Source organism: Polyodon spathula, chromosome 7, assembly GCF_017654505.1.
Source record: "Polyodon spathula isolate WHYD16114869_AA chromosome 7, ASM1765450v1, whole genome shotgun sequence".
Lineage (NCBI taxonomy): Eukaryota > Metazoa > Chordata > Actinopteri > Acipenseriformes > Polyodontidae > Polyodon > Polyodon spathula.
In genome coordinates this window covers 25,158,663-25,230,751 of record NC_054540.1, presented here as the reverse complement: position 1 = coordinate 25,230,751, position 72,089 = coordinate 25,158,663, and the positions used below count along the sequence as shown (strand labels likewise).

General features: G+C 36.6%; 3 protein-coding genes across 7 annotated transcripts in view; 2 read left to right on the top strand and 1 right to left on the bottom strand.

Annotated features, from left to right (window-relative positions):
• LOC121318413 (serine/threonine-protein kinase 38-like) overlaps positions 1-6,438 on the top strand; it is a 31,443-nt gene extending 25,005 nt beyond the window's left edge. For 3 of the 5 annotated variants that reach the window (XM_041255046.1, XM_041255045.1, XM_041255047.1), the window contains exons 8-15: positions 44-198; positions 690-792; positions 2,575-2,654; positions 3,439-3,556; positions 3,906-4,029; positions 4,462-4,557; positions 4,766-4,857; positions 4,990-6,438. In XM_041255046.1, the coding sequence (XP_041110980.1) occupies positions 44-198; positions 690-792; positions 2,575-2,654; positions 3,439-3,556; positions 3,906-4,029; positions 4,462-4,557; positions 4,766-4,857; positions 4,990-5,123 (902 nt within the window). In that variant the 3' untranslated portion in view covers positions 5,124-6,438. The remainder of the gene's footprint in view (positions 1-43; positions 199-689; positions 793-2,574; positions 2,655-3,438; positions 3,557-3,905; positions 4,030-4,461; positions 4,558-4,765; positions 4,858-4,989) is intronic. The other 2 variants (XM_041255048.1, XM_041255049.1) reach the window with 2 other exon arrangements.
• Positions 6,439-32,157: 25,719 nt separating this feature from the next.
• On the bottom strand, positions 32,158-58,508 carry LOC121318411 (plakophilin-2-like). The gene is made up of 13 exons (XM_041255043.1): positions 57,836-58,508; positions 49,876-49,967; positions 46,623-47,377; positions 46,131-46,269; positions 45,122-45,329; positions 40,449-40,626; positions 39,056-39,173; positions 38,363-38,524; positions 38,044-38,220; positions 37,106-37,259; positions 34,969-35,158; positions 33,862-33,949; positions 32,158-33,450 (listed from the first exon to the last, which is right to left on the bottom strand). Exons 1-13 carry the CDS (start codon positions 58,041-58,043, stop codon positions 33,379-33,381), a joined length of 2,541 nt encoding a protein of 846 aa, XP_041110977.1. The 5' UTR covers positions 58,044-58,508; the 3' UTR covers positions 32,158-33,378.
• Positions 58,509-62,944: 4,436 nt separating this feature from the next.
• The window catches only part of LOC121318412 (guanylyl cyclase inhibitory protein-like), a 9,298-nt gene continuing 153 nt past the window's right edge, over positions 62,945-72,089 (top strand). Inside the window, exons 1-5 of the mRNA XM_041255044.1 lie at positions 62,945-63,144; positions 69,024-69,156; positions 69,782-69,931; positions 70,746-70,851; positions 71,700-72,089. The exon at positions 71,700-72,089 is cut by the window's right edge and continues 153 nt beyond it. Of these exons, the coding sequence (XP_041110978.1) occupies positions 63,011-63,144; positions 69,024-69,156; positions 69,782-69,931; positions 70,746-70,851; positions 71,700-71,821 (645 nt within the window). The 5' untranslated portion in view covers positions 62,945-63,010 and the 3' untranslated portion in view covers positions 71,822-72,089. The remainder of the gene's footprint in view (positions 63,145-69,023; positions 69,157-69,781; positions 69,932-70,745; positions 70,852-71,699) is intronic.

The following is a 72,089-nucleotide window of genomic DNA, read 5'->3' as shown; positions in this document are numbered from 1 at the left end:
CCGCTAAACATTATTTTGTGTAAAATTGTGATAACCCTTCAAGGTGATATGATGACACTGCTCATGAAGAAAGACACTTTGACAGAAGAGGAAACACAGTTTTATATAGCAGAGACTGTGCTGGCCATAGACTCCATTCACCAGCTGGGGTTCATTCACCGAGACATTAAACCAGACAACCTCCTGCTGGATTCCAGGGTGAGCAGCTGCATGACACAGCACACTGCTGGGAATTTCAATAACCACAGAAAATGACTGATGTGTGTGTGTGCACTGTATTGAGCTGAATTTCAAATGTCATGTTTACATCAGGGTAACTATAGTTTTGATAATTCACATTTTACATAATGGCACCGGTGATTATTTGTCTTGTTATCCCCTACTGGGGATGCATATCCCTGGCAAGTGGACGTCTGTACTTGCACCACACTTTAGAGCTTTGTAAATATTTAGAGAATTGCTTGTCCAATTATGATTAAACTTGCTGTGGACCTGTAGTTCCTGGTAGTGTAATAATGTAGGGGTGCTGTTGAACCCTCTAAACCCTTGGGAGACTCTCAGTGAATTGTTCCCAACACCTGATTGTATGTTTGGGTTATCGATTATTTTATTTTTTTTTTTAAACCTGCATTTTCATACCCTGTATCGTGCAATGTATTAATTTAAACAAATGTTCAATTATTCTGCAGGGGCATGTTAAGCTGTCAGACTTTGGTTTATGCACAGGGTTGAAAAAAGCACACAGAACAGAGTTCTACAGGAATTTAACCCACAATCCACCCAGTGATTTCAGTAAGTTCTTGTAATTGCTATTACTTTTTTTTTTTTTAAATCGAAATAACAGTAACACTTTCTTTTTTTTAGTTTTGTTGCACTGGAATTTTGAAACCCCAAATGTTTATCAGTGATGTAATTTACTCATGTACTACTGCTGTACACCACTAATTACAAAAACAAATACTGTATTACTTCAGTTTGGCGCTGCTCTCGAATTAGATTCCCTTGTATTGACGCTGCAATCATATATCAGTTGTATAATTGAGGCCGCCCTCGAATAAACGCCGCTATCAGTGAAGAAACATGAAGGTATTTTTTCCTCCCCCTACTGAAAAAAAAAACACACACAGTAAACAAATAAGCGCACAACACTGACTATGTACATGTAACGCCCCCGAAGAGACAGTAGCCTCAATTTAGCAAGTAAATTACAAACTAATGTACACACACATAGTAAGTACATTTTATTTTATGGTAGTACAGTTCTGAAAGAAAATGCAAGATAAACCACGTACAGAACAGCAGTCCTTCTGAAGTTCTTATAGGTGGTTTTGTTGTTTTTGTTTTTAGTTCAATTGTAATCCCAGTACTCAATCCCGTACAAATAAAAACAATGTGTTTACTGTCTATGAGAAGATTTAGTTTCGGTTTCTCCTACAGAGAAATTACAAACAAGCAAGTTACAATGAGAAAAAAAAAAAACGAGTAGGATATATTGTAGTTTGAACAGAAATTTTTGGTGCAGAAAAACATCTACGCCACACCAGCATCATCTCGCCCCTTAACAACCAATACACTCCCCTGACCTTCCAACTCCCACCTAATAGGCTCTCGGTCACCGATAAAGTAGGTTCGCCACACACGCTGCTACATACAGGTAGGCTACAGTATTACAGAAAATAAGCAACCGCGATACTTCCAAAATGCTATAAATCAAGTAAAAAAATATTGCAGCGTTTGAAAATCGGAGTATTATTAATAAAGGTCGCCCTCTTTTAAGCGCCGCGGTCATTTTGATCGATTTAAAATAAGCGCTGTGGCGCCAGATTGTATTACGGTATTTACGCAATTACAGGTGCAGTCATTTCTTACTGAGAACCCTATTAATTCTACATTTTAATATCCAATTGAAAGATCTTTTTGTTTTTGTTTTTGTTTTAATGTTTATTATTATTTAATGTACCGGTATGATATTTCATGACACGCCTCGCCTATCATTTCAACTGTGCCATTCAGTTTACATCATGTAGTTTACAAAAAAATGTAACATGGCAGCCTTATACAGTATATTGTGAACATTATTTAATCTCATTATCCTCTATGGTACCTCTACTGTAACAGGGCCTTTTTTAAGGTTCATCACCAACAACAGCTGTAGGTGTATTTGAAAATATACCAAATTGAGCCTGTATTACATTCACATTTTATTTTAATAGCAGACAAAGTAATCTACTTACAGAATGTATTCTTGTTTTAATTATCAGGAACATATGAAGATAGAAGATTGATTTATTAAATTATTGTGTTTATGTATTCAAACTAATATTTGTATATACAATATTGTATGTGTCATTTTTAGTAGAAGGACAGACTCCAGTCCAGGGTTTCGGATGTGCACAGAGTACAGCGCTTAGTCATGTGGACATTAGACCACGTTTAAACACCCTGTTTGTTGCTTTGATTAAAAGAAGAATATTTTAACGTCATTTGTGTTTTGCTTCTTGTTTATACATTGTTGTCAACTGCATGCAGTGTTTTGACCGGTACTGTAAATATGTCCATATCTATTGTACTAAGGAGATCTACTTCCTACAGCCTTTCAAAACATGAATTCAAAAAGGAAAGCAGAGACATGGAAAAAAAATAGAAGGCAATTGGTGAGTTCTAGACCTGTTTTTATTTTTGTGTTTTTAGATAACGTTAAGTACTTTTTTTTTTTTTTTAAATGTCTACTGCACCGATAATTGTGTACAGTTAATGAAATACCAAGAGGCCAGAACCTAACCAGAAGCCTGCTCATTCGGAACTGTCATTCCAGCATTTTACATAGGCTATTTATTCACTCATTCATTTTTATGTTATGGTAATGTTTCTGTAAGAGAAAAAAAAGTACTTAAAAACACACATTTTGAATTACTAAAACAACTCTGAGACTGTCCCCAAAAGTGTATTGTTATTAGGGCGACAACATTTAGAATAATTGTCTCTTTGTCTAGCGTATGTGTAGACTAGACATTGTCTTTTTTTGTTTTACTGATACATTTATCCTTTTATTGTCAACTGTGGCTAGTACCGGGAGTCTTAAACGCACAGTTCTTCATAAATAATTTGGAAATGTTCTCCACTGAAAAGGTGGCAATACTTGAATAACAGGTTACTTTTATTGTGGTGAGCAGGTCAATCTTGATCCTGCAGTCTTCTGAAAACATGTTGGTGTTATTTCAAGTTGCACTTTAATGGCTGGAATTGTATTCCCGGGATCTGAATCGAGACCTAATGCACACAAGTGCAGAGACAGTGGTGAAAGAGGATACTGCAGACTGTTGGATATCAATCGGAGATTCCAGTTACATAGATTTTTCCTATAATATTAATATGTACCTCACTATAGAAAGACCCATAACTATGATATTAAAGTGCTTCACTTTTTTTTTTCTACAGGCATATTCTACAGTGGGAACCCCAGATTATATTGCCCCTGAGGTGTTCATGCAGACTGGGTATAACAAACTATGTGACTGGTGGTCTCTGGGAGTTATAATGTATGAAATGTTAATAGGTATGTCTGTTTTTGTATATGGTAGCATGTGTTTAGTGGCAGGGAATTGTGTAGATGAAGTTTACAATTGTTCTAAGAGGCCTTGCTCACTATTCTGTCAATACATACCAGTGATATCTGGCTGGCCTCAGATTCATTTTGTAGCTGAGCAAAAGTGTCTTTGACAGGCAAGATGCCAAAGAGAATGGTCCATTGTATCAAATAAAAGAACAAGAATACTGTATGTTTGGCATCATGGTATCCATTTTTCTAAGTGCCAAGTTCTATTTTATTGCAGATAATATCAAGGTCAATAAATACTGGAGAGGTATGACAATCTATCCTTTTTTTTTTTTTTTTTTTTTGTCAGGCTATCCTCCATTCTGTTCAGAAACTCCACAAGAAACATACAGAAAGGTTATGAACTGGAAAGAGACTCTTGTTTTCCCACCTGAAGTACCCATTTCAGAGAAAGCAAAAGACTTGATTTTAAGGTTAGTTATGTCTATTTTATTTACCCAATGCTTTTTCATCCAGGATATCACTTATAATTGTGAAATTATAATACCCAATTTCTTATTTTGTTTTATTAGGAGAGGGGCCTACAGCTATTGTCAAACATCACCTAGAATTTTTGTAATCAAAGAAACTAGAAAATTATATTGGAAGAGTCTACCAGAAGCCATAATAATAGTAGTGTTTCATGTTAGATTTCAAACTGTTAAATGTTTCATTCATTTATATAGAAAACTAGAAAGCGGTATGTAATTCAATGTTAACGTAACATTATTCAGCAGGTTTCATTCAAATTTAGGAAGCAAAATGTATTTAATGCTGTAGGGTGATGCAAAACTTTTGGCCATAGCTCTACATGAATCTAATGACAGAATGTATTCTTTTTAATGTTATGTTTTTATAATCCTTAGGTATTGTAGTGATGCGGAGGACAGAGTGGGTGCTGTAAGTGTAGAGGAAATCAAGAGTCATCCATTCTTTGAACCAGTAGACTGGGATCATATTAGGTGTGTTTTTACATTTTGTATTTGACATTTCATTATTTAAAACAGTTCCTGTTATAACATAGATACAATAGAGGTAATTGCTCTTTGTGGTTAAATCACCTGTCTTCCTTTGTAAATACTGTTAAGCAAAGGGGTACTGACTGTTTGGCTTTTTAGTGTAAGGCACAGTGAAAAATCTGATTGGTGTGTCTGTTCCCTTTCTGTGCAGGGAGAGGCCAGCAGCTATTTCAATCGGAATAAAAAGCATTGATGACACATCAAACTTTGACGAGTTCCCAGAATCAGACATCCTCCAGCCAAGTATGAAACATTTACAATATATTAATTGCATTTGACCTAAAATGTATTCGGAGCGGCTACATGCTTCTAAGGTCTAGTGTGGTAGCGTTTCTCCATCATGAGAGTATTAAATGTGTATGTTTTCATTTGTAGTTTCAGTGACAAATGCAACAGAACAGGACTACAAATCAAAGGACTGGGTCTTCCTCAACTATACCTACAAGAGGTTCGAAGGACTCACACAAAGAGGCTCCATTCCCTCTTATATGAAAGCCGGAAAGTTGTGAAAAACATCAGGGATGTAGACGTTTTGAACAGCTTCGTGCCTGGGCCACTCGGCACTTATGAATAATGATACACCGAAAGACTCCTGCAGACTGTGTGGTGCATATCAATGTAAAACATGAAATTCTACAGGATTAGGGTTTCACAGACTACTAAAGAGGCTCTTTTGTTTTGGGTTGGCAGGGCCAGCGGCCATCTTGCCAAAGTTGTTTTGCTTATCTTGTTTGTTCTTTTGTACTGCCATAAAAAGGTACTAGGGTAACTGTAAACTTATCTTTGTGTGCATTTCACACATGTTTGTGTAGAGATTTTGGCTGTGTCTCTTTCTTTTCTAAACAAATGATGTACAGCTCTTAAAAGACACCTGCATGTTAATGAAGCCATATTACACATCCGTATAGCTGAGAGCTCAGATTGGACATGCGTGCTTTTTGATATACACTTCCTGAAGATGGAGTGACCTCACAGGCTAAACTGTAGACACTGTATTGAAACTCTGGGCAGTGTAAGGAAACACATCCCCCTCTTGTTATACAAATAAGAGGTGGGAACAGTTTTTGCATGCAAAAGGGAAACTGTATTGACTACTGTAATAAAGAACTAAATTGCATTAACTTCCAACAATCAGTACATTTGAGTTGGCTGCTAAATAATGTTACCAGTTGCAGTACGTCCAAATTACATTGTGTGACAACATAATTTTGTTAAGGTAGTGCTGCTGAGTCCCAGATTCAGATTCACGTTAAAATCCCCATTGCTGGTTTAAAGACACATGTTTTGATAGGCAATAATTGGGATTTTACAGCTTTTCTTAAAATAAATAGATAAATAAATAAATTATAAATTTCTAGCCCACTTTCTGATTAGCTTGTTTTTTTTTTTTTTAAACTATAACAAAAATGTATCTCTTCTTAAAGACTTAAAGTCAATGTTGTATGTAGCAAAAATATGTCCCTGGGTTGGGAGTATTGAAAAATGTTTAAACTGCAAGATTAAAAAAATGTCAAACAATCACGCTTGTCACAGGCCCCAGAAATGAATACAGGTACTACTAGAATCTACTTGATAACCCCTAAATATCTTACATATGTCGTAGATAATTTTCAGATTACAACTAATTTTGCCTAGCCTTGGTGATGACCTTGGCCTTTCAATCAAAAGAAAAAAAAAGGAATTTAGTTTCATGCATACTAGAAAAGTTAATCTAATTTTTGTTGTGCAGGTTTGGAATTAATATGGGTATGTTTAAAAATGTGTTTGACTTTAACCAGGGTTTTTTTTTATTTGTTTAGTGTTTTGTTTTTGCATATTTTTTTTTATCACGTGTACGACTCTCATAGTTTTTGTTTTGATTATGGTAAAAAAAAAAAAAAAAAAAAAAAAAAAAAAAGGTAATGGCTAAATATTAATCACATTTCAAACAGTAACAAAGAGATCATTTCATTTGATTCCTACAGCCTGACACTTATGCAGTGCAAACAACTTCAGTAAAGTAGTAAATTCCAAGAGTCACGTGATTCATTAAAAATGAATTAGCATGCTATTCACGTTTTATTAAATGTTGTTTTAAAAGGTTTTACACTCTTAATTTTGGAACATATCTGGACTGCCAGATGTGACAGGGTATACAGTTTGCTTAGTCACCGTATTGGTTAGATACATTTAATGTGTACATTCTATATATGTTTTAAAAACTCTGATACTGTATGTGCAAAAGATGTACCAAGTACCAAAGATTCTCAAGTAGACCGTGTTTGACGAGATGAAGTCTTTCCAGGACAAACCTCTCTTTACTTTCACTTGGAGAGTATAGACAAGATATAAGACAATGCTATATTTAAATAATAATTTAATATAAAAATAGGTACAAGGAAAACATGACCAGTAAAGGGACACCTTGTAGGATTAGCAACCGTGAATATTGTAATTAACTACTGCAAAGCTGTACTATGATTGTGATGCATGTTGTGGATAGTGTAAGGACCGTACTGTATCGGAAAGCTGTATATAATATTTTTCATAAATCCTATATATATATAATATATATCTCACATAATCACATACATGCATACAGGCAGTCATCGCACTTACGACACAATTGGTTCCTGAAAGTCGCGTTGTAAGTCGAAGCACGTGTTATAAATTGGGGTTACGTTCCTGACTCTTCAGCCAGATAATATAGTTTTACAAAAATGACATATTATATTGTACTCTTGCAAAAATTTATTTAACACTTTACGCTCAGTCCAGTGATTCCGTGCATATTACTCAGATACCCACCTGGCTTGTTTAAAAGCACAGACTAGGGGCTTTCCAATGACGTATTGAGTCTGTGTATGTGTTACTCCCAGCAGGAAATACGATTGCCTGAAGTTAAGACCCTCATGTGACAGAGTTCACAGCTTAGGTTTCATTTTGAGTCAATTGCTCATGTCACATTGTTAAGACCAAATAATAATAATAATAATAATTAAAAAAAAAAAAAAAACGTAACTGCTAAACTAAGTCAGGGCAACCATGGCAAGTACTGCAGTTCGGACACCGAGCATGCGCATGGCTCAGGTCTCGCCGTGTCGTAAATGCCTTATCAATGTTGTACAGTCGAAGTAGGGTAATTAATAATGCAAAAGAGTTGTAAGTGCCATGCGTCGTAAGTCGAGGATCGCGTGTATGTGTGTATATATATATATATATATATATATGAGTGCCAAATGCACTGAGGATGGATTTGTCCCAATAATATTAGCAATACTAGAATGGGACACATTTTTATTTATGCATTCTGAATGGCCAGGATTTAAACTTTGTTTTGTTTTGTGTATAGTGAAATAAAAGCTGAACTTCATTGTTTAGATGCCAAGGAGGATCAAAGTTATATCCAGTACAAGTGGATTGACATGTGCTGTTAAAGACTTTTGTTGTGTTTTTTTGGGAATCTTATGATCTGTTAATGGAGAAGTAACCTATTGGGTTCAGACTTTTCTGTAATTCCAGACAATTGAAGCTCATTGTAACAACAGTGCCCTTTTTGTCTTGGAAATCCAATATTTATTTTATTTGTTGATTTGTTGATTTTTATTTTTTTTCTAACAAGCGATTTAACTAAAGTGGACAGATTACAGTATGGTTGACTGGAATTATGCCCATTGGTGCCCACATTCCTGGTCTGCTGATGATGCAGTCTGCAGGCAGGCTTTAGATTGGTAAAGCTTGTTAAACTGGAAGGGGACAGACCCTTAAACTGGCATATCCAAAATATACTGAATCCCCTCTTGTTATGCCCCCCTTCTCCCCCAAAACTTTTTTTGACCCAAAAGTACTTCCCAGTATTTATGACTGTAGTAATAATCCTCTTTTGCCCCTTGACTCAATCTCATTCATAGACAGGTATGCTAACAGGAGCAAATCCAGTATGCAAATGTGTTTATGCCTGTTGAAAGAAAATAGCTTACAAAATGTAAAGCAGCCTTATGAAGGGTAAGGCTTGATTGAAAACCAATCTATAGTTTAGTGGCCCCACAAAAAGATCAATGAGTGAGCTGCAGGAAAAACAATGCGACTCACTCCAGATAAAGTAGTATCTAATCAATTGGAAACACGATTTAATTCTATTGTTTTTTGGCACTATTTGCAGAAACTAAGTCTTTAGAGTGTGTTTCTTTCTCTCTCTCTCTTAGCCATATTTTGTATGGGTTTTATGTTGTCTTACATGCATTGTAAAGAGTGTGGATGACGGTATTCTAAAACCATGATGGTGGGGACTGAAAAAAGCAAGAGTGGAAAGTCACAATAGGTTAATGTCATGCCACGTTATAAGCCTCAATGATCTGTACACTGTTAATATATATATATATTTTTTGTAACATACATTGAGAACAATAAAGTATCTAGCATAGTAAATTGCTGTTGAGGTGCTCTTTGTATTGAACATTTCTCCTGACTATATGCCCATGTTGGTTTTAGGTCACACACACCTTGTGGACCTACTGATCCTATGATGCATTTTGAGTTGCCATAGTGCTCACTCATTAATGCCAGTTCAATGTAGCAGGGCAAAAATGTGCACTATCTTTGCAGACTAAAGTGGAGGTATTGAAAGCCGTGCATAATGCATCACCATAGAAGAAAAAGAAAGATGCTGCTGCAGATTTCAACATTCCCACAAAATAATACAGGTCTATGAACAGCAAAACTGGATGCAACTAGTGAGCATGTCCGATTTCAATAAAAACTGACAGGATGCATTTAGCTCAGACACCTGATAATACGAATTACTGATTTTTTTTTACTTGTGTTTACAACACACGATCTGGATGAGGAAATCAGCAAGCAGTTTTCATCCAATATTGAATTTGGCTCAACTCTGCATTGAATCAACATAATTGTAAACCTTCAGGTAGGATAACTCTTGGATTAACTAATTCTCCACAGTTCAGAGCCTGATTCTTTAGATTGTGTTGGCATATGATCTGTAACACCAGGACTGGGTGCAGGATGAGTGGACTCCCCTCCCCTTTAGCAAGGTTCTAACAGAACAGGTGAAATGCTCCCTGGATCAGGGATCTTATGTAAATCCTTAATTGCAAAAATGCACACCCTATGCTTCCAATAAAAATCGACATTTCAATCAACCGAAGACACTCCTAGCCTTTATCCACTATACAAATAAATACGTAAGGTTTTGCATACAAGTGGACACAAAATGCTGTTTAAACAAGAACTCATTTTATTGCAGTCACCGTGAATACACTTAAACAGGAAACTATGTTTCTTGCACATGCTCTATTAGGCATAGATGGTGATTGCATCAGCTAAGTGTAACAGTTAACCCTTAAACTACTGAACAACATTCATAACAGTTCTCCCAACTTAGCTAAGAAGTAGGCTTTTTTTTTTTTTTTGGTAAATTCAGTCTTTGAGGAGTATTTGCACCCTAAAAGAATATCTCCACTGGCATCAGGGGGACTCTCAGGCGCGCTAACAGTTTCTGCATTTGCCTTGACACTGGGTGGTGGTGGCAGCAGCAAGGATTCCTCTTGGCCTATTGTTGACTTTAGTGGAATCTCCATGGCTGGAGCATCTTCTGTGGAAGACCTGCTCAATGTTGACTGGCGGAGTTGATCAATGTGTTGACGTCTTTCAGTGCCAGATGCTATTTCAACTTCATACATCAGTTGTCCGAGTCAAGACTTGATGGTGCCTGGGTAATCACAAGTTGAGACTGCTTGTCCATCTTGCAACTCTCAGATTCCTGGTTTGCATCGGAGCTTGTCCTGATCGGTCTGTCAATCACATGATGTCGAAGATCAGTTTTCAAGAGGGCCAGTCTACATCTTAAATTTCTTCCTAAAAACAAGCTAGCTGGACTCTGATTAGTTGTTGAGTGTACTTCATTTCTGTAAGCAAGCAGAAAGTTGGAAAGCTTGTATTGCAGGGCTGCTTGTTGTGCTGACATTGCTCGTAGTGCTTGTTTCAGTGTCTGCATGAAACGTTCGACCAGAACATTGGTGGCTGGGTGATATGGTGCTGAAGTAACGTGCTTAGTGCCATTGCTCTTGACAAAATCTTGGAAATCAGTTGACACAAATTGTGAGCCATTGTCACTCACAATCTGAGTTGTCAAACCTGTGTGGGCAAACAGGTCCCTCAACACTTCTATGGTCTTTGCGGATGTGGTTGTAGGCATTATGACGACTTCTGACCATTTCGAATAACTGTCCCACTACCACAAGAAACATAGCTACCTGGAACGGCCCTCTGCCATGGGGTAGTGGGCCAGTTTGATGGCTGGTATGGAGCCAGACTTAACATAAACTGTATACTCTGGCATCCAGAGCAGTCTTTATCAAGTTGCTTAATTTGATGATCGATGCCAGGCCACCACACATATCCTCTACCCAGGGCCTTCATCTTCACCACTCCCAGGTGTCCTTTGTGCAACTCTTCGACAACTTGCATACGTAACTTAGATGGAACGATCACCCGACTTCCCCATGAGACATCCTTGGTGCACAGCGATTTGATCTTTCCTGGAATAAAAGGGAGCCAGTCTTTGTCGCTGTTGTGGAATCCATCCCTTCATCATAGACTCAAAAACTTCAGCCAGATCGTTTGCAGTTTCTCTTCTCAGCGCTGCACATGTCACAGGCAACTGGCTGATCTGAGACATATTAAACACATCTGATTCCTCTTTCTGTTTCGCATGGGGCTGTTCTAAAGGAAAGTGTGATAGTCCATCAGCACTGCTGTGTTGTTTGGTGCCTTTGTACTGTGCAACGTAGGTGTGTGCACCTAAAAACAAAGTCCATCTCTGGATGCGTGCACTTTTTAGTGCATCCCCTTTTGTTGGTTGAAGATTGAAACAAGTGGTTTGTGATCTGTTAGAAGCAAGAATTTCCTACCCTAGAGATACTTTCCAAACTTCTTAACTCCCCAGACTAAACTTAATGCATCTCTGTCTATCTGCACATAGTTTCTTTCAGAGGGAGACAGTGATCTGGAGGCAAAAGCTACTGGTTTTTCACAGCCGTCTGGCATTACTGCCCCAATGCCATATGATGGGCATGGCATGCAAGACATATTTCTAATGCTGGATTGTAGTATGTGAACACTCGTTCTGAGGTAACTGCCTGCTTTGTTTTTTGAAATGCCTCTTCACAGCACTTCATTCACTGCCACTTTATTTCTTTTTGTAACAGCTGGTTTAGTGGGTACAAAGTAGTTGACAAATTGGGTAGAAATTTGTGGTAGTAATTTACCAGTGCAATAAATGATCTGAGCTGGGACACATTTAATGGACATGGTGCTTTCAGAACTGCCCCTACCTTATCTGGAGAAGTGTGAAGTCCAAAGCTGGAGCTGGAGCCACACCATAGACAAGCCGATTGTACTGCAGAAGACCTCTACGTATATTAATACTGAGAAACGTTTTAGATTCCTCCCTCCTTCCATTTGGAGGTATGCTTGTGCAATGACTTGAGCTTTTGGCTATTGTAATCTACATGTACTTTTAAAATTCTGGTGTGATTTTTTTTTCTCCTGTATATGTTTTCAAGAGGATGCTGGTTTCTTAAAGTTTGAGTCCCTTGAAATACTTACTGAAGTCCTTTTTAGCTATTACTGACACAGGCAAACCTGTATCCAGCTCCATCTTCAGTGGTTGCCCTTGAACGTGGGACGTGATTCAAATGGCTTGTCAAGCTGTATTCGCCAGGCAATCAAGTTCCAAAGAGTTAACAAACACGGTGGACGAACGCTAAACAAACACGGTGAGTAAAAGCAACTTCTATTTACTTTTTTACTTTGTTTCTTTTTGTTTTTAATTCTCTCCTCTCCACACTCATTTCCCACTCACGAACACACAACCCGAGTTGGTGAAAACGTGTACCTTTTATACATCTGTACCGAGACTTGATTGCTAATCAATTATTGAACTGGAGTCTCGGTACAACTGCATGTGAATTAATTAGTGCACTCCCATGACACACATTATACACATGTTATCTGCATGTGAAGTGGTGTGCAATCCTCGTGCCTGAATACAAATTACACTTTCAACACTCATGCTCATTACCCTCATTATATTCCGTGCACCAATACCTACACACCAACATTAACACATGAATACACACAGGGGTGGGGCATATTGCCACAATATGTTACAAGTTTAAGTTTTGCTTTTTCTAAAGGGAATTCTGTTTTGCAATGTTGCATTAATAGTCACTGCAAGTGACCAGAATCATTTCTTCTCATGGCAGTGTATATATTTTATATTGTCGCCTTTCAATTTTACTCACAAATTCTTGTTTTCTTTTTTTATTCTTTTCTCCAAAACAGCACAATGACTATTCTATGCTATCTGCCCTAAGAGCTACTCGGAGCTTCTTGTTATGAGTACTTCCATCAAGATGACCTACATTTATCTGATAGACACAGGAAAGGTACAGCATACCCTAGGACTGGAACACCTACATATAGAATATATAAAGAGAATGGTAAAGGAATAGAACAATGTTGCTGTACCTCATGTGTATCAGCAACCCAGAAGTGATGATAAATCTATTAACTACCTGTTTACAATTACATTACCTGCTCTTCCTAGATGAAGCTGTATTTGTATTTTTTGTGTCTGAAACGAAGTATGGTCTATGCTTTGTTTGACAATATCCATTGCTGGACATTTTGTATTTCTCCACCACAATTTTGTACAGATTTTATCACAGCAAAAGCCATTCACAGCCATGTCTGCCCCATAAAAACCACATGGATTATTGCAAAGTTAGAAACCACTCACAAGTTGTAAAAAAAAAAAAAAAATTGATCCTCCACTTTTTACCACCTAAGTATGCTCACCACATCATTCTTGACACTGCCTTGGTGGTGTTTAATAGAGAAGGTGAATACATCTTTGGAACACATGTAAGCAATTCATTATGATGTCACTTTTAGGCTTACTTTAGCTGTTGTCTGGTTGTAATAGTTTACAGCTCAGAATTGGCGAGTGTCCTCCAATAATGGTACCCCATCATCACCTTTGAACTCCCAATGGTTTCATCAGTTAACTTAGAGCAGTGCATCACTAGAGCTTTAGAAATTTAAAGAACACTTAACTTGTCTGCATTAACTGCATGGAAGTGTTTTGTACATTCATTCTTTCTCATGTTCGTATTGTCTTAAGTTATACATGGAAAAAGTTTCTAAATTCATGGTATATTATACTGTACTTTCATAATATGTACAGTATATGACAATGTAGTAATGTGATAGGTTGGTGGGGGAAAGCCATTGCTATATTTATATCTTGTTAAACTATGGGTGCATGCTTTTAGCTGAGGTTTTCATGAAATGCTTCACCTGTTTCTCTTTTATTTTTCCCCCTAGTTCTACAAGGTAAAAAGAAGATTGAGACAAATTGCTACAAATTGAAAACGGTCTCCTGATTTCAACATCAAAATGTGAATTTGTCTGTAATACCCTTTAAGGATGGATTACTCCAGCATACAGTATAACACGACAGGGAAGGGGTTAATATCCTCTCTGCCAAAAACATATGCAAATCATGTTTTGTTTATTATATGATTGTTAATTGTCCCCTGCACCTGGAGGTAATGGTAAATTAATGCCAGGTGTAGAGTATTTAAGGTCAGCAGTCAGTTTGCTCAGGGCTGCTGAGTAGAAGGAAGCAGAATGTGCTCTCTGTTTCTGAGCAGTCATGTAAATATTGTAAGTCTTGTGTGAACCTGTGTGGTTTATTTGTTTTTATGCCAGGTAAACGGCTTAGCCATCCTGCGAGCTAGTCAGGGACCTGCATAAAGGTTTAGTAAGAGCTCCGAAGGAGCTAGATTATTGTTTATTTTTGTAATTAAAAGTGTGCTTCAGCGCTATTTCTTTGAATTCCTGTGTGTTGGGTCGTGTATATAGAAGGGACAAGAACCCAAGCGAGCCTGTGTAAGGGGCTGGCTGTTACAACAGTAAATCATTACACAATAATAAATATCATTGTCGCTTTCTGTACAAGACAGAGACCTATGCAATTTGATGCCTGACTAATATCCTGCAGTTCTTCAGTTAGTAATTTGATATTGCAAAAAGGTGAGGTATGCATTTACTATTGCACAGATGGAAATGGAACATTTGGAATACATATGACTGAATATAGTGTGCTGCATTTTCATGCTCTGCGAATCTCACATTTCATCATAGATGTGATACAAATTCAACTCAACTCAATTCAAATGAGCATTGAACCCAATTATGTATTCACTGCCTGTTCACTTCAGCTCAAATGAAGAAGAAGAAGAAGAAGAAGAAGAAGAAGAAGAAGAAGAAGGAGGAGGGGGAGGGTGGGGAGAGTGGGATTGTTTATCTAAGAATTGTGAAAATAATAATGTTTAACCAGGTACACTTTGCAAATGCTAATTTAAAGTTAAATGTAAAACAAAAATAAGCTAAAAAGGCTCTAACTATAGCTCTCTTGGCTTGTGTCCTGGGATATACAGTATATTGTACAGCTAGGGTTGTTCTATCAACTATAAATACTTGTAAGTTTCTGAGTTTGTAATTTTAAAACTCTTGAGTAGAAGAATAAATTGGAAATCAAACAGTTTATTTAGAGACATGTAAGCAGTGCTAACAATTGGGAGTACAAAAGCTTTGAGAATCTGTCCCTATGTATTTATCATGTTTTTCAATGCCTGACTATTTCTATTATAGATGCCCATTCCCAGCTGAAACTAGACATAGCTGTGGAACCTGGCTTTGATAGCCTTGGCAACGACGAAGCTGCCTTGGCGGTCATTATGAGCCTGTTTGAGATGAAGGAGAGGGATTCAATGAAGTGCACTGGTCTCTCAAGTTCTTATTCTTTTTAAGTTGTTTTTAATACAGTTGTCATAATTACTTTCTCTTTAGGTAGTATAACAGCTTTTAATATGCAGCAATGTTCTTCATAAGCATAAAAACCTTCATAAACTGTTATCAGTGCAGTCAGTGTGTGTGTGTCATGAAAAGAAATAATAGAGCACCCTTTTTAGAAATTATTTATATGAAGATAAAATATTGACAAAGCGTATTCCATTTCTAAATGTATCTTACAAATATTAAAATAACTGTCAGAATTTAGAGTGTGTATTAGGCCCATTTGGTAATTGTAATTGGACAGCGACGCTAAAGGGTTAAATAATTAGAGCAAACCACTTATTTTTACTATTAACCCCGATGGGCTATTTTTTACTACTGACCCCTATTTCCTATACCTCCAGTATCCCCCTATATCCACCATCTGCTGCTGTTGTAGCATGCTGGTCCCATTTAATATCACAGTAACTTGTGTGTACCATCATTAGTCTGTACTTTGTGCAGCAATTCAAGGAGGCTTTGTTTTTATGTTGCTTGATTCCTGACTTACAATTATGCCCAACATTTTTGGATGTTTAGGGGATAAGTGATCCAACTGTGTGTTTTCTAACAACCTTTTGTGTTCCAATGCCATATCACATCTCACTAAAGTCTAACAACAGAAGCAATCTCTTGCTTATTAAACACAGATTTAACATTTTGATGCAAGTATTATTGTAAAATGTACACCCATAATTCTAAATGCTCTGATTTTAATGAAGTCAAATAGATAAAAAAAATAAAAATTACAAAATGTCAAAGTCACTGAATATTGAAATTATATATATAGATTATATATTATATCATAGTATATATATCGCCAGCTATATATATATTATTCCCTTTTTTTTCATATCCATATATAGATTATATATATATATATTTCATTATAGTCATTCGTATAAGCACTTGTAAGACGTACTCATTTATTTAAATATTCAACAAGATTAATATTCACTAACCAAGCACAGTCTTGAAGTACTAACTGTGGACTACCTTACCTAAAATACCAGTAGGATTTAGTGCTGATGAGGTTTAAAAGTGACATTTATATAATTAAAGTGTTGTATAATTATGCTGCTCTGGAGTGTGGCAAGATGGTGCAACTGATCTGAATTTGAGTCTTAATGAGATGTTTGTTGGATAAGTACAATGCACTTAATCAAAATAAATAATCTTCTAGTGCAAGCATTAGTCTAGCATAAGAGATGTTTCTAAATAGCATGTGTCATACTGTAGGTCTATATATATATATATATTCAGAAATTATGATTGAAGATCAATTGCAATACCTATATAAATATTTAAGCGTTGTGCTTACCTGATCAGATGATTAATTTTCAGTGTTTTTGGCAGGTGTTGTCTTGTAAAATGTATTGAGTGAGGCCAATGTTCATTTACCGTGGGTCAGCTGGTTACTGTAAGTGAGATTATTCATTCCAGGGCGCCTCTGTTTACTTCATTTGTTATTTTGTTCATAATGCAGAAACATTTCTGTTTACCTGTTTTACTGTAAAATCGTGTTGCTGCTACTGTCAGCACGGAGACTTTGTGAATGAGATGTTGCAGCTCCAAAGGCCACTCTGTATAAATATTTTAAATAAACATAGTTTCCTCTACACATGCAGTATCTTGTGGTGTCTCCAACAGTAGTGGGCATCATAGTGGAAAGTTGACTTAGCTAGTGCCGAACTGAGGGGATTACTGATGAGCTATTTGTGAACATGTGAAGGATCAAAGGAAGAAGTCTTCTATTCCCAATGTGTATGATGAGTGGATTGTATTATCCTACTGACTTGTAGAAGTTACCGTTGTACATTTCCTTATTTATTGGATTGGCAGAGGGTGTTGTGGCACTTTTAGTCATATGTTTCTACACTATTTGCAATAATAATGGTCTCTGTAATCCCAGTGTTGGGTGTGATCAATATACTTACTGTACCTTTTAAACTGTGGAGATTGAAATAGTATTTTAAAAACCCATCTGAAGGGGTGACTTGTGGAATGTCATGCCTCGTAGTATTATTGCTCATGTGGTTGCATTTCCTTACCCTTACATAAAGCATTGCCCTGTTTGTGATGGAAATATCTTGAGCAATGTTTATAGCTTACATTGTAAGGGGTCAACTACAATATCCTTGCATAGTGCAATCCTGAGATTTGAACTCCTTAAAATCTCTGCCTTGAGACCAATACCAGGTGAACTAGGGGGGTGGCTCCTTTTAATCGACTTAAACAGTATTTGAAACTGCAATATCACTTTAGCCCACAAGGTGGCGATAGCAGTCTGTTGCTTTAAAGTACTTTAACATAAGTTGAGGTGTTTTTTTATTTTTTTAGTACAGACTTCATACAGAACATTAAACTATTACAGTATATGTCTAGTTATATTCTACATTTTAATTGTCATTTTGGTGTGATGAGTATCTTTGACAAAGCAAAGGCTACGTTTTGAGAACAGTGGCTGTGTTCTCTATCAGCCATCGATTTGCATAAAACATACAAAAAATGTTTTTTTTGCTATTCCCAGCAGCTGTTCAATTGTATTTGCAACATTAACTAGATATAACATGTTAGGGAACTTATAAATAAATAGTCTGTACATAATTAATCATCTTAATTGCAAGTTTACCCTGCACAATATGTTATGTATTCTGTCTGTGTTTCAGTTATATGATACTAGGTTATAGCTCAGTGATATATGTGTAGTATAAGTGATATATTTCTTGATTATTTACTGGACAAATACTATATACTATCACCCCTTCCACATCCTGCATCTATTCAATACATAGAAATATCCATCCTGGAAATGGAAATCCATGCACGTGTTTGGTACCTTTGGGCATTTACCTTGAAACTACAGCAGTAGATATGGAACCTAGAGCAGAATCTGATCACTGATTCCATGTTGAGTTAACTGTAAGTTCTTTTAGCAAAACCTGTTTTCTGCTTGCTGTAGTTGTGTTTTGCCTCCACCCTAATTGATACAGGTGTCTGGTGTACTTCCTCTACTTTTCAGTTGATGAGAGATCCAAACAAAAGCATACTGCACATAGGTGAATTTCCAGGAAGTTTCTAGTCCTTAATTTCACAATCATAATAGGACTCGCAAACAAGTTACAAAATGCATGGTTCCAAATGTTTGAAACTTACTTTTCACGCAATTTTGCCACTTAAAACACAATTGTGTAATATGTTCCTGTTAACACCCAAAATGCAAAATGATTAAGCATTACCAAAATGATTAAGCATGATTTAGTGAAAGCCTACTTTGGAGATTTGCAATTTAGTTTTTCAACTTCAGAATTCAGCACTACATGGCAATGCCTACAGGTTGGAATAATGGCAGGATGCACCATTTTTCCACTGGCTTTTACTATGGCAATGGAAGTAATCATTAGGGCATCAAAATGGGTAGTAGGAGGAAAGCGCTTGGCTTCTGGAATGCGACTACCACCAATTCGAGCATACATGGATGACATTACAACCGTGACTACAACAGTAGCCTGCACTAATCGATTATTGGGCAAATTAACCAATAACATTGAATGGGCACAAATGCAATTCAAGCCCACTAAATCAAGGAGCATCTCTATAATTAAAGGCAAAGTAGTAGATAAAACATTCTTCATTAATGGTGAGGCAATACCAACAGTCTCTGAGAAGCCAGTGAAGAGTCTTGGGAGATGGTACGACAGGGATCTAAAGGACACAGTTCGTGTGGGAGAAGTTAGATAACAAGCAGTGGAAGGGTTGAAGAGCATAGACAGCTGTGCTCTACCAGACAAACTAAAACTCTGGTGCTTTCAGTGTGGTCTACTGATGAGGTTGCTGTGGCCACTGACTGTGTACGAGGTTTCTTTGACAACAGTAGAGAAACTGGAAGCTTTAATCAGTTCATACATCAGGAAATGGTTGGGAGTTCCACGCTGCCTCAGCAGAGTTGGACTTTATGGTAAAGGAATACTGCAGCTACCAGTCTCCGCTCTAACCGAGGAATTTAAGTGCGCCAAGGTCAGACTGGAAATGACATTAGTAGAGTCACGCGACAAATGCGTAAGGGAGGCAGCACCTGTGTTGAAAACTGGAAGAAAGTGGGCGGCAAAGAAAGCTGTGGAAGATGCAAAGGCTGCCCTTCGAATTGGTGATATCATGGGGCAAGTTCAGCATGGAAGAGGGGGTCTTGGTCTCAGTTCAGCTCCTCCTACATGGCACAAGGCAGCCCCAGCTCAAAGGAGGAAGCTGGTAGTCAATGAGGTGCAAAAGCAGGAGGAGAGGATGAGGTGTATAAAGGCCATTTCCTAGGCCAAGCAGGGAGAATGGATGAGATAGGAGAGTGTGGAACAATGCAATATTGGTTGGCAAGACCTATGGTCAATGGAACAGAGCAGGATCAGTTTCCTCAACAGGTCAACATATGATGTTCTCCCATCACCACAGAACCTAAACCTCTGGGTAGGAGAGGATCCCTCATGTCCTTTGTGTTCATCACCTGCAACATTAAGGCACATTTTGACAGGATGTAAGGTGGCTCTTAGCCAAGGTCGGTTTACTTGGCGCCATGACCAGGTGCTGCGATGTTTGGCCTTAGCAATGGAAGACAAGCGTAACCTGACCAATAAGTTGCCACCTGTTCCATCAAAACATTACACACAAAAGACAACATTCCTCTACCCAGGAGAGCAACCACCAAGAAAAGGTGTTAAAACCAATCCTCGCCCAGGACAACTGGAAGCTGCTAGAGACTGGAAAATGCTGGCAGTTGTTGGTCAACGGCTTATTTTTTCACCTGAGATGCCACCACTAACCTTCGACCAGATATTGTCTTGTGGTCTGGATCAGCACGCCTTGTTCACCTGGTAGAGTTAACAGTGCCATGGGAGGATGCTGTAGATGAAACGTACGAGAGGAAGAAACTGTGGTATGCTCAACTAGCCACTGAAGCGGAACAGCGAGGATGGAGAGTCCGGGTTTACCCAGTGGAAGTGAGTTGTCGAGGATTTGTGGCACACTCTACAACTCGGTTTCTCAGAGACATCGGATTCAGTGGCCAAGAGTTGCGTCGCGCAGTGAAGAACTTATCTGAAGCAGCAGACAGGAGCAGCAACTGGCTGTGGTTGAGACAGAAAAATTCTGGCTGGGGATCTCAAGCACAATAGAAAGAAAGAAACGCTGATGTACAGGTAAGTAAGCTGGGCTGAGTTGAGTGGGGGATGGAGGGGGGTGATGCTGGGACGCCAGAATCAGCGTCGAGCCCTCTTGAGGTGTCGTGGGCTAGTCGACGAAACACTGAGGATGGAAGGTGCCCACTTGAAGACCCCAGAGATGTACCCTACTTAGCTCAATCCAGACGGTTGTCATGCTGATGAGCTGGGGAGGCCACACTGTGGTTGATCCCCGGAGCCAACATCGCAGCCGTTGTGTGTGCTGATGCGCCAGGGAGGCAATAAGCTGATCCCTGGAGCCAGCATTACACTTCAGCCATTAACACCAGACAGAAGGATATCTACATCATTATGTGGAAGGAAATGCAAATGGATGGAGACACATATGGATCACATTAGTTTACTGTAAAGCTACATCTTAGTTGGTGCTTATCTTGGCGAGGGCCGAGTTCAAATCAGCATGAAGTTTTAACATCTACTCTCGTGTAATGGAAATCTAGAGTTTGTTTCCATATTGCTCACACTCAGAAAAGCAAGTTACATGTTATGCTCAGAGGTCAGCATGATAACAAGTCAGTCACTCAATTCCAGCTTTCTGCATTTCCCAGCAAGCATAAATCTGAGATTAGTCACTTACATTGTGGGAACAAACACAATAGTATACTTCACTCTCTAGTGAATCCAGACTCACACTTGCTTCAGCTGTACCCATTTAAAAAGAAAGAATACTTAACAGCACTGAACATGAATCATGAGAGCATAAAGTGCAGATAGATACATTGCTTTCCTTGTTGTCATTGTATTAACCTTCTTGTTCTTGAAAGACAAAGTGAAAATCTATCTCTTAAAGATGACTGTATTTGCATTTGCTCATCTGTCAAACAACTCATTGCTTTCTATAATGTATATTTACTTTGTGTAAGTTTCTGAGCTTTTCTTTTCAAAATATACATTTGTAGAGCCTCTAATATAATCATGGAATGCTTCATTACCATGACTACAAAACAAATTCTCATAATTTATGTTTACTTAACAGGGTGTGTTCATATTGTTGGTTTTAGCTAAGAAGGAAGGACACAAAGCAAATATGCAGCTCAAAACAGCAGGCTCTTTATTCCTCAACACTGGCTAGTCTACAGGCTGTCACTTTAATAATCAACAATCCCTTAATATTACAACAATGTGAATTGCATTTAGCCAATCAGTGGCCCTGATCAGTCCCACTCCCCCTGACTCCTGCCATGTGCACTGATTAATCTCTTGGGGCCCCTTTCCTGCACTCTGAGAGGGGTCAAGGCTGGTGTAAACTGCATCCATAGCCCAGTGTCTCTGCAACCAAAAGGCTGCACTCCTCCACATGACAAGCATAGGTGCAGCAGCTGTGATTCACATGCCCAGCCGCAACACAACAAACAGACTAAGGTTTTACGGTAGTAAATCATGTCTCTCTTTTTGGGTTTGTTTCAGAAAGTGGGAGTGTATATTTTATATGTACTTAACTTTGAGATTTTTTTTATTTGTTTGTTCTGAATTATAGTTGTTTAATTAATTATTTACCTAGCTAGGCCAGGGGAATTTCAGTTTAAAGTGTAGTTTTAAAAAAAAATCTGCCTGAAGCTTGAAATTTCAGCCAAAACAAACACAAGTCGGGATGCTGTTTTTTGACAGTTGAGCAATCTGTTCCCAGAAGTGAGTTTGGTTGCAGCCTGCCAGCTATATGAACACCGGCAAATCTGGAGTAGAGCTCTTAACCACATGCATGAGTCTTAGGAGGTGATGATGAAGTACTGTGTGCTATGTGTTGTTTGTGAGTTTTTGTGCTGTTTTGTTAAATGTGTTTTGTATAGTGTTTCTGTTTGTACATTTGTTAAATAAAAGTGTGCTTTTGCGCTAAACTGCAGCTTCCTTGTGTTCTGAGTCTTTCTCCCTGCCAATTTCATCCGGGCCATGACGTTACTCTGTCACACATGTCTACGTATCTCTTATGAAGTTATGCACAGGGATTCTTTTCTGTTTGGAATATATCAAAAACAACTCAATGTTTAATATAGAATTACACTTCCCATGAACCTGATTGTTTGTTTCAATGTTGTTCTGTGAATTTAAATAGACCTCTGTCTGCTCGATGCTTTACAAAAATACATGCAGATCAATTCAGTGATATCAAGGTTCAGGCATGTTCCCTGCATGGATCTGTATGAAGTGCAGGTAACAGCTGTAAACAGTCGTGCTATGTTGTGTCTAGTAATCATACATGTTTTTAAAACACTCAAACCTTTCTAAAAGAAAATATTTACTGTACACACCCTAGTGCTTTAAACTAGTACATTACATTTTGTGTTAAAAGCAAAAGCAAGATGTTAAAACATAACATCTTCATTTAACACGTCTGCTGATGATTTTTTTTTTTATTGTGCACAATACCTCAGGTTGGTTATGCCAATGCTGATATGGAAAGCTTTTATTTGTCAAAGTGTACTTTGAAATCTCTCAATAAGGTAAATAACTTGGTACCAGTGGGCACCTTTTAGACTCTTCTTGCGCAACTGCAAGTTGTCCTGTAAAAAATGACTGCAGGGAGTAAAAGGTGCTTGGAGTTATGCAAAGTTCAAGCACTTAGGTAGTTCACTGTAACATCCTCAAAGTGTTTTTTTTTTAGTGTGTAGGAAGTCCTCCTTTGTACTGCATGTTTTAAAAGCCCTGTTTTAGACTTCATAATGAACTTTCACCAGCAAATATGCATGTTTACTTATAGTTCTGTTTGTGGTGTGGTATGACAGATTCCATTGACAACTTGGCTCTGAATAAATTAAATCAACCTATGTGGAAAAAATAAGATTTTACAGATTTTACCATAAAACATTATTTATTTTAACAAATACATAAGCACTTCTGAAAAATAATTATGACCATATTGTATGAATTTCTATTAAATGTTTGCACATTAGACATAATACACTTTAACATACGAAACCAGGAAAGCCTAAGAATGTATACAATTACACAAATTAGCCTTATTTCTTAGTAAACATGCTAAATGATGCCACAGATCACTTGTTTAAAACAAGGCAAACATTTCTGTATTGAAGCAAATTATTAAAGCAACTCTAGATCAAAAAAAGAGAGGCATTTCATAAAGACTTTTTACAGAAGTACACTATGATACCAAAATCAACACTACTTAAAAAACAGTGACCACAGTTAAATTTGTAATGTTGATGGCTGATGTTTGGTAGTCTGGCTGAATCACCTCTTAAATTTGTAAATATAGATCACCAGGGTTTGGGGGTTAGGTAGGTAGTTCACTGTAACCTCACCTAATTATTTCTCTAGGTGCAAGAAAGTCCTGTTAAAAGTACTTGCTTAGTGCTGCATGTTTAAAAGCCCTTTTTTGGACTTCATAATTGACAATCAGAAGAAGATATGCAAGTTTACTTAGGGGTTCTGTTTCTGTTGTGTGAGATTATGGTCAATTATTAGACATATTTCAAAACTGTATTGCCTCTGCGGATTACCTTTGGCACATATTCTTTTTCCACATAGAACATTCTACACACCACATCAATGGTGTAGCAGGCTGGTACTGAAAAAAGTTAACTCTTTTTCAACAATACAGGCACCGGTCAGTATGTAGGCAATAAGGATGATTGACTTCTGTTTCATCTTTTACCACTCCCTCAAAGCATTCCAGTGCTCACATCAGCTTTCCATTGTGAGCCACCTGATCAGACTTTACTGCTTCAAACCGCAAGAAACCCTGTAAAGGCTTTAAGAGTTGCTAATAAATCTCTTCATTGCTTATTTGAAGAATACAGGGAGCAGATGATTGAATATCATACATTTGTGGGGTTCTTAGTCACAGTGGCTTTCTTATTAGCTTTCCTTTTTAGCCTCCTTAGTTTCTACCACACTATGCCATTTTGCATGCGACATGAGAGCTCAAGATCACGACACTCCAGGTAGCTGCAGTTCAGCAGCCAGGACATGCCAATTACAATTGCAATTCAATATGTTGTTCACTTTTTGATTTGAATAAAGCCCAAATGAGACTTCCCCTTTTGTTCCTCTACAAATTAAAAAACAACAGCATCCAGTCGCCTTTGTTTTCTTAAAAGCTGGTGTACAATTTATAGACACATACGGTACAAAGCCTTTAAACATGCATGAACAATGAAATGGAACCTGAAGCTGGGCACGTAGGGTCTGGTATGATCTCATGGAAGAGGAATCACTCAGGTCTTAAATTGAATAGCAGATAGAGAAAAATAACACCTTGGGTCACCACGGGTCAGATAGGATAAAAGCAAGTCTAATACAAAACAGGTTGCTCACGAGATACAGACCCCTGTTCATCAAATGTGAACTTTTCAAAATAACATTGTAGTGTTCTATTAGATAGAAACCAAAGTACTTTTTCACTTCTACATGTCATTAACAAAAGTGATAGGTGCTTCTAATGTCAGTCACTGGACAATGGTGATTGGTTGTTTATGCACCATGGGCCCAGAGGGGCTATTGTCCTGGAAGAACTAAACATAAACCTGTAATAACAATCATTTCAACTTTAGTTGTTTCAAACTGATGACATGGCAATAATCTCTATTAAGCTTCCCATTCTGAATGATTTAGATGAAAATGAAAAGCAAATCTGTAGAGACTAACCAACTGTTTTGTCTAATGTTTCTGAATTCACCACCTCCAAGACGCCATTTATATAACCTATGGTGTAACCACTCTAATACCATGATACAGATAAACGTTTTACTCTTATTAAATTATGTAGGACTCCAAATATAACTATACTATCTAAAACTTAATAGAAAATGGGAATTAAAGAAACTTAGTCTCAAGAGTTGTTAATTAATATCTGGAGATTTTGTTTTCTTGTCTTTGAGTACTGACTGGAATGTGGAATTTTCCACCTTCAGCTCTGAGTTATTGGGCTGGCTGTGTTTATGATCCTTTCACAGACCTTGATTAGCACTAATCTTGGGCTACCAGATGTTACTTTAGGCAAGCCAGTTGACAATTAGTGGATAGTGTTATAGTCACTTCATTGCTTATTTCATAAAAAACAGCCAATCATCCAAAACAAACATTATGTCCACTGCTATTAACTTTACAGATATCCACAAGTTTTGTAGAGTGTCTGAAAATGTAACTAGTTTAAGGAACAGGGACATTTAGCTCAATTGTTAAAAGACAACATTAAACGATTTTAATCCAAGGCAACTTAGGTTCAAAGGATCCCCTGGATTGTTTTGAAACATTCCTGAATGTGTAAACCACATGTTTAAAAGTATGCACATATTAGAAGAAAACAAGACCAAAACCAACACATGTGCACAATAAAAGCTTGACTTGCATTGCTCAATAACACCATGTAACAATTTTTTTTTTTTTTTTTTTTTTTTGTTCCTGGGTAGTAAGTGTTATTTCCTAATTGCTTATGCCTCAAAAGTATAGAAAATAGCTATTATTCCCCACAAACTTTGCTTTTGTGACCAGGACAGTGATATTTCAAAATATCACTATTTCCAATGGGAAAACGGGCAAATGTGTGTCTTTTCGTTTACATAAAGTAAATACAGTATAATCGTAAATCTCGAAAAACTGCTCACTTCTAAATCTTTTGTAGTCATCTTTGTATTACTTTAGTATAAATACATGTTAATTTGGATTCATATGTTGTTTTTTTCTGACTTTATGTGAACAAAAAGACACACATTTGCCCGTTTTCCCATTGGAAATAGTGATATTTTGAAATATCACTGTCCTGGTCACAAAAGCAAAGTCTGTGGGGAATAATAGCCATTTCCTATACTTTTGAGGCATAAGCAATTAGGAAATAACACTTACTACCCAGGAACAAAAATTGTGTTACATAGTATAATTCATGATAGGTTGTTTGTAGATCCCGATGTCATGTGGTTGGCATTACAGGGTACATAAGGACCTTTTATTGTGTTATATGTTCCCATGTGTTGCTACAACTGTTTATGTAAGGTGTGTGTATTGGTTTTTTTGGGTTTTTTTTTTTTTTTTTTTTTTTTTTTTAAATACATTTTGACCCCTTTTTAAAACTTTTAATTTGCATTCCCTGCAAGATGGCTTCCCATGTACCCGGTTGGACCTCTCAGAACTACATTTCCCATCATCCTCCTGCTCACGTGTGTAACTGAGATGGATTTACCAGTGAGTATGAGGATGATGGGAAATGTAGTTCTGAGAGGGCCAACCAGGTACATGAGAAGACATCTTGAGGCAGGGAATAAACTGTAAAAGCAGTGTACAAAAGTACTGTTTGCATTTCAGTATTTTCAGTTTTCTCATATTGTATTCTATTTTCATATACTGTATGCTGGTGCTGTGCTTTTGTCCTGGGTTTCTCTGTTATACGCCAGCTTGAACTTTAAAATACAAACAGGCAGTGTTGCGGGATGCATTGATTCTGCTGGCAAGGTTGGGTTAAGTGTTGCTTTTTTTATATAATTGTTTAAATGCTTTATAATGTAAGTTGCAATTGTTGGTGGTCGAATTCTATACCAGTATAGGCACAGACTCAACCCTTGGGTAATTTTTGTTTTTGTGGTACAGCAGATTGAAGTTCTAGGTTGTTTCATCATACCATGGACGGGGCCGACCCAGCTGGAAAATACCCCCTTCAAAGTTAAAAAAAAATGTGAAACAGCATTGAACTAAATAATGACACTGTTTAGATAAGTAAAACACAAGTGTTTGGGCTAGAATCAAACCCAGTAAAATTACCAAACCAGAAATCAAGTGCTAAGTTTTATGATATTGAATGCTGCCTCCAGTTGTTTCACATTAGACTTAGAAATACTGTATATAATAGTATTTTTTTTTTTTTTTTACAAAAATAAGATTCTAATAACAATTTAGTAAAAACCTGTTATCATTTTGCCCTTTGTGAATCAAGTTTAGTTAAATTGAATAGCCCACAATGTGTGTACTTAATCCTCCATTGTACTCAAACAACTAAGTTCAATTTGACTGTGAAATGTTTAACATATAAAACATATGATATAAGACTGCATTGGAAATGTATTTTTGTACTACATAATATTCATTCAATTGTATCAGTATTTTAAGGTGAACTGGTGTTAAAAATATTTGACCTCCCCACCCCCCACCCAACTGTAGATGTAAAGAATATAACATGACACCACAAAAGTATGTACGTTCTCTCTAGAGTGTATCACAATGATTAAAAAAAAAAAAAAACCAGGATGACTTGTTCTCCTTTTAAAACCATATGTGTGTGTGTGTCTGTTGCAACTTGATCCACTTTTGTATTGACAGAAATTACCCTGGAAACAGAACCCTAGAGCTAGGTTATGAGTTTTTTGAGTGCTCAGATATTCCCTCATACTTGATTAAGCTCATAATTTGGCGTGAGAGAAATATGCTGGCAGCATACAATATTATAATTTTAAAATAAAGGCGACTGGCCTAAAATTATTGATATGGAAAAGTCCTACGTCACTTTAAAGGCAATAAAACTAAACATACAACATTCAGAGCCCTGTGTATCTTGTGAACCTGTCAATTAAGTTGGCAAGAAACCAATACTTTAATATATTGCAACCCCAGTCTACTGTGTTACTGTTTATGTATATTATTACAGAAATGGAGTGAGCTGTAATGAACCCCTTTCTTAATACTTACTACTGGGCTAGTGTGGCTTAACAGTATGAAATGATAAAATGTATTAATAAGTACAGTAAGAATCATTCTTTTCTAAATATATATATATATATATATATATATATATATATATATATATATATATATATATATATATATATATATATATATATATATATATATATATATATATATATACATATACACACACAGCTCTGGAAAAAATTAAGAGACCATTGCAAAATTATCAGTTTCTCTGGTTTTACTATTTATAGGTATGTGTTTGGGTAAAATGAACATTTTTGTTTTATTCTATAAACTACTGACAACATTTCTCCCAAATTCCAAATAAAAATATTGTCATTTAGAGCATTTATTTGCAGAAAATGACAACTGGTCAAAATAACAAAAAAGATGCAGTGTTGTCAGACCTCGAATAATGCAAAGAAAATAAGTTCAGATTCATTTTTAAACAACACAATACTAATGTTTTAACTTAGGAAGAGTTCAGAAATCAATATTTGGTGGAATAACACTGATTTTCAAGCACAGCTTTCATGCGTCTTGGCATGCTCTCCACCAGTCTTTCACATTGATGTTGGGTGACTTTATGCCACTCCTGGAGCAAAAATTCAAGCAGCTCGGCTTTGTTTGATGGCTTGTGACCATCCATCTTCCTCTTGATCACATTTCAGAGGTTTTCAATGGGGTTCAGGTCTGGAGATTGGGCTGGCCATGACAGGGTCTTGATCTGGTGGTCCTCCATCCACACCTTGATTGACCTGGCTGTGTGGCATGGAGCATTGTCCTGCTGGAAAAACCAATCCTCAGAGTTGGGGAACATTGTCAGAGCAGAAGGAAGCAAGTTTTCTTCCAGGACAACCTTGTACTTGGCTTGATTCATGCGTCCTTCACAAAGACAAATCTGCCCGATTACAGCCTTGCTGAAGCACCCCCAGGTCATCACCGATCCTCCACCACATTTCACAGGGGGTGCGAGACACTGTGGCTTGTAGGCCTCTCCAGGTCTCTGTCTAACCATTAGACGACCAGGTGTTGGGCAAAGCTGAAAATTGGACTCATCTGGGGGTGCTTCAGGAAGGCTGGAATCGGCAGGTTTGTCTTTGTGAAGGACGCATGAGTCAAGCCAAGTACAAGGTGGCATAAAGTCACCCAACATCAATGTGAAAGACTGGTGGAGAGCATGCCAAGACGCATGAAAGCTGTGCTTGAAAATCAGTGTTATTCCACCAAATATTGATTTCTGAACTCTTCCTAAGTTAAAACATTAGTATTGTGTTGTTTAAAAATGAATATGAACTTATTTTCTTTGCATTATTCGAGGTCTGACAACACTGCATCTTTTTTGTTATTTTGACCAGTTGTCATTTTCTGCAAATAAATGCTCTAAATGACAATATTTTTATTTGGAATTTGGGAGAAATGTTGTCAGTAGTTTATAGAATAAAACAAAAATGTTCATTTTACCCATATATATTATATATATATATATATATATATATATATATATATATATATATATATATATATATATATATATACTGATATTCTGACCTTTTCAGCCGGAGTCCGTGTTGTTCTTTCAAACAGGTGTCCGTCTCTTTAATTATTACACGATACAATGGAAGTGCTCTTTAAACGCCGTGGCGTAAGTTTATTAGCAAACTGATGTTTCAAACAAATAAAAACACAAAACAAAACCTAGCCCTTCTTTAGGCGCTAACTAAACTGGTTAATAGTAGTTCTATCTAACGCAGGGCAGGGTAAGCCTGTTCCCCTGTTTAAATTAATTCCATAAATAACCTAATCCAAATCACATTCAAGCACTTTTGTCAGAACCCGTACCTTTGTTTCGTTAACAGAAAACTCTTTCTTTGTCCGACACACCTTTCCACTGTTCAGTTTCTTTTCTCTCTCTCAACCCTCTCCCCTGAACACACCAACTGAAAACCTTTTTAACCCCAGCTTGATCACTCGCATCTGATCAGCATTTGCCCATTAACTATACAATTAAGCAATTGTTACATTAACTATACAATTAAGCAATTGTTACATTTGTCATCATACAATGTGTGTGGCTATCCCCAGGGTCCAAAAGCCTCCAAACTGACGTTTGGTACATACATCATCCTCACTATATATATATATATATATATATATATATATATATATATATATATATATATATATATATATATACACATATTGCAGTCTATTTTTACTTCTTGTGAATTCAAAACCTGTTTTAATGTACACATTCATTTGCAAGTTATATCTCATCATTGTATCCAAAAGATTGAAACAAAAAGTGTTTAATACATCAACAACATGAATTGTTAAAAAATAAAGCACAGCTACTTCAGTCAGATAACAGTTTAATCCACCAGTATTTGTTTAGTATTTCTAGCAAGATCTTTGATAAACAAAATTAAAAAAAAAAAAAAAAAAAACAGTTACGTTTTCGGAGGACTTGATTGCTAAATGAAGCAATATTCCCCTTGCCTTTTGAAAGTAAACCCAGGAACTGTGAAACAAACATACTGCAAATTTTACCAACAAAGATCATATTTAATTTGCCTTAAATCAACAAACATTGGTAAAGTAAAAAGAAGCCTTGCTTTGGTCATCTAATTCCAAGTGAAATCTAAGGCTTTTTTTTTCTCATTTTGCTACAATTACATTGTAAAGTTTCCACATGCAAATTGACATACAGTAGTTTAGTTCTAGTGCTTTTCTTATCAATATTACAAAAAGTAAACATTGTATAAAATAAATTTAATGTGTAATAAATCTAGCCTTCTCACTTCTCTCATGATTCTAACTGAAATACAGAGACCCCTTCAAACCCAAAAGACAACTACCCAAAGCAGTATGGTATACTTCAGATCCAAAAGAATGAACCATTCTTCATTTGATTTCTTCTGACTTTGTGAATCGTTTTACTGTTGGTCACAACAGTCTTATTTTCTATGCATAAAGATTATAAAAAATAAAATTATTGTTTTCAGCTAGAGAAACTACCAAAACAGCAATTACAAACATGAACATTTCATTGTTTATAAAAGGGAATGAAATGACTAACACTTAAGGCGCAACTATTGTACATAACAAATTACGTTTACACTTTTTTTTCATTTTGAATTCATAGTACACATAAAAAATAACCCAGTAATACTCATATATGCCTTATATAGCATGTGTCAGTGTCTATAGATGACTACTGTAAGTGTGTTTTATTAGCATTTATGTTTGGTGCAAGAATTAGGTCAACCCAAGGAAAAGTAAATTTTAGCATTACTGGGTTAAATTGCTATAAACATTGAAGGTACTCATTTTAGAAGTGTACTAAATGAAGAGAGAAAACCAGTTAATATCTTCACATGGCAACCCCATTCGTGTAATCTGCAATGTTCAAGACAACCAAACCTAAAGTTCCATGCAAGACGTTTTCATTCTACATGGATGGTTTGGTTTTCTTGTTGTCTAATGTCTTGTGGCTTATCTGGTTATGTAAAATCAAGGCTACCTTTTTATTTTTTAAATTTATTTACTTGTATTTTTCAAACACATCTGATCATTTGCTATTGGGAAACCTGCATTATTTTATATTTTAATTAAGAAACACAGGTTTGATAAAATGAGAGCTGCTGGCAACTGCCTATTGTATACAGCTACGGCAAAAAGTTTTGCATCACCATTTAGAATTAACACATTTTGCTTCATAAAGTAGAAGGAAACCTGCTGAATAATGTTAACATATTGAATTGCATAACGCTTTGTAGTTATCCATTTACTTAACAAAAAATTGACAAATTAAAAAAATGTGACATCTAACATGAAATACTGTACTACTATTCTGGTTTCTGGTACATTTTTGTGAAATAATTTTATAGTTACTTTGATTATCATGTTAATTACAAGATCTAAATCATATAGTTTTTTTTTTTATTATTATTATTCATTTACTTTTTAAATTATGTCTCAATCCTAAAACTGTGGGTGATGCAAAACTGTTGGCCACAGCTGTAGGTTACTGGACTGGAGCTTTAAGAAATCAGATTATTGTGAAAGCACATTCCTGCATAAAACACTTCAGTTTTAACACGTTTGATTTTTAAACAAAATAATTTACTGATCTTCATCAAGACTACTTGATGCTTTCTTTGAAAACACATTTGGTCAGTCTTTCTTTTCTTGTATTTCAAACCTGAGACAGACAGTCTAAGCACTGGTGCCACTGAAGGTCACAACTGATAAAGTGAAATTCCTAAACTGTTAAGTTTAGCAACATTAACCAACTATATTTTCCTAAAGTGGTGGCTAATTAAATTCATTTTCCAAACTGTTTTTTTTAGGGGATCTGTGCACCTTTTTAACCTAATTCATTTTGTACTGTTAGCAATACAAGCTACTTACACGAATACGCTTGAGTAAACTCAAATCCTCTGAACCTTTAGTGGGGGTTACTGAGAGTTAGACAGGATCATATCAATTGTTTTCTCCCTGCATTGTATAACTGTTTTTCTTTCCCTAAACTTTTGACATATAACATACCATTCACTTACATTCAGCTTCCTGTACAAAGACTTCACCTAGGATACTTTCATCTACTTCACATTGAATGGTTTTTCAAACCATTATGTTTAAATCCCTCAGAAATATATGGTTATGCCCATGGCCGTAAATGCTGATGCTCGGATCAAAATTCTGGTAAATTACAAAAGACTCCTTCATTTTCTGTTAGTTTGTCATGTAACATTGATTTGGAGGGTGAATAGTCAATACCAAGCAGTCACATCTCTCAATCTCACTCTCACTCTCATGGGGTCATTTCTGGAACACTCCCAACAAAATAAAATGGCTTAGCTCCAGAACCAGACCCCATCTTCATAGACAGATCTTGTTTTGGAACAGCGAGTATAAAGCAATTAAATGCAGTGCAGTTAACTTCTGTAATTAGTGTTGATTAAAAGTCCCTCTGTTCATGTTCCTCTGCAGTTGTCTTTTAATAATCCTTCTGTGACTGAGTTGCTCGCATTGTCCTGTTGTTGATAAAAACACCCTTCTTATACCCGGCCTTGAAGAAAATGAGAGAAGAATATTGTCTGTATACAAATACTATTACGTAAAGCAACCCATTCCAGTTAAGGACATTGTTACAACTATGCCCTTAAGTTATTAAATTTAAGCAGTCCAGAGCCTTGTTTGACTGAACTTAACCTGGGTTTTTAAGTAATTACAACCCAATTGGAATATATATATATATATATATATATATATATATATATATATATATATATATATATATATATATATATATGACAAAAGACTGTTGTCTTTTATAATATTAAACAAATAAAAAAAGAACCTGAAATTGTCACAGATGTGGCCATTTTGTTGTTTCTAGAGCCTTAGGCTTCGCAAGTTTATACTACTATATAACATCTCACTCAACATTTTTAAATTTACATTTTAACCCGGGCCTTACCTTTTTGTAGGCACTATGTAGCTCATTGTGTTTCCACATTGTGTGAAGCAGAATTGATGCAGATTGTCCAGCTTTTGTTGGTACATTACTGAAAAGAGAGTATTTGCACTTGAAATGTAAAAATCACAACAGACCCTTCTAACCATCCTCTGTCGTTTTCTGTTTTCCTCAAGGTCAATGGATGCACAATATAATATGAAGTAATGTATGAGACAACCCCCCACATAGATCTGTTTTATATGGAGCCCTCCCTGAGCCTAACAACACGATACAAATAGTATGAATATACAGTAAAAATCCTATTTAAATTGTCACGTTGCACTCTATGTCACGTTGTATTCTATTCTTATTCCAAAAGCATTGCTTACTTTACCCATCAGAGACATGTCTAATAGTCTCTTATCTGTACCTTGCTATTTATCACATGTGGTTTGCTGAAGTTCAAGGAGGCCTTGCTGCTGTTTAAACACTGTAGCTTATGCATTCATCAGATTTAATTTTAAAGTACATGCAAGTTATCAATAGTTTCTAAATTAAACATCTTCAATAGACTTTAGTTACAAAACAGCAATGTCCAGGAATTACATCCCTTACTCTGAATCTGTATCATAGTATATTTCTGTGGATTAGTTTATGGTTAAAGCTACAGATACAGTTTCATAAATGGAATGAAACTCTTTGACCAGAATGAAAAACTACAAAATGCAATAAGGCTTTTTTAAACAAGAGTGCTTGCTACTTCTGTGTAAATGCTCCATCAATTCAACATGGTACAGAGAGCTCTAGGAGTTATATAAATAGATTAATAAGTACATTGATTACTATAAAAGGGAATAATAAAAACAGATTAAACAAGGTTTAAAGAAAGCAATTCAACATACTATGGATTTGGTTAAGGTGACTAACTTTTTTATTGTACCTGTAATGTAGTTACGTTGGAAAATATAATCCACATACTGTTCATATAACTATCTATCTATTAGGCCACTGTTACTTAAATTTAAATGGATATTTGGTTTTGATGTTGAAAGTTGTACTTCCTCAGAAATGAAAGGATGTGTATAGTAACCATGTTGAGCAAGTTTAGTCGAGTTCAGAGGGTCTCACCTGTCATTGGTGCTGATGTTGATGATTTTCTTCAGACCCTCATTGTTCAGAATGGCACGGGCATTCTGGGAGTCACTCTGCACCAAGTTGTTGAGAATGGAGCACACAGAAACAATCATCTCTGCAGGCACTTGGGGATCTCTGGCAGCATTTGGGAGGACTGAAACCAGATCAGGCAGTACTTGGTTGGCTTAAAAAAAAAAAAAAAAAAAAAAAAAAGGTTCAAAATAAAGGATTGATGTTCAGTGTTTAACCCAAAGCCATTGAATGCATTCCCAACTGCAGGAGAAAAACATTTTTCTAAACAGTGATTGTGTAGGATTGGCATGCAACTGACCCCTGAGCCTAGATATCTCCTGTACTATTTCGGTCTACTGAACCAGAAGAAGATGACAACAGGTTGTCTCATACATAGTATATCACAATGTTGGTCAGGAGAAACTACAGAGCACTAGGTTAATACCATATCAGTAAGGCTGCAATATGTTAGTTACATTTCTGTAATTGTTTTGTATATAAAAGCTTTGGTGCTTAGTACTAAATATCAGTCATATACCATTATACATAGCTGATCTCAATGCACAGCCTCTGATCTGGTGTACTTTAGATCAATTAACAACTTCCTTTAGAGAACTGCATGTTGAATAAATAAAGCTAGAACCAGGCAGTAAGAGAACAAATAATGAAGTCCATACAATGCTTAGTTTTACAGTACACTATACTAAGCCAGCATGCTCTCATTATGTTCTCTACAATAGCAATTACACCGCTGCAGGGGGCAGACAACTCTTTCAGTTGGCCAGCTGTAGCTTTTAGGGGTACAATAAAACAGAGAGAAAATGTGTTTACGGGCAATGAAGTCACAATGACTTCTATGCATCTTCTATTCTGATATATATTTTATTTTTTTTAAATCTACTTAACAAGCATGACTCTTCTAACCTTATCCTTAACTTTAACAACCATGACACTTCTAACCCTATCCCTAACAAAATGACACTTCTAACTCTAACCCTTAACAAGCATGACACTTCTAACCCTAACACTTACAAGCATGACACTTCTAACCCTAACTCTAACCCTTAACAAACATGACACTTCTAACTTCATCCCTTACAAGCATGACACTTCTAACCCTAACTCTAACCCTTAACAAGCATGACACTTCTAACTCTATCCCTTACAAGCACGATACTTCTAACCCTAACTAACTCTTTACAAGCATGACACTTCTAACTCTATCCCTTACAAGCATGACACTTCTACCCCTAACTCTAACCCTTAACAAGCATGACACTTCTAACTCTATCCCTTACAAGCATGACACTTCTAACCCTAACTCTAACCCTTAAGAAGCATGACACTTCTAACTTCATCCCTTACAAGCATGACACTTCTAACCATATCCCTAACAAACATGACACTTCTAACTCTAACTCTAACCCTTAACAAGCATGACACTTCTAACCCTAACTCTAACCCTTAACAAGCATGACACTTCTAACCCTAACCCTTAACAAGCATTTCCATGATGTTTGCATCATTGTTCTTATTGCATGATAAACTCGGTTGTTTTTCTGATAAGATGCTCCGACTCATTTAGGAACGGCTCTTCTGTTCCAGTTGCCTGTTGCAGACACACATAACACAATTAACCTTAGTTAGATCAGTTAAAGAGTCTTTATTAGAAGTATGACTTTGCACCATAGTGAACAGGTATCAAGGATTAAGCTTTTTGTAAAGCTGGCAGAGTATGAATCATGTAAAATGTTACAAGATCAAAATCTATAAACTGTCAACATAAGAATCAAAAGTGAAAAAATGTAAAGAAGCAATGAAACCCATGACCATTTACACTGCAATAAACTAGCCTAGTAAATGATTAATCACATACATCAAAAGCAAGAAAAAACACACACTGATATACAAATTCTCCTGCATTCCCCATACCAACATTTGCTTTAACAATAGTTTGAATTAGATACAGTGGTTGTAAAGATAACACCATCTTTATAACCACTGTATCTAGGGGTTGTGGCAGTAAAGGATTCAATTTTTGCAATATATATCATCTGAACACGAGGTAACTAGCATTTCATGTTTTGTTCATAAAGTTGAAAGCATTGTAATAAGTTACCCATCTGCTTATGCAGCTCAGGATATCGTGACAGGTTCCTCAGCAGAGAACTAGCTGTCTTCTTCACTCCAGGTTCACTCAAATGAAGCATCCTTCTGATGTGCTGTAGACCATTTTCCCTTTGTATAATGGTCTGTGCAATCGAGCATGATATCTGCATAAAAGAAATGATACACCACAAATGGTATATTGCAGAAAATGAGGTAAGACTGGCATTTAAATTTGTCTTGATCAGCATTACTAGAACTTTTTGCTTGCATAACCTCTTCTGATTTAAAAAAATTTAGCATTAGCAAATACATTTTAAAAATATACAAAATGTTTTAGTCGATCAGAAAGTCAATGTGTGTATTCAGATTAAGGTAATCCAAAATCTTTTAATCTATGTGTGTTCAGATTGAGGTAATCCAAAGTGTTTTAATCTGTGTGCATTCAGATGTGGTTAATCCAAAGTGTTTTAATGTGTGTGTGTATCCAAATTGAGGTTATCCAAAGTGTTTTAATGTGTGTGTGTATTCCGAAGTGGTTAATCCAAACTGTTTTAATGTGTGTGTGTGTGTGTGTGTGTGTGTGTGTGTGTGTATTCAGATTGAGGTAGTCCATCCAAAGTGTTTTAATCTGTGTGCATTCAGATGTGGTTAATCCAAAGTGTTTCAATGCGTGAGTGTGTATTCAGATTGACGTAATCCAAAGTGTTTGGATCGACTGCTTCTTTACACACTGCAGATTCACCACGCAGCCACCTAGAGGCTACAGCGTAGGAGGACAATGCAGCTCCTGGGCAGCTAACAGGCAAGCCCACAGGCGCCCGGCCAGACTACAGGGGTCGCTGGTGCGCGGTGAGCCGAGGACACCCTGGCTTCCCATGTATTACACTAGGAAACAGTTCAGAAGCAACTTTTAAAATTTGAGTGTATGCTTGGAACTAATTTACTTACCACCCCATTTCCAGCAGTGAGATTCTGGAGAGCTCCCATTGAGGCCTCCTGGGTGTAACTTCTGGTGCTCTTAGCTATTAGAGAGAGGTACATTCTCACAATGATTGGGCTCCATAGCCACTCCACACCATGCGGGTTACTCTTTTCTTCTGGAAAAGGGACCATGTGGTCATCTTTCTAAATACAAAACAAAACCAAACAAAATCATTATCTGTGTTTAGGCTCTTAATCTGTAATTGGATATTATTTTAGATGTTTCATTTGATATCATTTGATAATCAGGTTTGAGTGAATTTAGAAAAGTCCTGTATTAACCAACCTGTTTGATCTTCCTGCTTTGAGTGGCAAAGCAGCCTGGTGTTTTGTCTTGTGGGGAGGCGTCCCGCCTTGAGCCAGCAAGATCCTTGAAGTATCTTCCAGGCAGCTCTGATTCCAGCTGGTAAGAAACGTTGTGAAGGATACAAACACAGTTCTCTGTAGCCTGAAAAAAGAATATTACATAAGAAGATGAGAATGAAACAGACAGCTACTGTTTATTCATTTCTTTTTGCATCCCTATCAAGAGGTCTGTGTTGTGCATGCACAGGTGTGTGCCAAGAACCTTAGGGTATGGCTTTATTTAATACAAACAAAAAAATAGTGTACAGTGTGTAGAATAGACATGTATTTTAATCCTTATAATGATGTCTGTAGCAATATCAAAAATTGCAAATCTATCTGCGATGCATTTGGTTTCACATTACTAAGGACACAAATAGCTATTTATTCTCAACCCACTATCCACTTGAAGCTGGTCTATATATTGTAAGTTAAATTAATACTGAAACCATGTACTACATTTCAGTAACCCTAAGCTGATTCACTGATGTAAATTAAACAACACTCTAGTCAAAAAATGATTTTTTTTTTTCAAATTTAGTAGTTGCCATTTTATTTTATTTTTTTTAATAATTTTTAGCCAACTCAGCCAACTTAGCTAAAAATGCTTTTAAATAAAACTGTAATATGTTACCTTATCATCTGCTTTATAGTCAGCAATGGTACCCCGAACATAATGCACAAGAGAATCAATCAAAGATTCACATTCCCTCATAGCTCTTCGTCCCTCTAAGCCAGCTGAACTCATGTTTCTGGAGGTGAAAAAAGTATAAGTTTCACCACATGGTAAAGTACAGCAGAGATATTCAATTTCAGCAAAACCATTTAAGAGTTACCATGTGCAAAATAGAATATAAAAATGTGACCATGCCATTTTAGGCACTTTAAGGTAACTAGGAGTGAGATCAAGCCAAAGTCTTAAACCACAATTGTGCAAAACGCTTGTTAATTCAAGGAGAAATTACCTATAGTTTCACCAAAATAAACCTATTTTTAAATAGTTACACATCAGAGCAAAAAGTTTTTAACTTAAAATAAATGCAGAGATACATAAACAAATAAATAAATACATAAATAATCTTGGTTCCAAGAACTGTGACTGGGGACTGAAATAAAAGCTGCTCATTAAATACTAAAGACATTCTTTCCATTTCACATGTTGTTTAGCAACCACACCTGCAGATAAAGCTTTGTGTGATAACTGGGCTTTCTGCCAAGTTGTCCTACAGATAAACAGTTCAGACAAGATCAACCAAAGCCACTTTTCTGTTGGATACAGGTCTGAAGGCAGAATACAAAATTGTTCATTGTTTTAACTGGCCTCAAGAAAGTTAACAAGACTCTTAAATCTTAAATGCTGAATAACCATAGCATAAAAAAACAAACAAAAAAACCCTATAACTCTAAATCTACAGTTTTTTACAGTATACTGCATTACACATAAAACTACGTTGTTTTTGGACAGTAATATAGTATTTTATTTGGAATATATGGTTATAATGTTGTATATGTTGTATAACAAAGTGGATATGTTGCCGGCAATATGCAATGACTCACCAGTATCAGTTTTTATTTTAAAACAATGCTCTTTTGAGATGTTATCTGAGTCGGCTTCCTGCATATGACTAAGCTGTTGTTTCATTAACAGAAAACACAGCTATAACCAAAGTAGGCATATTTTTATGATACAAAAACCTGTTTGTCAGATATATGTTGCCAATCAGTGAAATTAAGAGCATTAAAGCTGAGAAGTATTTTATTCAAGAAGTATGATGATGTGATTTGACTCCAAGCAAACTCATTATTCAGCCTAATAAACATCAGGCATCTAAAAAAGAGCTACGGCCTCTTGTGAGTTACTGCAGAACCAAACTTGCTACAATCAGCTGAATAAAGCTGAATGAAGTTCAGGGAGCTGTAATTTACAACACATCATTTAATTTTGGAGTTGTTCTTTAGTGGAATGCGACTAATTGAGTGATTTTAACAGCCACTGAAATGTTGCTATCTGAATTACAGGAACTTACCGCAGACTGCCGGTGGCGTTGTAGAAGAGATCTGGATCCGATAGCAGATCTCCCTTTGGATAGTCTCCATCTGACCAACCAGAGCAGGGAACAATGATAGTGTCTGTGACCGGCTGGAGAGCCTCCCTGATGAGTAAGTCTTTTAGACTGTCAATAGAGGACAGGTTCCAGAGCAAACCTGAGAAAATCCAAACATGCCAAATGAGTGACACACACTTAAAATGTCCAAGTACCTCAAACCCATGGGTTTACTAAAATATCTGTTAGGGTTATATATTAACAAAATAATTCTAATAAGCAATCTTTATTAGAAACGAGTCTAGTCCTTGCTCTTATTTGGTAATACAATTGCTGCTCGGAGGAGTTGGAAAGCTAGACACTTTTATTGCAGGCGTAGATCAACCTTGAGAGACCGACTGAAATCAAATCATGCATTTTGCCGTCATTTTCTCTTCAACACCTTACGAATTACACATATTTAGAATAAAATCTGGCTACAAAAAAGCGACCGAACACTTGAGTGAGCAGTTACTGATAAGTATCCAAACTACATTAGAACTGCTTGTGATGGACAATATATGCAGTAGTACTGAAACGATATGCTTTAACTTTGCAAGCAGCTTTTTTAAAATTAAATAGTATTTTAGACCTGCAAGACCAATTAAGAGAGGCTTATTTTTTGGTTGAAGAAAACTGAGGTTCACAACAGGCTAGTACTAATAGCACTGAAGAAAGGTCATGAAAAAGACAGACAATTGCAAGATCAAAAAACATGATTAGTATGCGATGGTGCAAATCTGCCACTGGGCAAAAGCCAAGTACGAGTTTCTGAGAGCATGAGAACCGGGGATATATGGCGGCAGCTGTCTTTACGTCCATTTGTCACACTTTTATTATACCAAGAGAACTACTTATCCAATTGTGATTGAGCACGGCAACGACATTTTTTGGCAATGGTTATTGACGGCAATAAAATTGGCCCTACAAAAGGGTCTGTTTGTCCATATACTGTTTTCATTTTTACATAATTTACATTTTTAATGACACAATAATAACAACCATGGCAGGGGATGCATGTTACTGACATACTTCAATGATACTCTCCTATTTTACACCCCAGACCACCTGGGAAATACCAACAGTAACGTAACAACTGAAATAAACACTTTTCTAAATAAAAGTCTAATCCAGTAAAACGGCAACTGAATTAAATAGTTTTGCTCACAATCTGGTAACCTTGATAATGGATGAGGTGGAAGGGGGGAGTCAGGGGCTTTTTGCTGAAGCTGCTATGTATAGTGTAGGACATTTCAGATAAACGTCATTATCAATCCTCTTTAACAAAGGATTACTCGGTTCAATAGTGCAGCGTTATCATTCCTGTGAGGAACAGTTCACTCCCACAGCTACATTCCTGTGTCAGTGGGAAAAGTTGCAGACCCCCTGGTTACTCCTGGGAACAAAGCTTTGTCTTTTAATGGCCCCAAAGGAATCCGAGGATATAAATGACATTGAGGCAAAGCCCTTTATCTACAATTCCTTTCTGTGTATAAACTGTTAGCAGTCTTTTGTGTATCACTGAGCTGTTGATGGTTAAAAGGTGAGAGGTTGGTTGGTGAATTAGAGGTTGAAATAGGGGTGTTTTGCACTTAGAATCCTGCAGCACTAAATATTAGTCCTAATTATCCGGATACACTTCAAAACACAGGTACATCAAACATTTGGAGTTACACTGTATTTACCATTTACAACTTTTTACTACATGCACCAAAAAAGGAACATAAACAATAAAACTAAATTGTAGTTTAACCTTCACCATCGTTAACATTAAATTATAGCAAGTTGCTTCAACTGGCTTTTAACAGCTTCAATTGTGTGTGTGTGTGTGTGTGTGTGTGTGTGTGTGTGTGTGTGTGTGTGTGTGTGGATCCCTGCTTGAATGAAATGCATTGGGGGTTAGCAGGGTGTGACTGTGTTTGCACAGATGTAGTTAGTTTATTCAATTAATTAGTATCACCTGCCTGTAAGTAGCAGGCAGGTACTTAAACAGGACAAAAGGTTAGTTCTATGCAGTATGTGAGAAGGCAAGAGGCTGTCATTGTGGAGAGACCTGTGTGGGTCCTAAGCAAAAGATAATGTGTAAGCCATTTTTGTGTGTGCTTCTAAAATATTATAAATATTGCATTTGACAGACTGCATAAATGTCAGTTTATCATCTGAGATGATTATTGGTTGTTAGTTGCGTTCGACATTAATTCTATCCTGTGGTTACTTAGTAAGGCCCAGCCATGCAGCATTTGACAGGCTGCACAAAACGTGGCAATAAGCGTCTTTGTGAGATTGATATTAAGAGAGGTAATTCCTCAAAAGAACCTATGGTGCAGGCGGGTGGTTTAAAAAAAAATAAACGCGATAATAAACAGGATATGATATTAAGCAAGGTGATATAAAATGGGTTCATCTGTATCAGTTTATTATGTCTACTACTTGGTGAATGGTCTTTATAATTTACTTTATAATATAAAGTCATCATATCAGAACACCACTCTCCTTTTTATAAAGGTCTCTAGTGACTACTTGAGATTTACTATCTAGAATACTTGGCAAATTGTCTTGTGACATTTTTTGGCAACTTTAGAATTTCTAAATAGCGACATCTAGCAACTCTGTGAGGTTTCTCTGGTGACTTCCTGCTTGGTGGAGTTGGCAACACTGCTCTGGTGTTATGAAAAGAGCTTCCTTTAGTAATCTATAAAGGTGATTTTAAGTGCCCTGCTTGTCTACAATATTTTTATTTTATGTACCATACATAAGTACATACTGTATATTCACTGGTCACTTACAAGGGCTTGAGTAGTGCAGTATAAGGGGGATTTAATTTGAGGAATGGGGTGCTTGTGTAACATGGAATTAGAGACACATAGCTGGACAGCTTGAGATGAGAAGAGCTGGACAAGTCATACGATGTAAAACGCTCTGAACTCTCGCGTCTCACCGGGTCAGGCAGCATCCTCTGGCTGCTGGGCGGCTATTGAGAATGAGAGACAGAACAAATAAGGACAAAGCTCTGTCCAGCTCGGAACCAGGTAGTGTCTCTCAGCTGCTGGACGAACAAGGAGAATGAGAAGACAAACATAAGACACTCTCGATGAGAGACATAAAAGATAAAGGGACAGATCCGTCACTACTCAGTGCAGCATCCACAGGCAGCGTGGCTGGCAACTGGGTGGCGTGGAGAGTTAGGATAAAGAGTCTTGGGTCCATGTTGGAGAGACGAAAATAGAGAACCCCCCCTTTGGCGAGACCCGGTTCAGCAGGTGGGGACTCAGCCAGCCAGAAGGGGCAGAAAGGTGCTTGGACCTGAAAAGAATTTAGGTAGATGGGATAGCAAGGTTGTGGCCGGGTGTCCCCTCTAGCCGGCGAGGAACCGCCAGGGACAGCATTGATATGGGCAGGAGGCGCCCCCCCAGAGCAGCATTAGAAATAAGAGGAAGTGGAGGAGGACAAAAACAAACAAAGGGCAGAAAAAGTGCTGCGTATATATATATATATATATATATATATATAAAAGAGAAAAGGAGAGATTGACAAGCTAAGCTACCACTCTGGTCACGCCTTTTTTACCTGACTAAATAGAGCAGTGCAAGCTATTGGCAGAGAGACTAGAACTAAAAAATGTATATATGTATAATTCAAGAATGACGTTGGGGAAAATAGAAGTATCATACATTTCTTACTATATATTAAAAATATGTTTGTTCCGTATGGGATATATAACAGTACTGAAATAGGTCAAATGAAGACGCAACAGAATGCATTGTACAGATGATGTTTACATTTAACAAAAACAATGCTATTTTGATTCATGTACCCTTGCATGCATAGACGTTCTCCTTTGGACACCCTCTGCTGCAGCAAACCACAACTCAACTCCCCCTATTTATTTGAACAATGTTGTGCAACACTCACAATGTATGATAAAGATTTCGCTAAGAAGATGCAACACATATTTGAATTTATATATTGCGGCTCTTTTCAGCAACATATTTTCTCTTGGTACATATATGACAAAATGTATACTTTGCGAACTGTCGCAACGTAAATGCAAATTGCGCTGCAATGTATGTTTGCGCTGCAACTGGCCCATCTTAGTACATCTACCCCTTAAAGCTTAACTGCTCACTTTATTTAATGTTGGATTTTTTTTTGCCAACTGACATTACAGAATACACATACACCAATAAGTTGGTGCTAATCAACGTCAATAAAGTCAAATATATTATCGTTCAATAAAACCCATAGTTTTCATTTCCACCCCCTAAACTCGATTTTTGCTCGATTTCGTTTGTGACACCTGTTGTTTGATCACATTACTCTAGATAAATTTAAAGAGAATCCGATTCCACAAGGTAAACAAACAGAAAGGGCATTGCAGTTAAGAAGGACCAGCTTTGCAGTGGAATGCAATACGCAGGAGGCTAGACTCACACACATAATCTACAAGAGAATAACTTGAAAATATTTTGACTAGTGCCTTCAGTGTAGTAGAGAACTAAATGTGGCACTAGCTGAAACTTTGTATACTTTAAATCTAGTATTTAATGAATCAGAAAACAGCAATGCCTTTTCTGCAATCAAATGAAACCCTTGTTTCTCAGGTCTGGTAAACTTACCAGTGAGCTGTTTTTTGGTCTCCACATCCCTGGTTTGTTTGAGGAGTCTCAGCACAACAGGAATGCCATTCTGATCCTTCACCTCCATCTTGTTGTCGCTGTCCTCAAAGACAACGTTGCGAAGAGCTCCGCTGGCTGCACGCTGAAGCTCGACGTTGTCACTCTCCAGAGCCTTGATCAGTTTGGGAATCCCATGCATGAAGTACACCTGTAAAAAGAAAGGCACTGACATGAACAGGAGGCTGGGCAGGAGCCAGTGACTACACACACTGTACGACAAAATAACCAGGCTCCTAGGTTACATCTGCAAGGCCCTTTATTTAGAGTAGAGGGTTTCTAAACTTACAATTGTATTACAGTGCTCCCCTTTTAAAATGTTGTAGTTGGGAGCCGTAGTTAAGAGCCTTATAACAAGACTACTAGTGTTAGTGTACTGGCCTTATTGAGCAAATGGGAGCCAGGACCATACTACCTTATAACCTGTTCCGCACTATAAAGGGCTGCCTTATAAAGATGGACCACTATATTAGGTTAATGAAATTATACCTAATCTTACCAATATTGGGGTTAAACGTTTTGAAGGAGGTTGGTTATCTTTCCTCTAATGACGAATATGAACACTTATCCTGTGCTGTGCATTTTATATCTATCTATCTCCATCAAAGTCCCTAAATTACTTAATTGAACCAAATTAACCATGTAAACCAGGTCTTTAGCAGTTCGTTTTTTAATGATGCCTAAAAAACCTGGAATGGAAGGGCCCTTGGGGATCAGAGTTGTGCTCTTTCGGTCGATGGGACAGAAACTTGAAGGTAGAAACAGTTCAAATGATTGCTCTCTGCAGTTTTTTGACAGTTTCTTACACAGTTAGAGTTAATTTATTCAGAGATGGAAATCTGCCTTTCAAAATAGAACTTGAACAGTTTAAAGTGAAACATAGTCAAGGCAATTTAAAGTCAAAGGGCATCAGCTACAGGAAATAGAGAAACAATATAATTGTTTGGCTTACCATTCTCTTCGAGTCTACATTTACAAAGCACTGATGTTGAATGAAGGTTGCAGCAGTGACCTGCCATTCGGAGTTGCTGGTAGTCAGGTAGAAAATGGCCCTGTCTAGAGTCATCTCAATTGCCTCCCCCTTAGCTGCTCTGTGAGAGAAAGAACACAAAAAAATTAAAACGTAGCTATGTCATGCCTTTGTGTGGAGTTCTGTGCAATACATCACTATGAGGCAGGATTTGTGTTGTTGCAGGTTGATGCAACACAGAATCTGGAATTTGACTAATTTTTTTTTTCCCTGTATTGTTTTACCGTATCATTTCATGAATGTCTAAAATCTAAATGCATTAGGCACACCAGAGTGTAACCATTAACCTGTCCCTATGTAAACACCCTTAGTGATTTATCTAGTAATGATTTAACTATTTTTTAATACTTTATACATGCATAACAAATAACAAAGGCAAACAAACCAAAAAATACAAACAAAAAGTAAACCTACTCAGTTTGTGTTCCAGAAAAGCTTGCTTGCGTCTGGCGTTCAGCAGCTCCTCCATTTGACAAAACAGCTACCGCCATACCCCCCTTCGACTGTATTATGTTGCCATCTATTTGCATGCTGCACACAGAAGGAGGCTGGGAGGCACGTGCCGTGTTCCCTTGAAACATTTGTTCTCCCTGGACGACGTTGTGGTGCCAGCTGTACTTCCGAGATTCTCTACCCATGCTTAAATTGCGGTTCTGCATCTGAACTTGAGTCTGCCCCATGGCGCCTCCTGACCTGCCTGCATCCAGGATGTTGCTCAAGCTTCGGCTTGTTCCAGGCCGCTGGAACTGTATGGTGTTGGGGCTGGAGTGAAGGTTATCCAAAAAGACAGCATCATCTGATCGGCCTTGGTTCCATACCTGCTGACGCCTGTTGCTGTAGTAACGGCCCCGTCCAGATGTGTTATACATATTGGAATTTAAGATTTCCGAATGGGCATATCTATTAGGCATACCAGTGTAGTTTGTGCTCTCCATACGGAATCCCTGGTTAATGGGAGCTTGGGCTGCAGGCAGGGTGTGAAGCCCCTTGTGAAACACTTCATAATTGTAGCTTGTTTGGGCTCGGGAACGGGGCATCTCCGGGCTCGACACTGGTGAAACCTCGAGCCGCATTGACGGGCCCTTCATATTCTCACTCCTCACATATGTTCCAGAGAAAGAACTCCTTGGGATGCCATACCCATTCTCATTGCTCAAAGTATTATAAAACTGTAAAAAATATATTTAGAAAAAAAAGCAAGATTACAATAGGATAGAGATGAACTCTTTAGAATCTAAGCTCAACTGAATGCATAGTTGTATTTGACAGTAGTATACATTGCTTCCAAAAGCAATTTATATGAAGCTGCTTATATAATTAAATTTGACAGTTCCTGAATCTGACTGCTATGGCAACCTTAGCTACCTTACCAGACATCATTTCTTAAATTATAAAAGAGTCTGGGGAAATTGAATCAAATCAATGTAACAACTGAGTGAAATGTGTTGCACTTTGCCAAATACAGTGCCTGTGTTAGTAATTTTAAAAGACACAAAATGATTTGCACCAAAGGACAGGGGGGTAGTTTCGAGTCCGGTTCTAAATTAGATCGCATCAGGTGTGCGGTTTGTCAGAATTGTGGATACTGTAATAACGAACTACATCTTTTGTGCATCCTCCAATATCCCAAAATGCTTTCCGATATGTTTTTGAGCATTGACATTACAAATACAGTACTCAGAATAGACATCTGAAAGAGCTGACTATCAATAAGTTGTAAAATGATGTACTGTGGAGTGATGTGCCCATATTTATGCATGTTGATGGAGCCTATGCAAAGCTTGCCTATGGCGAGACCATTGCTGCCTTCTCCTTTGCTGATACCTTGTTTTCAATAACAATCCCATAATGTTCATGCTAAGTACTATGTCTTCCGTGGGCACGGGCTCCATATTTGCAAGGTTGTAAACAAACAGTGCATGCTGGGATACTGTCGTATTAAGTTCCACAGCCCATTGCGCTGCTAGGAACTGGAACCAAACTATTTTAATACTTTAGTGTGGACGCTTTGAGCTGGATTAATTAATTTGAGTACGGTTCTCGAGATCGGTTATGTAGTGTGGACAGGGCCTCTGTCCAAAGTACCCCAGTTATGGTTGTCCTTTTCAATATGAAGATGAACTCCAAAAAAATTGTCATAATACTAGAACTTCACATGGGGTGTTTTTTTTTTTTTTTTTGTTTTTTTTTTTTTTTTTTTTAAAACCATACAGTATACAGAGGGCTCATTCAAGTCATTTTATTGTATTTTTTTTTTTTTTTTTTTTTATAGGTAATTGTGGAATTGTGACTGACTTCTCAAATATTAACATTTTACAAAGGTAAGCAACTTGCTTGCAAATTTCATTAAAAAAAAGTAACAGATGATACGCAAACTAGACAATCTGACTACAGAAGAAACCGAGCCTTTTACACTCAGATAGTGGTGGAAGTCTGAACCTTATTACTAAAATTGTTCTAAAGCACGGTAATGATTAATGTTTAAAAATAAGTCATGGAGTACACAGTTCTTGATCACCCACTGCACAGGCAGCCAAGCTGTTCCACATCAACGTTCCAATCAAACATTCTATTCACCCCTCGGATTTTTTTATTTATTTATTTTTTTAAATTGGGCCAGCAAAAGCACCCCCATTTTTACAGTGCAACATTTTTACAGTACATGTCTAGATAAAACTCTGAAGGAGGCAGAAAGTGGATTCTGAGTGTTCACATTCTATTCTGACATATTCAAAATGATCTTCATGCCATTCTGAAGAGGGGATTATAAAAAGCCTATTATAAACCTTACAAGCTTGACTTTTAACATTAACAGACCATAAGGGTTGCATAATAAATGCATTATTTATAAAAGAGCAACCAGCTATATTTTGAGATCAAAAACAAATGTAAAAGTATCATAACCTGCATATTACACAAGTTAAAAATGTACTGGATTACCAAAGTGGTTAATTACTTAGTACCATTTGTTTTTTTTAAACTGCACAAAATCAACTAACTGCAAAACCTATTTTGTATGAAAGTTATTATAAATAAAAGTATAATGTTTGTCATCATTTTATGGCAGAGCCTTGACACTATTTGTAAATTAATTCATTAAACCTTATTCTTTTCCTTCCTGACTGAGTGCACTGCCATGCACGCTAGGTAATAGTTATTGTAGATCTTTGACTACAAGGAAGCTCAGTTTATAAATGCTGTTTTGTCTGCAGAATCTAATAAAATATATAAAATACTTATCATCCTATTCTCACAATGTCATGTGTACTAGATTTGCATATGCAAATATACTTTAGGATTAGGGTTACATTAACAGGACAGGAATCCTTCTAATCATAATACAGATCCAGTATTTTTGTTGAAATGATGTGATTGTCATTCACGTAATTCACAATTATGTTTTCAAAACAAGCTGATTTATATTTATGTAGTATAAATTGGGTATATGTTATTATTTAATATCTGCTGAAAACGTATTTTATCACTAAATTTATGCATCAAAACATGGACTAAGGGGCCCTTTTAACTAGGAACACGCTTTAACAAAATATAAATTCATGTAGAAAACAATGTGGATTTGTATTTTTGATACTGTATCATCTTAATCCAAATCAAATCAGTAGTAGGTCAATTTGGCATTCGGCTAGAATGCAAGTTCTTCCCTCACCTTGCTTGCACTGTAGGGTTCCTGATGTGCTGTGCTCATACAGTCATATCTGTAAACTTGTTCTGGGATGCTGCTGGACCGGTGCAAACTACCTGGAAAAACACACATTATCACATATATATGGTATATGAAAATAAAACAAAAGACAAGAACAAACAGTCTGCAGAACTGCTTGAATTAAAGTGTTTTTGAGATTGCTCATTGCCTTTGTCTCGTGTGGGTAGTTTCTACTGATTAGAGTTGGTTTCGACCCCTCTGTTTGAGATTGGCGATCAGCTTATTTTCTCTTTCATTGCCTCATGTAGTTTAATTACCATTGCTAGAGCTATTGTGGTGCTGTAGGATGGCAGATTGACTCGGCCTCAGCTACCTTCCAGCTCGAGCCTGCACGCCCCTCCTGAAGCAGCTGTAAAACTGTGATTGTAAAAGTGGTTGAAAAAACACTGAAAGGGCAAGAAGATTTAATTACAAAACTTGGCCCACACTTGAGGATTGGTGTATGGTACTATGGGGGGATAAGCAGATTCAAAAGTACCATTTAGCATCAGTATGTCAGTTATATAAGTATAACACTGCTATACTTCTGCTGTTAGAGTTAATGCATTATAGTTTTAACTCCTGGCAGCATGTATTTTGTCACACTATTGTAGTTCAACTTTCAATAAGTTTGGTTGTTGTGTTTTTCATTAATTCTGTCACCTGCACCTTCTTTCTTGGGTTTGTCTAAGGGGGGAGGGCAACTATTTTGCTGCCCTGACCGTGGCTTCCCTTTTGTCTGCAAGATATATAATGGTATGTTATATTATGACATGTTAATGTATTATTGTCTAATCAACTGTATGCTTAATACATATTATGATGATCTACAACAAGTTAAATATTAATCTAAATGAGTTTTCCTGATATTGTTCCATCTTATCACAGACAAATGTCTGGTTGTTAAGAGTTTTGTACATTTTATATTAGCACAATAATTGTATTGGTTTCTTTTAATATCAGTGGAACAACACATTATTAAACGGAGTTATAGAACAAATAAAATTTTAATTTGGCCCCTCCATTTTTAATTGGCTACCAAATTTTGAAGGACGGAGACAAACGCCCCTGAGGATTTTGGCCAACCTTGAGCCCTTTTATGTATTTTTAACTTTAGTGAAATAAAATCAATCTCTCTCTTTCTCTATCTGTCTCTCTCTCTCTCATCAGGCTTTATGCAGTGGAATTCATTTAATTTCTGATACATAATAAAATGACAAAAAAAAAAAAAAGACAGCCAGAGACATGGATGATTTCAAAACAATCTAAATATTGTTACTGTTGTGAAAAATAATAATAATAATAATAATAATAATATAATAATAATAATAATAATAATAATAGTCTAGATAACAGTAACAGCTTTTTTAATAAAAAAAAAAAACTGTGAACAAATCCTCTCAACTTGACTTTTTTTTGATACATTAGAAATAATAAATTAGTATTATTTGTTTATTATAAAAGTAAAATAAGGTTTCATCTCAACCACACAGTCATTTCCTTGTGTTGAGGGGGTGAAGGGGTAATGGATTTGTGATAATTACCCTTGATTTCTCGTTATCCAATGGCCAAATAAAGATACAAAAATGTCCAGGTTTCGATTTATTAATTTGAGAATTTAAAGAAAACATGTCTATACAGCTGCAAGCGTGGATCTCTGGCTGGCGTAATAAAGACAAATTTAAAACAAGCTTTTGCATTAAGCCTTTTTTCTTAACTGACAGGATATCAATGTTTTACAAAAAACAATACAACAAATCTTGTCCGTCTCTGAACTTGCTCCATCCATTATGCACACTCTCAACCTATTACTGGTCTCAGACCTGGTTCCTGCTGCCCTCAATACTGACCGAGTAATGCCAGTGCTCAAAAACCCTCCCTTGACCTGGCTGGCTTATCCAACTTCCGTCCCATATCCAATTTTCTTTTTCTCTCCAAAACTCTTGAAAGGGCTGTAGCCAGCCAGCTGACAAAACATCTCACAGATAACAATCTGCTTGAACCTCTGCAGTCTGGCTTCTGGCCACATCACAGTACCGAAACTACTCAGCTCCGGATTGTAAATGATCTACTGCTCAATGCTGATGCTGCTGCTCCCTCTGTTCTTGTCCTCCTTGACCTAACTGTTGCTTTTGAAACCACAGGTCATACCATTCTTCTTGACCGCCTTCAGAAGTATGCTGGGATCTCTGGAACCAGTTTCTCTTGGCTGTCCTCTTACCTATCTGGATGCATGCAGTCTGTTTTCTATGATGGAAGCAGTGCTGACGCAAAACCAGTCATGTGCGCTATCTGTTATCGGGCCTTTTCTCTTCAACATCTACATGCTTCCCTTGGGTCACCTTTTTCACCAACACAGCCTCATGTTTCACTTCTATGCTGATTACGCAGTTCGGCTCCTCATGGTTCGGCTCCTCATGGTTCGGCTCCCTCATGGTTCGGCTCCCTCATGGTTCGGCTCCCTCATGGTTCGGCTCCCTCATGGTTCGGCTCCCTCATGGTTCGGCTCCCTCAAGGTTCGGCTTTCAGCTTGCATCCAAGACACTGAGGCCTGGATGTCTGCCAATTTTCTTCAGTTCAACACCAACAAATCTGAACTTATAGTAGGATAGAAAACTCAACTCAAGAATCTCAATATTGCTGCCTTGAACCTCTGAAACTATCTACCTTCCCCCACTGTAAGAAGCCTTGGTGTACTTCTGGATAATAACCTCTCCTTAGATGCCCACATCTCCTCTGTAGTAAAATCCTTCTTCTACCACCTCCGAAATATCTCAAAAGGTCCGTCCCTACCTTTCCCTCCTGGATACAGAGATTCTTTGTCATGCAACTCTCCCTATGCTGGTCTTCCATCACACGCCACAAACAGACTGCAGCTGGTTCAAAATGGCCCTGCTAAGATCCTTACCAGATGTAAAAAAACATGATCACATCACCTCCGATCTTGACTAACTACACTGGCTACCTGTTAAGTTCAGGATTACTTTCAAAATGTTCTTCCTTCCCTACAAGGCCCTCCATCACACAAGTCCAGAGTATCTCTCCAACCCGCTGACCAGCTATGTCCCTGTACACAAGCTAAGGTCTTCTGACTCAGGCCTGCTGGTTATACCCAAGCAAAAGCAGACCACACTCAGAGCACTCTTTTAGGTTCATGGCCCTGACTCTCTGGAACTCTCTCCCAGCTTTAGTGCGTGCAGCTCCCACAATCGCTCACTTCAAATCAACTCTCAAGACCCACTTGTTCTCTCTTGCTTTTAATGCTCTCTAAGCCTGGTATCTGTTATTAGCTGTTGTCTATATTGCTTTTCAGGTTTTTTACTCCATCTTACCTGTATGATTCTGCTTGAAACACGCACCCACAATGTTTAGAATTCACATCCTAGCCTTTCATTTAATGTACTATGCCCTGTATTTCGCTGTATTTCATGTATTATGAAAGGTACTATATAAAATAAATATCAATATTGATTGCTTCAAACAAAGAGCAAGGCTGTGTCTTTATTTACCAAAATAAAGTAACTGCTAGAAGGGTTAAATAAACATCACATAAATCCAAGTTGACAAACATTTAGAACAGCTGAAAGAAGAGAAATTTGCAGACGGCTTTCCGAGGCCACATATTCAAAATAAACAATGTGTTGGCTAAGCAATGGCATGTTTACCAAGATCTGCTGCTATTTTGGGAAGCGCCAGACAAGGACACTATCTCCTGACCAGGAAATGATTTTAGCAGGCACAAGAAACCAGAAAAATAAAACGCAGTAATAAAACAATTCTGAAAACATTTCTGTAATCGTCGGTATTAAGTTTATCAAGGTTCATAGACATTCCATAAGTTTAAACACAGAGCTTCAACAAAAGCTACCCCTCAAAAAGGCAGACCACTATCACCTACAACACTATGTAACACAATTTTTGTTCCTGGGTAGTAAGTGTTATTTTCTAATTGCTTATGCCTCAAAAGTATAGCAAATGGCTATTATTCCCCACAAACTTTGCTTTTGTGACTAGGACAGTGATATTTTGAAATGTACCTATTTCCAATGAGAAAACAACATATGAATCCAAATTAACATGTATTTATACTAAAGTAAGACAAAAATGACTACAAAAGATTTAGAAGTGAGTAGTTTTTCGAGATTTACGATTATACTGTAAATCACTTTCATGAATCAGTCCCCAAATGTAGTCTATCATGTTCTCGTTATACTGTCCTTGGTAGCGGCGTTCAAAGTCCAGTATATCCTGGTGAAAGCGCTCGCCTTGCTCCTCCGAGTACACTCCCATGTTCTCCTTGAATTTATCAAGATGAGCATCAAGGATATGAACTTTGAGGGACATCCTACAGCCCATTGTGCCGTAGTTCTTCACCAGGGTCTCAACCAGCTCCACATAGTTTTCGGCCTTGCAATTGCCCAGGAAGCCCCGAACCACTGAGACAAAGCTGTTCCAAGCTGCTTTCTCCTTACTAGTGAGCTTCTTGGGGAATTCACTGCACTCCAGGATCTTCTTTATCTGTGGTCCGACGAAGACACCGGCTTTGACCTTTGCCTCAGACAGCTTAGGGAAGAAGTCTTGAAGGTACTTGAAGGCTGCCAACTCCTTATCTAGAGCTCTGACAAATTGTTTCATAAGGCCCAATTTGATGTGCAGTGGTGGCATCAGCACCTTCCAGGTCCACCAGTGGCTCCCACTTGACGTTGTTCCTCCCCACATAGAACTCGGTCCGCTGTGGCCAGTCCCGCCTGTGGTAGTGCGCCTTGGTCTTCCTGCTGTCCCAAAGGCAAAGATAGCAGGGAAACTTGGTAAAACCGCCTTGGAGACCCATCAGGAATGCCACCATTTTGAAGTCTCCTATGACCTCCCAGAAAAATGCAGATATGCATCCACTTAGGCAGCTGGAACTAAACTGAACTGGTGGGCTTAAGGCCCCTGTATTTATACTACTATTTATATTACTGGAAAGTTCTAGAAAGTTCTAGAAGTTACTCCAAGTTTACTCAGCACTGAATCTATCTGGAATGTTCTGGAAAATAGGTAAATTTCAAAATATCACTGTCTTGGTCACAAAAGCAAAGTTTGTGGGGAATAATAGCCATTTTCTATACTTTTGAGGCAAAAGCAATTAGGAAATAACACTTACTACCCACGAACAAAAAAAAAAAAAAAAAAAAAAAATTGTTACACAGTGTAATCAAAGAAAGATTACTCTACACAACACAACATATTATATATATATATATATATATATATATATATATATATATATATATATAACAATATATATCATTTTTTTTATATATATATTACTATAATAAATTTTATATATCATTTTTTTTAAACAAAAAAACAAACACACACTTGAAAACAAAGATTTTTTTTTTTTTTTTTTTTTTTATGAAAGAGCACCCCAGTGCTGTTAAAAAAAGTAAAAGCATACAATACATTTACTATAGCATTGTTTGAACCTTGCTAATTTAAAATAACTACATACTTGACATAGTTTATTCTATTCCCATGAAGAGTTTTGTATGTGTGCTATATCCCAGATGTAGTTCATATGTGAATCTATATCCTATCTACACATATTTTTCAATTCTGTACCACATTTGCAAGAATGCATCCTCTTTCCTTGAACTGTAATGTTCTCTGGTTAACTACACTTAAGGGGTGGGTACAAGTACAGTGCAAATCAAAAACATTATAGCATGCCCTGTAATTCCCATCAATACTGTTCCAGTCAATTTTTAGAGGGCAAAAAAAAAAAAAAAAAAAACACTAATAACTAAACGGTTATGTTAAGGTTGTATTTCTGCAGTTTGTGTTGAAAAACAGACTTCATAACTTATGAGTCACGCAGAGTTCTACCACTCAAATCTCACTTAAAACAAGGCCAAGGAATAGAATGAAAAGATAGACCTATAAAGCTGCTTCCATGATAAACAACAATGTGTCTTCTAAACATAGCACTGTGCCCTGAGGCTAAACTCAACTGACACTGATCCAGTCTTCAAAACCACCATTTCTATAACTATTCCCACATGTTTAGCAACTGTCTGAAACACTATCAATCAATCTGGGCAATTGCAAATGTGGCTGCTAGACCATTCACTAGAAAGAAACAAACAGCCATAGTTTTGTATATTTTCAATACGAATTAGTTTTTGCCTGGAAGCCTGCAAGTTTAAGAGTTAGTCATCAGGTCACATTGGTCTTATTAATGTCGTTTGTGGGTCAAAAACAATAATTTATACATTGCTTAATACAATTTCTATTGTGTAATTGCCAAAACATGTACATTATAGTTTGTCACTATGATAATGGTTTTAGATACTGTATATATGTTATGTTTCACTCCCAGTGCAATCCATTTCGCTATAGCTTCTTAGCAGATTATTTAAAACAAGATTTGAAGTGTCTGGCTTATATGCACAATTCTTAAACTATTGAATGCTTCTATAATTAAAGTAGCAAAGGAAGTGTGTGGCTGCACTGGAAACAGCCACCATGTGTACAAGGAGCACATGACACAAGGGTATGCCTGGTTTTCCTACACTATTGTGTCTCTATTTGCAGAAGTGTAAGGGTACCTGGATTGCTGTGTTGAAATCCATTTTAAAAAGCTACACAATACATAAGTGGACATGCACTAGGGATTCTGTGAAGTTTTGCATGTGTAATACAAAGACATTTAAGCAATCACAGCGCAGGAATAGCACAGGCAGTGATAATGTAGGTTCCTTGCTTATGATCATGCTTCAAGCCTGCACTGAAGGCACCAACTCCCAGGTGGCGAGAGGATAGTTCAGTGTTAAATAACAGTACCAATAGAATCCCTTAGAATTTTAGGATCATAATTTAGATATGTTATTTAACATCATGTAATCAAATAAACTACAAAATTATACTGCAAACGTCTACCTGAAGCCATAACAGTAGTACAGTACTTTAGGTTAGATTTTGAAATGTCACATTTTTCAATTTGTCAGTTTTTCTTTAAGTAGCCAATATAGAAACCAAAACCATAAAGACAACTGTATTTATATTGTCGGTTCAAGCAGGCAGGGGTTTCTTACAGGCGGAGGTGTGACACAAACCCGGTACCTCCTGCTTTGAAGCATAACACCGATACTCCTGTACAAGAGAGTCGGGCTCCCTTGCAGGACTGGTATCGGGCTAATGTCTTCATATCTGCGTCACCTACAAGACCTACCACCTACCCCCCGTGCAAGCTACACTTTCCCCTGCCAGCCTCAAGCTCGCCCTCGGACTTGCTCACCAGGCAACTGGCTTCCAAGTGCATTCCGGGGTACCTGAGTCCATAGCTAACATCAGCGTGGCTAACCGCGGTTCGCACAGGTAGGGGTTTCTCTCAGTTGTTATTACCATTACATTTCTATTAAACGGGCTCCATTTGAAAATAACAAAGCTAAGTACAAATGTCAGGACAAAAAATAACTTGATATTTGCGTGCCATTGTTGGAAAAACAGGAGATTAGCTCGAAAAACATTGTGGGGAAAGCAGTTAACATTTTAATCTACAAAATTAAAAAGGTTCCCCATTTGCTAGTAGTAGATAAAAATATTACTCCTGTAAGGCCACCTTTATTACACGTTTAATGTATTCTTTTGCACTCTAGTGAGTTATGACAGTTGACAAAAGGTGTGCAATTATTGTTGACAAGCCATGCAACTAGAGAGGTTCTTGCAATCAGCTGACGCTAAACAAAAAGAAATCATTTAACAACGACCTTACGCACCTGACACACAAACTCCAAAATATCTTCGACAATTACTATTACTTACTCGTTTATTTATATATTTACTTTTTACTTCGATATTTATTTTCAACTTTTGGCGGCGTTACCCATTCACAACCGGAAAAAAACTGCATGTAAATGTTTACATTACAAATACTTACCATTTGACATACCCCGTTTGCTTTTTCTAGCCAGTGTGAGCTGTACTTGTTGCTGCACTCTGAAACTTTTGTCGTGCATTTGCCTGTTGGATAGTTTTATATTTTTCTCAGGCGGCAAAGCCAAACTGGTGTCATCAGATACATAAAAACCGTCCGATGGTAGGACCGTCTTTATGAAACCATCCGAAATAGATTCTGTCGTTGCCATGTTTGTATTCAGTTGAAAGTCCGAACTTTACAGCGCAGGAACGAGCGAAAACTCTGTTTTTAAATCAAGTCCCTCGTACTTTCCAGTGGGCAACAACAGAAGTCCAAAAAATATTGTCCAGCGAATGATATTTAGCAGACCCTGCTTGGTCGTCGCTACTGTTAGGTCCTAGAGTTTTTTGCTGAGTGTCAATATTTCAGAAAATCGCTTCCCCACTAGTTCGTTAGCGCTGGGGATGAGGGGCTGGGTGTGGCCTAACAGGTTTAACCTCACCTTTACAATTCACGTCGCAAAGAGGAAGCGAGTTGAATTTAGATATGGAAGCTACAGTGACTGAAGAGGCGTTGGTGACGTGATTATATTTACTATTGTAGCAATTAGCCTACTATAGTTATTTCATGTATACTGCATACCATGTGTTTCTGCACAAGTAAGCCTGAGGTGATATACAGATAGATACGTAATAGAATACAATAATGTGGTATGTAATATTATTATTATTATTATTATTATTATTATTATTATTATTATTATTATTATTGTTGTTGTTGTTGTTGTTGTTGTTGTTGTTGTTGTTGTTGTAATTTGTATTCTTATTACAAATCACCAGTTCTGGTACCCTAATGATTTATCTGACATGATAATTTATATCCAAACGAGGCACGTTAAGTATTTAATAAAGTACATGCAGTTAATTGCTAGCCTTCTATAAATATGGACCCTGTCCTTATACAGTTTGATAATGAACGACTTGCAAAATAGGCATCAATATAGTTTGTTTTGAAATGTTATTTTGACAGTAAATGTAGTACATAATAAAATATACAATTTATTTATGTATGTATGTATGTATGTATGTATGTATGTATGTATGTATGTATGTATGTATGTATGTATTATCAAGCTCTTAGAAGCAGTCAGTCGATGGCAATAATGATAATCAGTCTATATGGTAGGAGACACACTCTGATTTTTGGATGGAAAGTATTTTTTACTGTGTTTCTGTATTGTTGTTTTTTAAAAGTTTAAAATTATTATTATTATTATTATTATTATTATTATTATTATTATTATTATTATTATTATTATTATTATTATTATGTTTTTCACCACATTGAGTGATACAGTTTTGGTATAGTATATTAGTTATGTGTTCCGATTTCCAATTTAATTGTAACCCAGCTGACTGAGTTACGATAACCGAAATGCTGGGAATTTTGTAAATTTCAAGAGGTCCACACGTTGATGTCAGTAATGTGGTGGGTAGACGTATCCAAACCAAAAAAAAGTATTAAACAAACTAAATACGTTATCATCGACTGTAAGCAATTGTTCGATTTAAATGTAATTAATATATTTGAAACAAAAAGGCTATGGTACAGCTGATTGTAACTTAGCTGAAAATTGTATTACTATTTTAAAAAAATATATAAAAAACATAATAATGTGAGGTGAGAGTGTGTTTTAAAATATCTAAAATAAAAAGAAAATCATAAAAAAGCAGTCTTGATTTTATTTGAACTCTGTAGTTAATTCCGCAACATTGTTTCATTTTATAAACTGGTAGAATGAAGAACGTTTTACTTTGACTTTAAACAACACAACACAATATGCAACAGCACCTCGGCTCACCGTATTGTATTGTAGCATAGAGGCCTCTAGTGGCTAAACAGCGTAAACCGTTCCAGAAACTAGGTCTTGTGCATATCTGAACTTGGGTTTGTTGTACTATCACGCTTTTCTTTTTAACACTGCGAGAGCCAGTTTAAGTAACTCTACCACTTGGAGGGTTAAAGTCAGAGGTTAAGTGCAGTTGTATACATAGCAAAAGCTTGAGACCATAATTGATTGTTGTGGGATCATAAAATCTTAGCTGAACATATAGTATGGGATGATTATTTCCATTTATAGGGTATTCATCTACAGAATGAATATTGTTTTCAACTACTGTATTCATTATTTATACAGTACATTGGGTTTTACTATAAGCCAACACTTTAATAGTTGAAATATGTAGCTAGGCTTGAGGGGTCTTTGCACGTTTTCATGTCCTGCCCAAAACCAATCAGGTTTCAAATGAACCACATTCAGATTTGCATATACACACCCAAACATTGTACTTTTTTTTTTTTGGGGGGGGGGGGGGGGGGGCTTATTTGAAAGGATGTCAACTCCTACAATCAAGTGAAATCAATGGAATGTCGGGCCACTTTATTACTTAATATCAAACGGTTAGAATTGTGTCCAAGCAGGATTCCAATTGGAGCTGACATGTTATTAATAATTATTTCTGAAGGGCGTTTAGTTCATGAGGTGTCTAAACTGGTTTGGTTTTGACACTGTGAAATAAGTTCCTCAGGAAAGGATGATTGTAGCTGGCTAACACAGGTGTTAAATACATCGCTGGTCTGCTGAATGCTGTGGCTAAGTTAGGTAACAGCCTCTGCATTCCTGCCCCTGCTGTGCGTGCATTGAGCTGGTAATACCTCACGGTCTAGCAGCATCTCCTCTCTGCGGCCTCTTTGTAAATGTCTCCTTGTTCTTTTGTTTTATGATTACCAGTATCCTTTGTTATATAACTCTCCCACTTACTTATCCCAAGCTTTTCAATATTACTATGGTTTTCTACATTTGTTTTTGCAAGCAAAACAATACATAAAATAGACAAACTGTAGGAAACTCCATTGCTCTTATCCGTTAAGATCCACTTAACTGTGTATTTTATTACAACTCCTCCTTTAAATGACCTGGGACTCCAAATGTTTATGGGATCTCCATGCAGTTGGCAGGTAATGTTTGCCTCTTGTACTTGATTAATTTGAGAATGCATTTTGTGTGTGAGTGACTAGCAATGAGCCAGGTTGAATAATAAGTGGACATTTTCAAATTTGGAGAAAATTGGAAAATTAATATAAATAATTGTTTAAAAAAAAATGCAAAAAAAAAAAAAAAAAAGCATTTGCCTTCTGTTTGCCCTTGAAAATTGAACACAAATGTGACCTATTCCACTGTCTCATCATTTGTTGAATATCACGACTACAGTCACACAAAAAAGTATTGGCACCCTATGCTTACCATACCACCATTCAACGTAACAGATTAAGGGCAAAAAATTAGTAAACTTTAACTAATATTTAACAAAACAAAAATCAAAACACACAATTTCTAGCAATTTAACAAAATCATCTTGATTTAAAAAAAAAAAAAAAGTGTATTTAATTTAAAGTATTTGTTCAAGACTAAAGTCTTGGCACCCTTGCTTTAGTATTTCGTGTGCTCTCCTTTTGCTTTTATTACGACTTTCAAACTTCTATGGCAATACCAGAATGTTACATCTTGTTGGGGTAATCTGGGCCCATTTTGTCTTGCATATTTCCTTCAGTTCAGACAGACTGGATACACAATGCTTGGCTACGGCTTTTTAGAGATCAGCCCAAAACATTTCTATTGGATTGAGATCTGGTGATTGTAAAGACCATTCCAGAAGGGTTATCTTTGTTTTCTTCAAGAATTCCAGGATTGATCTCTGTCCTGTTGGAAGATAAACTATCTACCAATTAGCCTACCAACAGAGGGTATTATTGTACTTTGTAGAATGTTTTGATACATGGCTGCATTAATTCGATCTTCAATCACATGAATGTCTCCAGTCTCTGAACTGCTAACATTCTCCAAACATACTGTGGTCTATTTTTGGGGAAAAGTTCTGTTTTAGTCTCAATGGTGGAAAATGCTTCTGATTCCTGTTCATATTTCTTGGCAAATTAGACAGTTTGATTTATAAATTTTCCTTAAAAGTGGTTTGCAGTGAGTTCACCGTGCATACAACTCTTCTGTGTTCAGGATGCTTTGTACAGTTCTTTCATGCACTATTATGTCTGCTGCTTTTTAAATCTTTCTTTAAGCCCTTGTGCCTGCCCCTGTGTGTATTTTCTGTATATGTTGCGTGTGGTGTGTTAAATGTTGGTGTATAGGTATTGGTACACGGGATATAAACGGGTCTGTGTTTCACGTGTGTTTAAAAATGTATAATTGTATTTAGGCACGGGATTGTACATCACTTCACGTGCATTTAAAGTAGTTAATATTGAGCACGAGGTTGCACATAATTAATTCACGTGCTGGGATTCAAGTGAATAATTAATTGGTAATTGAATCCCAGAACAACAGTATATATAGATGCACGTTTTACTCACTAAGGGTTGTTGGGTGTTCGGTGAGTAGGGAACGGGAGAGAGAGAGGAGGAGAAACCAAGTTAGTTATATATCAATTGCTATTACGTGCTGGTAGGACCAGCACTGTACTTGTTTATTTAAACTCACCGTGTTTGTTAGTGGGTATCTGCTCACCGTTTAAGTGTTAGTCCGTTTTTGTTTGTCTTTTTGTTTTGGTGTAAAGTGCCGTGTCCTGTCTTATGTTTGTTTTAAACCTATTTTCAATAAACCAACGCAAGCAGGCGTCTTCATCATTTCACCTCATCTGTCCTGTCTCTGTGTATTCATTTCCTGGTTCTGACGTCTCCACTCGATTGTCTTTGTGACCCCTTGCCTGTTAATCTTAGATTTTTTTTTTTTTTTTTTTAGCTGTTTTTATATAGTTTATATATATATATATATATATATATATATATATATATATATATATATATATATATATATATAACTATGACGGTAACCCATTGGCCATTAATAACCGATCAAGGGGTCTGTATTGGTGCTCGTAATAAACTTTCAATTCATTAAGGACCGCCCCAGTGATTTACTTGACAAAATAATCTCTCTCTCTGTGTTGTGCTCTAAATAAACAGCATTATCTTTGGGGCAATTACGTTTGCAATGTATGTAGTATACTTACTCTAAGCAGATTATGTTCTTTAAACCTAATTCTTCAAAAGCACTTGACTCTTTCAAAGTGATATTAGCTGTGCCTAGGTTAATCTTGAGGCTGATATATAAAGTGTGATTCAATGAGTCTCAGCTACAGAGCATCTCCCTTGGTGAGAATTCCATGTGTGGTTGAAGCAGGGTGGAAAATGGGTCAAGCAGCGACGCTACCACAGAGAAACGGCACCTATGTCATTGAGCTTCATGAATGGTATAGGTAATCTTATACTTTTATTAACATTGTGTTTTTCTGTTGGCATAACATTTATATTTTACTGTTTAGATGGAAAAGTCTTTGGAGTCAGATCCTGAATAGGGGTTAGCAGTTGGTATGGAAGGATAATAAATTCTGCTGTATTGGAAAGCCTGTAGCACAGGCCAATATCTCCCAGGCTGTACTGGATATTGAAGCTGCTAGCAGGATGTCCAGTTTCCAACGTGCATGTGACTGCTGCTTGTTTTAGATGCTTAGGGGTAGAAGGAACCCTGGATAAAAAAATAAGTAAATACTGGTGGTCTCTGCTTAATTCTGAGTAGATATTGGTCCACATCACAAAACCACTATTACAACAGTCAATAAAATATATAGTTATTATATATTTAGTAAGTATCGCAGAAACTGAGTGAAAGCAAAAAAAAAAAAAAAAATTTAAAAAAAAGCATGTTTTGCTTAAAATAATATAAGAACATATGAGAAAAGGCCATTTGGTCCATCTATGATCAGAAAAGCAGAAATAAGAAAATAAAATTATACTTCACAGACAGATATACAATTAAGTGTTAGAAAAATGTAGATGATATAAAGTTACCTTTTAAGTTAAATTATGCATGTATTAAAAAAAAAAAAAAAAGCTGACAGAGGCCAATATGGGTTCAGTTCCTTCATCTAGGTGAAAGCTGTTCAAATATCCACACTGCACTAACCAGAATCATAAATAACGATGGCTGTAGCAGCTGTCTAATTAGCAGTTCAGGACAAGGAACTAACCTTACTTGTTAGCGACATTTCTGTGCTATACACACCACACAAACAAACCAAAAGATTCCAGTATATATTTTTCATGTTAAGATAAAAAAGAAGAAAAATATAAAATACTGAAGCAATGGGCATGCGATGTCCACGGATTTGCTTATGATTTAGGTCAGTGCTTACCTCACTGAAAAGATCTATAATGTGATGAATAAATACAGTAGAACCTGTACTAACCTTATTGTTTTGTTCAAGGAATTTTACATAAAAAACCTAAAAAAACAACAAGACAGATTCCTATCTTGAAAGTCAGTTGCTCGTATTAGTATTTTAATATTATGATAATTTGTATGATTTATAGTACTGGCACAATTAAATCTGAGATTACAAAACCCATTCTAATATAAATAGACTACACAATTTGTAATAAACTTGAGATAAATGTGAGTAATATTTCTTGTAAAGCTGCAGCCCATGGGAGTGTATATTTCAATCAGAAAAGCGAGGGAAAGCAGCCAACAGTTATCTTGACTCTATTCTCACTGTGACCCAAAAGTTGGGTTGAATTTAATTATTTGAAACTAAATGTAATGAAATAATCCACTACTCTCACTGCAATAGCATTAACTACTAAAAGGTCCTAGTCATAGACTTAAATGACAGTTGTTAGTAATTAATTTCCATCTGTAGTTGATGGGTGACTTCGTAACTACTGCCACTAAGTAAAATTAAGAAGAACATGTTAACTAACAATAGGTCAGGGCCAATGAAAAGCCTTTGTGATTAGTGAGTAGCATTGTCAGAACAATTCACATACACACTTGTCTGAGGTAATCCCAAACAAACCATCAGAAAACCATACAGAATGTCATAGAAATGTTAATGTGCTAACAACGGTCCTGCAAAACCCTTGTGTTAGACTAGACAGGCGTTCTGTATGTCTGAAGCAGTGTTGGGCCATGGAGATGATGGGCATTGTGTGCTACTGTCTGGGAGTATCGTCCTTTTAACCTGCTATTCAAGAGGAATGCTCTTCAACACTGGAGAGGTCTTTTACTGTGTAAAACAGGAAGTCGAATATGTAGATTCCTTCTTTGAATGAAGTCTGCTATTTTGATTATTTTAATGTTCCAGTCATTGTCGATTAACAATAATTATTTTGCAGCTCTATGCAATGATAGAAATAGTAAAACTCGTGAATTATTGATTTTCCTTTTGTAATTATGAGTAAATCACCTTCGCTGGACAAAAAAATATTTGCTGTTGACAGGACCTTTTTTATGCAGGGCCCTAGAGACTTATAAAGAAATATTATTGGTAGCTTAATGTTTCCTATATTTTTCTTTACTTATTCTCTAACTGAACCGTTAAAAAATATCACTTTTTCTATAAGGCGGTACAGACCGCAGTTAGAAAATAACCCCCCTTACCGGATCACTATAAAGCTCAAGTTTACAAAACTCCTAGGTCTTTTTCATAGATTCCTTCTCCAATTTCAATATCTCCCATATGATATTTATAATGTACATTTTTATTTCCTGCGTGCAGTACCTTACACTTTTCTCTATTAAATGTCATTTTCCATGTGTCTGCCCAGTTCTGAATCTTGTCTAGATCATTTTGAATGACCTTTGCTGCTGCAACAGTGTTTGCCACTCCTCCTACTTTTGTGTCGTCTGCAAATTTAACAAGTTTGCTTACTATACCAGAATCTAAATCATTAATGTAGATTAGGAATAGCAGAGGACCTAATACTGATCCCTGTGGTACAACGCTGGTTACCACACTCCATTCTGAGGTTTTTCCTCTAATCAGTACTTTCTGTTTTCTACATGTTAACCACTCCCTAATCCATGTACATGTGTTTCCTTGAATCCCAACTGCGTTCAGTTTGAGAATTAATCTTTTGTGCGGGACTTTGTCAAAAGCTTTCTGGAAATCTAAATAAACCATGTCATATGCTTTGCAATTATCCATTATGGATGTTGCATCCTCAAAAAAATCAAGCAAGTTAGTTAGACATGATCTCCCTTTCCTAAAACCATGTTGACTGTCTCCCAGGACCCTGTTACCATATAGGTAATTTTCCATTTTGGATCTTATTATAGTTTCCATAAGTTTGCATATAATAGAAATCAGTCCTATTTTTCATAATAGACTGGTAAAAAAAAAAAAAAAAAAAAAAAAAAAAAAAACACTTGGTGGAAGTAAGCTAACTTTTCCGCAGTTGTGGTAATAACTACATAACCAACTGTATGTTGAATATGCCACCAAAACACAAGTCGGGTTGTTCAAAGCAAAAAGAGCAGAAAAGACAGCTATAAATTTCCCAAAAAGCAGAAAATGGTTTAAAAGTGGGCCAACAACAGCAGATGAAAGTAAAGCGTGGAAGCGGAACTGCTAACCTTCTCCTTGCATGAAAAATTAACAACAGTTGAGCCAGAGGAAAGACGTGAATCAGAGACATTGGATTGCAAATGTACAACAACAGCACATACAAGGTACTGAATCATGTATTGTAAACCCGGTACCCAGTCAGGCACTTTTATTTGATTTTTATGATCCAGCTACTTGGTCTGACTTTTGTACCAAAGAGCTAAGAGTTTAAATCATGAAACACAAACCCGTTCAGCTAAATAAACTGATATTGAATTCCCCAAAAATCACACGTTTTGTACTCATTTTGGGAAAAATTTGATTTATTTTAGCTTGAGTTTTTTTTTGGGGGGTAGGGGTGTCTACTTTACACTCTTGCACAGTGACTCTTAACACTGGCTCTGCTTGCTATAGGCTTTTTCTAAAGACAAATTAAACGGTTATTAGATATTGCAAAAAAAAAAAAAAAAATGAAGGTGCATAGTGGTATGTATACAACAGACATTCATATAATACCACTCAGGAAGAAAGTTATTGGCTTTTTGACACATGTGTTTTTCATAATCTTTAATATTATATCCAACTTGGTACAGCCTGTGCTTCTTGAGAATAAATCTGTAGTTAGACCCATGTGGAGAACATTGCACAGAGGTTGTAATTGCGTTTAAGGTATAATTTTGAACACATGGCTTTTAACAAGATCTCTCATAGAGCTGCATTGTTCTATTGCTGGGGCGGAGCTAGTTTTTCATGCCAGGGTGGGCGAGTCTTACTCTAGGGGCCCATTGGTAAAATAGTTTTCTTATAATTTACTGGAGTCATGATCGTGTGTCGAAGCAGACGTTGCAGAAGTGCTGAATTGCATAGTGGAATGCTGATGTGCATAAAGTAGACTTTTAAGACTATAACAACGCTCAATTAAAAGTTGATAAATTTTTAGAAACTGTAGTGTCGGTACATAAAATAGTTGAAAACATAAAAGGAGATGCAAATATTTGGCATACAAATGCCCACTATTGAGGTACTAAGAATCCAGCAGATTGCTTAAGAATACCATACATGTAAACAGTGAAGAGTTTATTGAGGAAAAATACAATGGCATTGAAAAGAAATTGGTTTTGCTCACATTTCAGATAGACTTTAGACTCCTACCCCCCTGCCGGGACAAGTTAAAAAAACAGGTCCCCTAGAGGGCAAAGGTATTCAAACCTTATTTGACTTGATGTCAGACAGCCTGCAATGCTCATATTTTCATGAACATGAGAGGAGGAGGAACACATTCATGGCAATATTATATCACAAGGCTCCATTTAGTTAAAAATAAGATGTGATAATAAATATGATTGGCAAGCAAAAAATAAAATGTGAGATGTTAACCAAAAATGTACAAACATATTTTTAATTTTAGTTAAATAAAATAGAACAAAATAATACTACTACTAATAAAATGCTGTTATCGAACAACAACAATACTACAAATAACATTAATGTTAATTATATATCAGGGTTTATGTAGTGTTTTACTAATAGTCATTTTTGGTTTTGTTTTGAGGGATGGAATAGCTGCAGTTGAATTTATTTTATTTCTGTCGCTAAAATGACAATAAAAAAATGCGAAATGGATGATTTTAAAACGATCGAAATACTTTTGCTGTTAAACAACAACAACAACAACAACAATAATAATAATAATAATAATAATAATAATAATAATAATAATAATAATAATAATAATAATCTTCTTATAATAATAATATCTTCTTGATAGATAACAGTATTAATTCCTTTAAAAAAAAAACGCAGCCTGTGAAAAATCCTCCGAACTTGAACTCATTTTTTTTTTGCTGCTTTTTGACAAATCTTTAAAAAAAAAAATTTTTTTTAAAAAACCCTGGTGCAAATATTATTAATAATTCATAATTACATAAATAATAAAAAAAAAAAAAAAAAAAAAAATAATAATAATAATAATAATAATAATAATAATAATGTTTCTGTACAATAAAAGTAAACTACCGAGTCGTTTTGTTTCCTTGTTGAGGAGGTGAAGGGGTAACGGATTTGCGATAGCGTAGCGTGCACGGGGGCCGATATAGTCTGCTTGCAAAGAATCCGGCTCTTTTCTACAGCTGTAGCGGTGCTATGATTTAGTGCACGAAGTACCGCGTTCGCGCCTGCCTGCGGGAACCGAGATAGCTACAATGCATATATATCAAATTAAGCTTTTTTTTTTTTAACCAGTTGGTTAGTTTTGGCGTTTTCAAATCACTCCTATCTCACATTGCACACAGGCAGCGCTGCAGAAGACAGACTAACGAGATGAGTATCGCTGCAGAATTAAGGCTCACACAGTGTAGCGCTATGTGCGCAACTCGTTGTAGACGTCATCATTATATGCCACAGTCCGATCACATGATAAGGGTGATAAATTTAGGTACTAAAATGAAGTTTATTTTATGACAATAACCTAACCCTAAACCTAAGGTTTGTCGGGTATTATGGTTGATGAAGCACAACGTAATTTACCAGTTGCACAATGTGCTCTAACTGAGAGGGAGTTAGCTTAGGATGTTAGCTTATCTGTGGGTTGATCAGATGTGTCAGATTTTGGTTTGGTAACGAATGAGAGTTTTGAGCAATATTGAGAAGATATCCTATAATATGTGATACTATGGCCTAACAGAGTTGGTGAAAAACATTTAGCCTTAAAACTTTAAAATGAAAATGCTGTTTGTTGTTTCACTTTACAGAAAATTTATCAATGAGTGCCCTAGTGGACTGATTACTCTCCACGAATTTCAAAGACACTTCTGTGATGGTACAGTGGGCAACGAGTCTTCAGAATATGCCGAGCAGATATTCAGAACGCTGGACAATAATGGGGTAGGCAGCGGGTTTTGTAGTGGACGGAATTGTGGGCATTTTGCAGGAACTCCAACCTAATTTCATATGCATTACAAAATAAATAAATTAAACAAATAATTTGTGATAAGTTCCAATGTACTGTATCACACCTACTTCTCATGGCACCCTTATTTCATTCCTTATTCATATGATTGGCCACTTACTGGAAAGAACCTTACAACAGTTAACTACAATAATTTTGCAGTTAATTTTCCCTTTGCTTATATTATACATTTAAAGAGCATGCCCAGGGATTTTTTTTTAAAAAGCTGGCATATGTATCTGTGACTACATTTGTGCTTTATCGTTAATACTTTATGGTTTTGCTATGCTTTACTATGGTATACTTTAGCAAAGTTTTATAAGGGGTGTAAAATATTAAAAAGTTTATTGTGAGCCAGAAATTATTGTTTATTCCATTGCTATTTGCAATACCTTCAGAAATGCATTGTGCAATCTAAGCATTCTGAGTAATTAACTGTATCATTAATCTTTTCTTCAGAAATGACAGATACTCGGAGAAGCATGGAGGAACTGTTTATTTAAAATCCTCACAGTTGAACGCCTTTTTTTTTTCATACATGTTAATATTTGACCCCTTCAGGATGGGATTGTTGATTTCCGAGAGTATGTGACTGCTATAAGTATGCTAATTCAAGGCTCCCCTGAAGAGAAGCTGAGATGGTCCTTCAAGTTGTATGACAAGGATAGCGATGGTGCTATTACACGATCGGAAATGCTAGAAATTATGCAGGTATATTTTGCTTTATTACGTTCATCAACAAGCAAAAGAAGTGATCTTCATTAGTAAAAATAAAAAAGAGAAAATCCAAACAACACCATTCTGCTTATTTCACTGTTCTGCTCTAGTTTTCACAAAGCTTCCTACAATCATCTTTTACTTCTGCCTAAACCACAGATAATACTTTTACATTTAGCTACACTTTTAGGGTTTCCAAAAATCATGTCACTTTGTGTCATAATTTACTTTTTATTTTTAAGTTGAATTTGGCCCAGCATGTATGGAATTATTCCATCAATACATTTTATTTATAATTTAGTAAATAACTATGTACTATCTTTTTATTTCACAAACACATATTTTGTGTGTCTGTGTTTGTGGAATCCATTTTCATCCTAAAAAGTTCCAAAGCTGTTGAGAATGGTTAATGCAGATACTGTCAGTAGTGTAAAATATGAAATAATTGAAACCATGTGTAACATTTGTAAAAGATGGAAGAGTAAGGCAATTTTTGAATAAAAACAAGAACTAATAAAATTAGGTGTCATAATGTTTATCCCAGTAGGTGGCATCAGAAAGACTTGTTTCCATTAAATCTTTTGGGTAACAATGCAACTGAGGCTGTGTAAAGCCACCTGGTGGTCATAGAGAATTACCAGGCAAATTTTTAAAAATCTTTATATGCAGTTTTAAGTATAGTATTACACACCGTGTTAAAACTGTAAGAAATCCAGTAAACATTTGTGTATTTACACACAGCATACTGTTTACACACACTGTTTAGAGGCAGTACTGATTCTCGTGATGTTTTTCATGTGCTCTTCAGGCTGTATATAAAATGAGTCTGGCAGCTTCTCTAACAAAAACGAACCCTTTAACAGTGGAGGAATGCACAAACAAGATATTCAGCAGACTGGATAAAGACAGAAATGGTAAGAAGCTATATTTGGGAAGGTTGCTATAATGTAAGCTAGCTAGCTTTAAAAAAATCGCTATGCAGCAAATTCAATGGGTCCCTTTGTTTAATTTGCGCAGTGTTGTGTTATCGCCTTATAACATTAGCAGTTTGTTTTACATTTTACAAAAAATGGGTGCAAACTTAGCAAGGTGGTAAAGGCTTTATGAATATGATCTAATATGTCATAAACCTTCTGTAGTATTCTGTAATAATAGTAAACAGTAACACTGTATTATTTATAATTCTGTGGATCTTTCTTTTTTGTACAAGAAGGCAATGTACAGGTAATATATAAATGAAGCTTTGAGAAATGCAGTCATAAAAGTGGGTTTGAGAGTGTTTTTTCTCTTAGCTGATAAAAGCCTGAGGTGGGCTCTTGGTGGTTGGCATTGCTCCAAGGTGGCCCCAGCACTTCTCTGTAAACCAGGTCTGACATAATACAGATCTGAAATACAGTATATATTATTTCTGCCCTTCACAGTGCCTGATAAGTATAATACAGCCTCTCTGAGACCTGCACACACTCAGTGAATTGTAATTGCACCTTTGATGCCCAGTAGTACATGCATGGAAATTTAAAATGTTCTTCCCAAGGGCTAACAAGGGGCGATTCTTGGTGGGCAGAGTGGCCTGTTCTTGTTCCCAACATTTCCTTCTAATTTAAAGCCTAGATAAATTGTGATGAAGGCACAGAAAATGAAAGCTTGGCAAATCACTCTAAATGCGGTAGAATCAAGGTAAATACATGTTAAACTGCAAAACTTCCGTCCAGATTCAAGTTCCTTTGCCTAAAAACTGTTCTCCACTTTTCTCTTTCTGTAGCCGTTATCAGCCTCGAAGAGTTTATCGAAGGAGCTTTAGATAACGACTGGATACGTGAAATGCTTGAGTGTGACCCCAACACAGTCAAAGTGGAAATACCTCAGAAAACCTCTCCTGTCTAGCAAGCACATTACCTCTACGTGACTCGACACCATTAAGAAACCCAACCTGTAGGGAACTGTACAGCTCCTTAGCAACAGGCTATTTATTGCACAGTAGTTGCTGTGGTTTGAAAAATTTAAAGAGACACTGCTTATGTAACACTGTAAAAATAGCATTGGGAATTTTAAAATGACTTACTGTTTTTGTGAGAATTACACGTTGTAGTTTATATACTGGCTTGAACTGTGCCACTGTGAAATGTAACATGCCTTAGTTTCTGATTGGAGG

Excerpts from the sequence above, each read along its gene's own strand:
- LOC121318411 (XM_041255043.1), bottom strand. The coding sequence starts at position 58,043 with ATGGCAACGACAGAATCTATTTCGGATGGTTTCATAAAGACGGTCCTA. Across the intron at positions 49,968-57,835 it reads CAAACGGGGTATGTCAAATG|GTAGTTTGCACCGGTCCAGC; the intron begins GTAAGTATTTGT and ends GTGTTTTTCCAG. Across the intron at positions 35,159-37,105 it reads TGAGCTGCATAAGCAGATGG|CCAACCAAGTACTGCCTGAT; the intron begins GTAACTTATTAC and ends TTTTTTTTTAAG.